This window comes from Strix aluco, chromosome 3 (genome assembly GCF_031877795.1).
Source record: "Strix aluco isolate bStrAlu1 chromosome 3, bStrAlu1.hap1, whole genome shotgun sequence".
Classification (NCBI taxonomy): Eukaryota; Metazoa; Chordata; class Aves; order Strigiformes; family Strigidae; genus Strix; species Strix aluco.
This window is the reverse complement of record NC_133933.1, coordinates 13,899,156-13,969,157: the sequence shown is the minus strand read 5'-3', so window position 1 is coordinate 13,969,157 and position 70,002 is coordinate 13,899,156.

Here is a 70,002-nt window from a genome sequence, read left to right as displayed (position 1 = left end):
AGTTTTCTGCACAAAAGCGGTTCTGCGAAGCAATGGGAACACTTCTGCTTCCCAGGCACAGAGAAGGTGCTAGCAGGGAACTCTCTGCCTGCCTTTCCCCAGTGCTCTGCAAGCTCTCTAGGACAACATAAATTGTGGGGCTCTGTGCTTTCTTTCGTTCTGAACAAGTGTTACTGTTTTCTGCACAAAAGCGATTCTGCGAAGCAGTGTGAACACTTCTGCTTCCCAGGCACAGAGAAGGTGATAGCAGGGAATTCTCTGCCTGCCTTTCCCCAGTGCTCTGCAAGCTCTCCAGGACAACAGCAAATCTGGGGCTCTGTGCTTTCTTTCGTTCTGAACAAGTGTTACTGTTTTCTGCACAAAAGCGATTCTGCGAAGCAATGGGAACACTTCTGTTTCCCAGGCACAGAGAAGGTGCTAGGAGGAATTCTCTGCCTGCCTTTCCCCAGTGCTCTGCAAGCTCTCCAGGACAACATAAAATGTGGGGCTCTGTGCTTTCTTTCGTTCTGAACAAGTGTTACAGTTTTCTGCACAAAAGCGATTCTGCGAAGGAATGGGAACACTTCTGCTTCCCAGGCACAGAGAAGGTGCTAGGAGGAAATCTCTGCCTGCCTTTCCCCAGTGCTCTGCAAGCTCTCCAGGAAAACAGCAAATCTGGGGCTCTGTGCTTTCTTTCGTTCTGAACAAGTGTTACTGTTTTCTGCACAAAAGCGATTCTGCGAAGCAATGGGAACACTTCTGTTTCCCAGGCACAGAGAAGGTGCTAGCAGGGAATTCTCTGCCTGCCTTTTCCCAGTGCTCTGCAAGCTCTCCAGGACAACATAAAATGTGGGGCTCTGTGCTTTCTTTCGTTCTGAACAAGTGTTACTGTTTTCTGCACAAAAGCGATTCTGTGAAGCAATGAGAACACTTCTGCTTCCCAGGCACAGAGAAGGTGCTAGCAGGGAATTCTCTGCCTGCCTTTCCCCAGTGCTCTGCAAGCTCTCCAGGACAACATAAAATGTGGGGCTCTGTGCTTTCTTTCGTTCTGACAAATATTACTGTTTTCTGCACAAAAGCGATTCTGCGAAGCAATGGGAACACTTCTGTTTCCCAGGCACAGAGAAGGTGCTAGCAGGGAATTCTCTCCCTGCATTTCCCCAGTGCTCTGCAAGCTCTCCAGGACAACATAAAATGTGGGGCTCTGTGCTTTCTTTCGTTCTGAACAAGTGTTACTGTTTTCTGCACAAAAGCGATTCTGCGAAGCAATGGGAACACTTCTGCTTCCCAGGCACAGAGAAGGTGCTAGCAGGGAATTCTCTACCTGCATTTCCCCAGTGCTCTGCAAGCTCTGCAGGACAACATAAAATGTGGGGCTCTGTGCTTTCTTTCGTTCTGAACAAGTGTTACTGTTTTCTGCACAAAAGCGATTCTGCGAAGCAATGGGAACACTTCTGCTTCCCAGGCACAGAGAAGGTGCTAGCAGGGAATTCTCTACCTGCATTTCCCCAGTGCTCTGCAAGCTCTGCAGGACAACATAAAATGTGGGGCTCTGTGCTTTCTTTCGTTCTGAACAAGTGTTACAGTTTTCTGCACAAAAGCGGTTCTGCGAAGCAATGGGAACACTTCTGCTTCCCAGGCACAGAGAAGGTGCTCGCAGGGAACTCTCTGCCTGCCTTTCCCCAGTGCTCTGCAAGCTCTCCAGGACAACATAAATTGTGGGGCTCTGTGCTTTCTTTCGTTCTGAACAAGTGTTACTGTTTTCTGCACAAAAGCGATTCTGCGAAGCAGTGTGAACACTTCTGCTTCCCAGGCACAGAGAAGGTGATAGCAGGGAATTCTCTGCCTGCCTTTCCCCAGTGCTCTGCAAGCTCTCCAGGACAACAGCAAATCTGGGGCTCTGTGCTTTCTTTCGTTCTGAACAAGTGTTACTGTTTTCTGCACAAAAGCGATTCTGCGAAGCAATGGGAACACTTCTGTTTCCCAGGCACAGAGAAGGTGCTAGGAGGAATTCTCTGCCTGCCTTTCCCCAGTGCTCTGCAAGCTCTCCAGGACAACATAAAATGTGGGGCTCTGTGCTTTCTTTCGTTCTGAACAAGTGTTACAGTTTTCTGCACAAAAGCGATTCTGCGAAGGAATGGGAACACTTCTGCTTCCCAGGCACAGAGAAGGTGCTAGGAGGAAATCTCTGCCTGCCTTTCCCCAGTGCTCTGCAAGCTCTCCAGGAAAACAGCAAATCTGGGGCTCTGTGCTTTCTTTCGTTCTGAACAAGTGTTACTGTTTTCTGCACAAAAGCGATTCTGCGAAGCAATGGGAACACTTCTGTTTCCCAGGCACAGAGAAGGTGCTAGCAGGGAATTCTCTGCCTGCCTTTTCCCAGTGCTCTGCAAGCTCTCCAGGACAACATAAAATGTGGGGCTCTGTGCTTTCTTTCGTTTTGAACAAGTGTTACTGTTTTCTGCACAAAAGCGATTCTGTGAAGCAATGAGAACACTTCTGCTTCCCAGGCACAGAGAAGGTGCTAGCAGGGAACTCTCTGCCTGCCTTTCCCCAGTGCTCTGCAAGCTCTCCAGGACAACATAAAATGTGGGGCTCTGTGCTTTCTTTCGTTCTGACAAATATTACTGTTTTCTGCACAAAAGCGATTCTGCGAAGCAATGGGAACACTTCTGTTTCCCAGGCACAGAGAAGGTGCTAGCAGGGAATTCTCTCCCTGCATTTCCCCAGTGCTCTGCAAGCTCTCCAGGACAACATAAAATGTGGGGCTCTGTGCTTTCTTTCGTTCTGAACAAGTGTTACTGTTTTCTGCACAAAACCGATTCTGCGAAGCAATGGGAACACTTCTGCTTCCCAGGCACAGAGAAGGTGCTAGCAGGGAATTCTCTACCTGCATTTCCCCAGTGCTCTGCAAGCTCTGCAGGACAACATAAAATCTGGGGCTCTGTGCTTTCTTTCGTTCTGAACAAGTGTTACTGTTTTCTGCACAAAAGCGATTCTGCGAAGCAATGGGAACACTTCTGCTTCCCAGGCACAGAGAAGGTGCTAGCAGGGAATTCTCTACCTGCATTTCCCCAGTGCTCTGCAAGCTCTCCAGGACAACAGTAAATCTGGGGCTCTGTGCTTTCTTTCGTTCTGAACAAGTGTTACTGTTTTCTGCACAAAAGCGATTCTGCGAAGCAATGGGAACACTTCTGCTTCCCAGGCACAGAGAAGGTGCTAGCAGGGAATTCTCTGCCTGCCTTTCCCCAGTGCTCTGCAAGCTCTCCAGGACAACATAAAATCTGGGGCTCTGTGCTTTCTTTCGTTCTGAACAAGTGTTACTGTTTTCTGCACAAAAGCGATTCTGCGAAGCAATGGGAACACTTCTGCTTCCCAGGCACAGAGAAGGTGCTAGCAGGGAATTCTCTACCTGCATTTCCCCAGTGCTCTGCAAGCTCTGCAGGACAACATAAAATGTGGGGCTCTGTGCTTTCTTTCGTTCTGAACAAGTGTTACTGTTTTCTGCACAAAAGCGATTCTGCGAAGCAATGGGAACACTTCTGCTTCCCAGGCACAGAGAAGGTGCTAGCAGGGAATTCTCTACCTGCATTTCCCCAGTGCTCTGCAAGCTCTCTAGGACAACAGTAAATCTGGGGCTCTGTGCTTTCTTTCGTTCTGAACAAGTGTTACTGTTTTCTGCACAAAAGCGATTCTGCGAAGCAATGGGAACACTTCTGCTTCCCAGGCACAGAGAAGGTGCTAGCAGGGAATTCTCTGCCTGCCTTTCCCCAGTGCTCTGCAAGCTCTCCAGGACAACATAAAATCTGGGGCTCTGTGCTTTCTTTCGTTCTGAACAAGTGTTACTGTTTTCTGCACAAAAGCGATTCTGCGAAGCAATGGGAACACTTCTGTTTCCCAGGCACAGAGAAGGTGCTAGCAGGGAATTCTCTGCCTGCCTTTCCCCAGTGCTCTGCAAGCTCTCCAGGACAACAGCAAATCTGGGGCTCTGTGCTTTCTTTCGTTCTGAACAAGTGTTACTGTTTTCTGCACAAAAGCGATTCTGCGAAGCAATGGGAACACTTCTGTTTCCCAGGCACAGAGAAGGTGCTAGCAGGGAATTCTCTGCCTGCCTTTCCCCAGTGCTCTGCAAGCTCTCCAGGACAACATAAAATGTGGGGCTCTGTGCTTTCTTTCGTTCTGAACAAGTGTTACTGTTTTCTGCACAAAAGCGATTCTGCGAAGCAATGGCAACACTTCTGCTTCCTAGGCACAGAGAAGGTGCTAGGAGGAATTCTCTGCCTGCCTTTCCCAAGTGCTCCGCAAGCTCTCCAGGACAACATAAAATGTGGGGCTCTGTGCTTTCTTTCGTTCTGAACAAGTGTTACTGTTTTCTGCACAAAAGCGATTCTGCGAAGCAATGGGAACACTTCTGTTTCCCAGGCACAGAGAAGGTGCTAGCAGGGAATTCTCTACCTGCATTTCCCCAGTGCTCTGCAAGCTCTCCAGGACAACAGCAAATCTGGGGCTCTGTGCTTTCTTTCGTTCTGAACAAGTGTTACTGTTTTCTGCACAAAAGCGATTCTGCGAAGCAATGGGAACACTTCTGTTTCCCAGGCACAGAGAAGGTGCTAGCAGGGAATTCTCTGCCTGCCTTTCCCAAGTGCTCCGCAAGCTCTCCAGGACAACATAAAATGTGGGGCTCTGTGCTTTCTTTCGTTCTGAACAAGTGTTACTGTTTTCTGCACAAAAGCGATTCTGTGAAGCAATGGGAACACTTCTGCTTCCCAGGCACAGAGAAGGTTCTAGCAGGGAATTCTCTACCTGCCTTTCCCCAGTGCTCTGCAAGCTCTCCAGGACAACATAAAATGTGGGGCTCTGTGCTTTCTTTCGTTCTGAACAAGTGTTACTGTTTTCTGCACAAAAGCGATTCTGCGAAGCAATGGGAACACTTTTGCTTCCCAGGCACAGAGAAGGTGCTAGCAGGGAATTCTCTACCTGCATTTCCCCAGTGCTCTGCAAGCTCTCCAGGACAACATAAAATGTGGGGCTCTGTGCTTTCTTTCGTTCTGAACAAGTGTTACTGTTTTCTGCACAAAAGCGATTCTGCGAAGCAATGGCAACACTTCTGCTTCCTAGGCACAGAGAAGGTGCTAGGAGGAATTCTCTGCCTGCCTTTCCCAAGTGCTCCGCAAGCTCTCCAGGACAACATAAAATGTGGGGCTCTGTGCTTTCTTTCGTTCTGAACAAGTGTTACTGTTTTCTGCACAAAAGCGATTCTGCGAAGCAATGGGAACACTTCTGCTTCCCAGGCACAGAGAAGGTGCTAGCAGGGAATTCTCTACCTGCATTTCCCCAGTGCTCTGCAAGCTCTCCAGGACAACATAAAATCTGGGGCTCTGTGCTTTCTTTCGTTCTGAACAAGTGTTACAGTTTTCTGCACAAAAGCGGTTCTGCGAAGCAATGGGAACACTTCTGCTTCCCAGGCACAGAGAAGGTGCTAGCAGGGAACTCTCTGCCTGCCTTTCCCCAGTGCTCTGCAAGCTCTCTAGGACAACATAAATTGTGGGGCTCTGTGCTTTCTTTCGTTCTGAACAAGTGTTACTGTTTTCTGCACAAAAGCGATTCTGCGAAGCAGTGTGAACACTTCTGCTTCCCAGGCACAGAGAAGGTGATAGCAGGGAATTCTCTGCCTGCCTTTCCCCAGTGCTCTGCAAGCTCTCCAGGACAACAGCAAATCTGGGGCTCTGTGCTTTCTTTCGTTCTGAACAAGTGTTACTGTTTTCTGCACAAAAGCGATTCTGCGAAGCAATGGGAACACTTCTGTTTCCCAGGCACAGAGAAGGTGCTAGGAGGAATTCTCTGCCTGCCTTTCCCCAGTGCTCTGCAAGCTCTCCAGGACAACATAAAATGTGGGGCTCTGTGCTTTCTTTCGTTCTGAACAAGTGTTACAGTTTTCTGCACAAAAGCGATTCTGCGAAGGAATGGGAACACTTCTGCTTCCCAGGCACAGAGAAGGTGCTAGGAGGAAATCTCTGCCTGCCTTTCCCCAGTGCTCTGCAAGCTCTCCAGGAAAACAGCAAATCTGGGGCTCTGTGCTTTCTTTCGTTCTGAACAAGTGTTACTGTTTTCTGCACAAAAGCGATTCTGCGAAGCAATGGGAACACTTCTGTTTCCCAGGCACAGAGAAGGTGCTAGCAGGGAATTCTCTGCCTGCCTTTTCCCAGTGCTCTGCAAGCTCTCCAGGACAACATAAAATGTGGGGCTCTGTGCTTTCTTTCGTTCTGAACAAGTGTTACTGTTTTCTGCACAAAAGCGATTCTGTGAAGCAATGAGAACACTTCTGCTTCCCAGGCACAGAGAAGGTGCTAGCAGGGAATTCTCTGCCTGCCTTTCCCCAGTGCTCTGCAAGCTCTCCAGGACAACATAAAATGTGGGGCTCTGTGCTTTCTTTCGTTCTGACAAATATTACTGTTTTCTGCACAAAAGCGATTCTGCGAAGCAATGGGAACACTTCTGTTTCCCAGGCACAGAGAAGGTGCTAGCAGGGAATTCTCTCCCTGCATTTCCCCAGTGCTCTGCAAGCTCTCCAGGACAACATAAAATGTGGGGCTCTGTGCTTTCTTTCGTTCTGAACAAGTGTTACTGTTTTCTGCACAAAAGCGATTCTGCGAAGCAATGGGAACACTTCTGCTTCCCAGGCACAGAGAAGGTGCTAGCAGGGAATTCTCTACCTGCATTTCCCCAGTGCTCTGCAAGCTCTGCAGGACAACATAAAATGTGGGGCTCTGTGCTTTCTTTCGTTCTGAACAAGTGTTACTGTTTTCTGCACAAAAGCGATTCTGCGAAGCAATGGGAACACTTCTGCTTCCCAGGCACAGAGAAGGTGCTAGCAGGGAATTCTCTACCTGCATTTCCCCAGTGCTCTGCAAGCTCTGCAGGACAACATAAAATGTGGGGCTCTGTGCTTTCTTTCGTTCTGAACAAGTGTTACAGTTTTCTGCACAAAAGCGGTTCTGCGAAGCAATGGGAACACTTCTGCTTCCCAGGCACAGAGAAGGTGCTCGCAGGGAACTCTCTGCCTGCCTTTCCCCAGTGCTCTGCAAGCTCTCCAGGACAACATAAATTGTGGGGCTCTGTGCTTTCTTTCGTTCTGAACAAGTGTTACTGTTTTCTGCACAAAAGCGATTCTGCGAAGCAGTGTGAACACTTCTGCTTCCCAGGCACAGAGAAGGTGATAGCAGGGAATTCTCTGCCTGCCTTTCCCCAGTGCTCTGCAAGCTCTCCAGGACAACAGCAAATCTGGGGCTCTGTGCTTTCTTTCGTTCTGAACAAGTGTTACTGTTTTCTGCACAAAAGCGATTCTGCGAAGCAATGGGAACACTTCTGTTTCCCAGGCACAGAGAAGGTGCTAGGAGGAATTCTCTGCCTGCCTTTCCCCAGTGCTCTGCAAGCTCTCCAGGACAACATAAAATGTGGGGCTCTGTGCTTTCTTTCGTTCTGAACAAGTGTTACAGTTTTCTGCACAAAAGCGATTCTGCGAAGGAATGGGAACACTTCTGCTTCCCAGGCACAGAGAAGGTGCTAGGAGGAAATCTCTGCCTGCCTTTCCCCAGTGCTCTGCAAGCTCTCCAGGAAAACAGCAAATCTGGGGCTCTGTGCTTTCTTTCGTTCTGAACAAGTGTTACTGTTTTCTGCACAAAAGCGATTCTGCGAAGCAATGGGAACACTTCTGTTTCCCAGGCACAGAGAAGGTGCTAGCAGGGAATTCTCTGCCTGCCTTTTCCCAGTGCTCTGCAAGCTCTCCAGGACAACATAAAATGTGGGGCTCTGTGCTTTCTTTCGTTTTGAACAAGTGTTACTGTTTTCTGCACAAAAGCGATTCTGTGAAGCAATGAGAACACTTCTGCTTCCCAGGCACAGAGAAGGTGCTAGCAGGGAACTCTCTGCCTGCCTTTCCCCAGTGCTCTGCAAGCTCTCCAGGACAACATAAAATGTGGGGCTCTGTGCTTTCTTTCGTTCTGACAAATATTACTGTTTTCTGCACAAAAGCGATTCTGCGAAGCAATGGGAACACTTCTGTTTCCCAGGCACAGAGAAGGTGCTAGCAGGGAATTCTCTCCCTGCATTTCCCCAGTGCTCTGCAAGCTCTCCAGGACAACATAAAATGTGGGGCTCTGTGCTTTCTTTCGTTCTGAACAAGTGTTACTGTTTTCTGCACAAAACCGATTCTGCGAAGCAATGGGAACACTTCTGCTTCCCAGGCACAGAGAAGGTGCTAGCAGGGAATTCTCTACCTGCATTTCCCCAGTGCTCTGCAAGCTCTGCAGGACAACATAAAATCTGGGGCTCTGTGCTTTCTTTCGTTCTGAACAAGTGTTACTGTTTTCTGCACAAAAGCGATTCTGCGAAGCAATGGGAACACTTCTGCTTCCCAGGCACAGAGAAGGTGCTAGCAGGGAATTCTCTACCTGCATTTCCCCAGTGCTCTGCAAGCTCTCCAGGACAACAGTAAATCTGGGGCTCTGTGCTTTCTTTCGTTCTGAACAAGTGTTACTGTTTTCTGCACAAAAGCGATTCTGCGAAGCAATGGGAACACTTCTGCTTCCCAGGCACAGAGAAGGTGCTAGCAGGGAATTCTCTGCCTGCCTTTCCCCAGTGCTCTGCAAGCTCTCCAGGACAACATAAAATCTGGGGCTCTGTGCTTTCTTTCGTTCTGAACAAGTGTTACTGTTTTCTGCACAAAAGCGATTCTGCGAAGCAATGGGAACACTTCTGCTTCCCAGGCACAGAGAAGGTGCTAGCAGGGAATTCTCTACCTGCATTTCCCCAGTGCTCTGCAAGCTCTGCAGGACAACATAAAATGTGGGGCTCTGTGCTTTCTTTCGTTCTGAACAAGTGTTACTGTTTTCTGCACAAAAGCGATTCTGCGAAGCAATGGGAACACTTCTGCTTCCCAGGCACAGAGAAGGTGCTAGCAGGGAATTCTCTACCTGCATTTCCCCAGTGCTCTGCAAGCTCTCTAGGACAACAGTAAATCTGGGGCTCTGTGCTTTCTTTCGTTCTGAACAAGTGTTACTGTTTTCTGCACAAAAGCGATTCTGCGAAGCAATGGGAACACTTCTGCTTCCCAGGCACAGAGAAGGTGCTAGCAGGGAATTCTCTGCCTGCCTTTCCCCAGTGCTCTGCAAGCTCTCCAGGACAACATAAAATCTGGGGCTCTGTGCTTTCTTTCGTTCTGAACAAGTGTTACTGTTTTCTGCACAAAAGCGATTCTTGCGAAGCAATGGGAACACTTCTGTTTCCCAGGCACAGAGAAGGTGCTATCAGGGAATTCTCTACCTGCATTTCGCCAGTGCTCTGCAAGCTCTCCAGGACAACATAAAATGTGGGGCTCTGTGCTTTCTTTCGTTCTGAACAAGTGTTACTGTTTTCTGCACAAAAGCGATTCTGCGAAGCAATGGGAACACTTCTGTTTCCCAGGCACAGAGAAGGTGCTAGCAGGGAATTCTCTACCTGCCTTTCCCCAGTGCTCTGCAAGCTCTCCAGGACAACAGCAAATCTGGGGCTCTGTGCTTTCTTTCGTTCTGAACAAGTGTTACTGTTTTCTGCACAAAAGCGATTCTGCGAAGCAATGGGAACACTTCTGTTTCCCAGGCACAGAGAAGGTGCTAGCAGGGAATTCTCTGCCTGCCTTTCCCAAGTGCTCCGCAAGCTCTCCAGGACAACATAAAATGTGGGGCTCTGTGCTTTCTTTCGTTCTGAACAAGTGTTACTGTTTTCTGCACAAAAGCGATTCTGCGAAGCAATGGGAACACTTCTGCTTCCCAGGCACAGAGAAGGTGCTAGCAGGGAATTCTCTACCTGCCTTTCCCCAGTGCTCTGCAAGCTCTCCAGGACAACATAAAATGTGGGGCTCTGTGCTTTCTTTCGTTCTGAACAAGTGTTACTGTTTTCTGCACAAAAGCGATTCTGCGAAGCAATGGGAACACTTCTGCTTCCCAGGCACAGAGAAGGTGCTAGCAGGGAATTCTCTACCTGCATTTCCCCAGTGCTCTGCAAGCTCTCCAGGACAACATAAAATGTGGGGCTCTGTGCTTTCTTTCGTTCTGAACAAGTGTTACTGTTTTCTGCACAAAAGCGATTCTGCGAAGCAATGGCAACACTTCTGCTTCCTAGGCACAGAGAAGGTGCTAGGAGGAATTCTCTGCCTGCCTTTCCCAAGTGCTCCGCAAGCTCTCCAGGACAACATAAAATGTGGGGCTCTGTGCTTTCTTTCGTTCTGAACAAGTGTTACTGTTTTCTGCACAAAAGCGATTCTGCGAAGCAATGGGAACACTTCTGCTTCCCAGGCACAGAGAAGGTGCTAGCAGGGAATTCTCTACCTGCATTTCCCCAGTGCTCTGCAAGCTCTCCAGGACAACATAAAATCTGGGGCTCTGTGCTTTCTTTCGTTCTGAACAAGTGTTACAGTTTTCTGCACAAAAGCGGTTCTGCGAAGCAATGGGAACACTTCTGCTTCCCAGGCACAGAGAAGGTGCTAGCAGGGAACTCTCTGCCTGCCTTTCCCCAGTGCTCTGCAAGCTCTCCAGGACAACATAAATTGTGGGGCTCTGTGCTTTCTTTCGTTCTGAACAAGTGTTACTGTTTTCTGCACAAAAGCGATTCTGCGAAGCAGTGTGAACACTTCTGCTTCCCAGGCACAGAGAAGGTGCTAGGAGGAAATCTCTGCCTGCCTTTCCCCAGTGCTCTGCAAGCTCTCCAGGAAAACAGCAAATCTGGGGCTCTGTGCTTTCTTTCGTTCTGAACAAGTGTTACTGTTTTCTGCACAAATGCGATTCTGCGAAGCAATGGGAACACTTCTGTTTCCCAGGCACAGAGAAGGTGCTAGGAGGAATTCTCTGCCTGCCTTTTCCCAGTGCTCTGCAAGCTCTCCAGGACAACATAAAATGTGGGGCTCTGTGCTTTCTTTCGTTCTGAACAAGTGTTACTGTTTTCTGCACAAAAGCGATTCTGTGAAGCAATGAGAACACTTCTGCTTCCCAGGCACAGAGAAGGTGCTAGCAGGGAACTCTCTGCCTGCCTTTCCCCAGTGCTCTGCAAGCTCTCCAGGACAACATAAAATGTGGGGCTCTGTGCTTTCTTTCGTTCTGACAAATATTACTGTTTTCTGCACAAAAGCGATTCTGCGAAGCAATGGGAACACTTCTGTTTCCCAGGCACAGAGAAGGTGCTAGCAGGGAATTCTCTACCTGCATTTCCCCAGTGCTCTGCAAGCTCTCCAGGACAACATAAAATGTGGGGCTCTGTGCTTTCTTTCGTTCTGAACAAGTGTTACTGTTTTCTGCACAAAAGCGATTCTGCGAAGCAATGGGAACACTTCTGCTTCCCAGGCACAGAGAAGGTGCTAGCAGGGAATTCTCTACCTGCATTTCCCCAGTGCTCTGCAAGCTCTGCAGGACAACATAAAATGTGGGGCTCTGTGCTTTCTTTCGTTCTGAACAAGTGTTACTGTTTTCTGCACAAAAGCGATTCTGCGAAGCAATGGGAACACTTCTGCTTCCCAGGCACAGAGAAGGTGCTAGCAGGGAATTCTCTACCTGCATTTCCCCAGTGCTCTGCAAGCTCTCCAGGACAACAGTAAATCTGGGGCTCTGTGCTTTCTTTCGTTCTGAACAAGTGTTACTGTTTTCTGCACAAAAGCGATTCTGCGAAGCAATGGGAACACTTCTGCTTCCCAGGCACAGAGAAGGTGCTAGCAGGGAATTCTCTGCCTGCCTTTCCCAAGTGCTCTGCAAGCTCTCCAGGACAACATAAAATCTGGGGCTCTGTGCTTTCTTTCGTTCTGAACAAGTGTTACTGTTTTCTGCACAAAAGCGATTCTTGCGAAGCAATGAGAACACTTCTGTTTCCCAGGCACAGAGAAGGTGCTAGCAGGGAATTCTCTACCTGCATTTCGCCAGTGCTCTGCAAGCTCTCCAGGACAACATAAAATGTGGGGCTCTGTGCTTTCTTTCGTTCTGAACAAGTGTTACTGTTTTCTGCACAAAAGCGATTCTGCGAAGCAATGGGAACACTTCTGTTTCCCAGGCACAGAGAAGGTGCTAGCAGGGAATTCTCTACCTGCCTTTCCCCAGTGCTCTGCAAGCTCTCCAGGACAACAGCAAATCTGGGGCTCTGTGCTTTCTTTCGTTCTGAACAAGTGTTACTGTTTTCTGCACAAAAGCGATTCTGCGAAGCAATGGGAACACTTCTGTTTCCCAGGCACAGAGAAGGTGCTAGCAGGGAATTCTCTGCCTGCCTTTCCCAAGTGCTCCGCAAGCTCTCCAGGACAACGTAAAATGTGGGGCTCTGTGCTTTCTTTCGTTCTGAACAAGTGTTACTGTTTTCTGCACAAAAGCGATTCTGCGAAGCAATGGGAACACTTCTGCTTCCCAGGCACAGAGAAGGTGCTAGCAGGGAATTCTCTACCTGCATTTCCCCAGTGCTCTGCAAGCTCTCCAGGACAACATAAAATCTGGGGCTCTGTGCTTTCTTTTGTTCTGAACAAGTGTTACAGTTTTCTGCACAAAAGCGGTTCTGCGAAGCAATGGGAACACTTCTGTTTCCCAGGCACAGAGAAGGTGCTAGCAGGGAATTCTCTGCCTGCCTTTCCCCAGTGCTCTGCAAGCTCTCCAGGACAACATAAAATGTGGGGCTCTGTGCTTTCTTTCGTTCTGAACAAGTGTTACTGTTTTCTGCACAAAAGCGATTCTGCGAAGCAATGGGAACACTTCTGCTTCCCAGGCACAGAGAAGGTGCTAGCAGGGAATTCTCTACCTGCATTTCCCCAGTGCTCTGCAAGCTCTCCAGGACAACATAAAATGTGGGGCTCTGTGCTTTCTTTCGTTCTGAACAAGTGTTACTGTTTTCTGCACAAAAGCGATTCTGCGAAGCAATGGCAACACTTCTGTTTCCCAGGCACAGAGAAGGTGCTAGGAGGAATTCTCTGCCTGCCTTTTCCCAGTGCTCTGCAAGCTCTCCAGGACAACATAAAATGTGGGGCTCTGTGCTTTCTTTCGTTCTGAACAAGTGTTACAGTTTTCTGCACAAAAGCGATTCTGCGAAGCAATGAGAACACTTCTGCTTCCCAGGCACAGAGAAGGTGCTAGCAGGGAACTCTCTGCCTGCCTTTCCCCAGTGCTCTGCAAGCTCTCCAGGACAACAGCAAATCTGGGGCTCTGTGCTTTCTTTCGTTCTGACAAATATTACTGTTTTCTGCACAAAAGCGATTCTGCGAAGCAATGGGAACACTTCTGTTTCCCAGGCACAGAGAAGGTGCTAGCAGGGAATTCTCTACCTGCATTTCCCCAGTGCTCTGCAAGCTCTCCAGAACAACATAAAATGTGGGGCTCTGTGCTTTCTTTCGTTCTGAACAAGTGTTACTGTTTTCTGCACAAAAGCGATTCTGCGAAGCAATGGGAACACTTCTGCTTCCCAGGCACAGAGAAGGTGCTAGCAGGGAATTCTCTACCTGCCTTTCGCCAGTGCTCTGCAAGCTCTCCAGGACAACATAAAATGTGGGGCTCTGTGCTTTCTTTCGTTCTGAACAAGTGTTACTGTTTTCTGCACAAAAGCGATTCTGCGAAGCAATGGGAACAGTTCTGTTACCTCAGGCACAGAGAAGGTGCTAGCAGGGAATTCTCTACCTGCCTTTCCCCAGTGCTCTGCAAGCTCTCCAGGACAACAGCAAATCTGGGGCTCTGTGCTTTCTTTCGTTCTGAACAAGTGTTACTGTTTTCTGCACAAAAGCGATTCTGCGAAGCAATGGGAACACTTCTGTTTCCCAGGCACAGAGAAGGTGCTAGCAGGGAATTCTCTGCCTGCCTTTCGCCAGTGCTCTGCAAGCTCTCCAGGACAACAGCAAATGTGGGGCTCTGTGCTTTCTTTCGTTCTGAACAAGTGTTACTGTTTTCTGCACAAAAGCGATTCTGCGAAGCAATGGGAACACTTCTGCTTCCCAGGCACAGAGAAGGTGCTAGCAGGGAATTCTCTACCTGCATTTCCCCAGTGCTCTGCAAGCTCTCCAGGACAACATAAAATGTGGGGCTCTGTGCTTTCTTTCGTTCTGAACAAGTGTTACTGTTTTCTGCACAAAAGCGATTCTGCGAAGCAATGGGAACACTTCTGCTTCCCAGGCACAGAGAAGGTGCTAGCAGGGAATTCTCTACCTGCATTTCCCCAGTGCTCTGCAAGCTCTCCAGGACAACAGTAAATCTGGGGCTCTGTGCTTTCTTTCGTTCTGAACAAGTGTTACTGTTTTCTGCACAAAAGCGATTCTGCGAAGCAATGGGAACACTTCTGCTTCCCAGGCACAGAGAAGGTGCTAGGAGGAAATCTCTGCCTGCCTTTCCCCAGTGCTCTGCAAGCTCTCCAGAACAACAGCAAATCTGGGACTCTGTGCTTTCTTTCGTTCTAAACAAGTGTTACTGTTTTCTGCACAAAAGCGATTCTGCGAAGCACTGTGAACACTTCTGTTTCCCAGGCACAGAGAAGGTGCTAGCAGGGAATTCTCTGCCTGCCTTTCCCCAGTGCTCTGCAAGCTCTCCAGGACAACATAAAATGTGGGGCTCTGTGCTTTCTTTCGTTCTGAACAAGTGTTACTGTTTTCTGCACAAAAGCGATTCTGCGAAGCAATGGGAACACTTCTGCTTCCCAGGCACAGAGAAGGTGCTAGCAGGGAATTCTCTACCTGCATTTCCCCAGTGCTCTGCAAGCTCTCCAGGACAACAGCAAATCTGGGGCTCTGTGCTTTCTTTCGTTCTGAACAAGTGTTACTGTTTTCTGCACAAAAGCGATTCTGCGAAGCAATGGGAACACTTCTGTTTCGCAGGCACAGAGAAGGTGCTAGCAGGGAATTCTCTGCCTGCCTTTCCCCAGTGCTCTGCAAGCTCTCCAGGACAACAGCAAATCTGGGGCTCTGTGCTTTCTTTCGTTCTGAACAAGTGTTACTGTTTTCTGCACAAAAGCAATTCTGCGAAGCAATGGGAACACTTCTGCTTCCCAGGCACAGAGAAGGTGCTAGCAGGGAATTCTCTACCTGCATTTCCCCAGTGCTCTGCAAGCTCTGCAGGACAACATAAAATGTGGGGCTCTGTGCTTTCTTTCGTTCTGAACAAGTGTTACAGTTTTCTGCACAAAAGCGGTTCTGCGAAGCAATGGGAACACTTCTGCTTCCCAGGCACAGAGAAGGTGATAGCAGGGAATTCTCTGCCTGCCTTTCCCCAGTGCTCTGCAAGCTCTCCAGGACAACATAAAATGTGGGGCTCTGTGCTTTCTTTCGTTCTGAACAAGTGTTACTGTTTTCTGCACAAAAGCGATTCTGCGAAGCAATGGGAACACTTCTGTTTCCCAGGCACAGAGAAGGTGCTAGGAGGAATTCTCTGCCTGCCTTTTCCCAGTGCTCTGCAAGCTCTCCAGGACAACATAAAATGTGGGGCTCTGTGCTTTCTTTCGTTCTGAACAAGTGTTACTGTTTTCTGCACAAAAGCGATTCTGCGAAGCAATGAGAACACTTCTGCTTCCCAGGCACAGAGAAGGTGCTAGCAGGGAACTCTCTGCCTGCCTTTCCCCAGTGCTCTGCAAGCTCTCCAGGACAACATAAAATCTGGGGCTCTGTGCTTTCTTTCGTTCTGAACAAGTGTTACTGTTTTCTGCACAAAAGCGATTCTGCGAAGCAATGGGAACACTTCTGCTTCCCAGGCACAGAGAAGGTGCTAGCAGGGAATTCTCTACCTGCATTTCCCCAGTGCTCTGCAAGCTCTCCAGGACAACATAAAATGTGGGGCTCTGTGCTTTCTTTCGTTCTGGACAAGTGTTACTGTTTTCTGCACAAAAGCGATTCTGCGAAGCAATGGGAACACTTCTGCTTCCCAGGCACAGAGAAGGTGCTAGCAGGGAATTCTCTACCTGCATTTCCCCAGTGCTCTGCAAGCTCTGCAGGACAACATAAAATGTGGGGCTCTGTGCTTTCTTTCGTTATGAACAAGTGTTACTGTTTTCTGCACAAAAGCGATTCTGCGAAGCAATGGGAACACTTCTGCTTCCCAGGCACAGAGAAGGTGCTAGCAGGGAATTCTCTACCTGCATTTCCCCAGTGCTCTGCAAGCTCTCCAGGACAACAGTAAATCTGGGGCTCTGTGCTTTCTTTCGTTCTGAACAAGTGTTACTGTTTTCTGCACAAAAGCGATTCTGCGAAGCAATGGGAACACTTCTGCTTCCCAGGCACAGAGAAGGTGCTAGCAGGGAATTCTCTACCTGCATTTCCCCAGTGCTCTGCAAGCTCTCCAGGACAACAGCAAATCTGGGGCTCTGTGCTTTCTTTCGTTCTGAACAAGTGTTACTGTTTTCTGCACAAAAGCGATTCTGCGAAGCAATGGGAACACTTCTGTTTCGCAGGCACAGAGAAGGTGCTAGCAGGGAATTCTCTGCCTGCCTTTCCCCAGTGCTCTGCAAGCTCTCCAGGACAACAGCAAATCTGGGGCTCTGTGCTTTCTTTCGTTCTGAACAAGTGTTACTGTTTTCTGCACAAAAGCAATTCTGCGAAGCAATGGGAACACTTCTGCTTCCCAGGCACAGAGAAGGTGCTAGCAGGGAATTCTCTACCTGCATTTTCCCAGTGCTCTGCAAGCTCTGCAGGACAACATAAAATGTGGGGCTCTGTGCTTTCTTTCGTTCTGAACAAGTGTTACTGTTTTCTGCACAAAACCGATTCTGCGAAGCAATGGGAACACTTCTGCTTCCTAGGCACAGAGAAGGTGCTAGGAGGAATTCTCTGCCTGCCTTTCCCAAGTGCTCCGCAAGCTCTCCAGGACAACATAAAATGTGGGGCTCTGTGCTTTCTTTCGTTCTGAACAAGTGTTACTGTTTTCTGCACAAATGCGATTCTGCGAAGCAATGGGAACACTTCTGCTTCCCAGGCACAGAGAAGGTGCTAGCAGGGAATTCTCTACCTGCATTTCCCCAGTGCTCTGCAAGCTCTCCAGGACAACATAAAATCTGGGGCTCTGTGCTTTCTTTCGTTCTGAACAAGTGTTACAGTTTTCTGCACAAAAGCGGTTCTGCGAAGCAATGGGAACACTTCTGCTTCCCAGGCACAGAGAAGGTGCTAGCAGGGAACTCTCTGCCTGCCTTTCCCCAGTGCTCTGCAAGCTCTCCAGGACAACATAAATTGTGGGGCTCTGTGCTTTCTTTCGTTCTGAACAAGTGTTACTGTTTTCTGCACAAAAGCGATTCTGCGAAGCAGTGTGAACACTTCTGCTTCCCAGGCACAGAGAAGGTGATAGCAGGGAATTCTCTGCCTGCCTTTCCCCAGTGCTCTGCAAGCCCTCCAGGACAACATAAAATGTGGGGCTCTGTGCTTTCTTTCGTTCTGAACAAGTGTTACTGTTTTCTGCACAAAAGCGATTCTGCGAAGCAATGGGAACACTTCTGTTTCCCAGGCACAGAGAAGGTGCTAGGAGGAATTCTCTGCCTGCCTTTTCCCAGTGCTCTGCAAGCTCTCCAGGACAACATAAAATGTGGGGCTCTGTGCTTTCTTTCGTTCTGAACAAGTGTTACTGTTTTCTGCACAAAAGCGATTCTGCGAAGCAATGAGAACACTTCTGCTTCCCAGGCACAGAGAAGGTGCTAGCAGGGAACTCTCTGCCTGCCTTTCCCCAGTGCTCTGCAAGCTCTCCAGGACAACATAAAATCTGGGGCTCTGTGCTTTCTTTCGTTCTGAACAAGTGTTACTGTTTTCTGCACAAAAGCGATTCTGCGAAGCAATGGGAACACTTCTGTTTCCCAGGCACAGAGAAGGTGCTAGCAGGGAATTCTCTACCTGCATTTCCCCAGTGCTCTGCAAGCTCTCCAGGACAACATAAAATGTGGGGCTCTGTGCTTTCTTTCGTTCTGAACAAGTGTTACTGTTTTCTGCACAAAAGCGATTCTGCGAAGCAATGGGAACACTTCTGCTTCCCAGGCACAGAGAAGGTGCTAGCAGGGAATTCTCTACCTGCATTTCCCCAGTGCTCTGCAAGCTCTGCAGGACAACATAAAATGTGGGGCTCTGTGCTTTCTTTCGTTCTGAACAAGTGTTACTGTTTTCTGCACAAAAGCGATTCTGCGAAGCAATGGGAACACTTCTGCTTCCCAGGCACAGAGAAGGTGCTAGCAGGGAATTCTCTACCTGCATTTCCCCAGTGCTCTGCAAGCTCTCCAGGACAACAGTAAATCTGGGGCTCTGTGCTTTCTTTCGTTCTGAACAAGTGTTACTGTTTTCTGCACAAAAGCGATTCTGCGAAGCAATGGGAACACTTCTGCTTCCCAGGCACAGAGAAGGTGCTAGCAGGGAATTCTCTACCTGCCTTTCCCCAGTGCTCTGCAAGCTCTCCAGGACAACAGCAAATCTGGGGCTCTGTGCTTTCTTTCGTTCTGAACAAGTGTTACTGTTTTCTGCACAAAAGCGATTCTGCGAAGCAAAGGGAACACTTCTGTTTCCCAGGCACAGAGAAGGTGCTAGCAGGGAATTCTCTGCCTGCCTTTCCCAAGTGCTCCGCAAGCTCTCCAGGACAACATAAAATGTGGGGCTCTGTGCTTTCTTTCGTTCTGAACAAGTGTTACTGTTTTCTGCACAAAAGCGATTCTGCGAAGCAATGGGAACACTTCTGCTTCCCAGGCACAGAGAAGGTTCTAGCAGGGAATTCTCTACCTGCCTTTCCCCAGTGCTCTGCAAGCTCTCCAGGACAACATAAAATGTGGGGCTCTGTGCTTTCTTTAGTTCTGAACAAGTGTTACTGTTTTCTGCACAAAAGCGATTCTGCGAAGCAATGGGAACACTTCTGCTTCCCAGGCACAGAGAAGGTGCTAGGAGGAATTCTCTGCCTGCGTTTCCCCAGTGCTCTGCAAGCTCTCCAGGACAACATAAAATGTGGGGCTCTGTGCTTTCTTTCGTTCTGAACAAGTGTTACTGTTTTCTGCACAAAAGCGATTCTGCGAAGCAATGGCAACACTTCTGCTTCCTAGGCACAGAGAAGGTGCTAGGAGGAATTCTCTGCCTGCCTTTCCCAAGTGCTCCGCAAGCTCTCCAGGACAACATAAAATGTGGGGCTCTGTGCTTTCTTTCGTTCTGAACAAGTGTTACTGTTTTCTGCACAAAAGCGATTCTGCGAAGCAATGGGAACACTTCTGCTTCCCAGGCACAGAGAAGGTGCTAGCAGGGAATTCTCTACCTGCATTTCCCCAGTGCTCTGCAAGCTCTCCAGGACAACATAAAATCTGGGGCTCTGTGCTTTCTTTCGTTCTGAACAAGTGTTACAGTTTTCTGCACAAAAGCGGTTCTGCGAAGCAATGGGAACACTTCTGCTTCCCAGGCACAGAGAAGGTGCTAGCAGGGAACTCTCTGCCTGCCTTTCCCCAGTGCTCTGCAAGCTCTCCAGGACAACATAAATTGTGGGGCTCTGTGCTTTCTTTCGTTCTGAACAAGTATTACTGTTTTCTGCACAAAAGCGATTCTGCGAAGCACTGTGAACACTTCTGCTTCCCAGGCACAGAGAAGGTGATAGCAGGGAATTCTCTGCCTGCCTTTCCCCAGTGCTCTGCAAGCTCTCCAGGACAACAGCAAATCTGGGGCTCTGTGCTTTCTTTCGTTCTGAACAAGTGTTACTGTTTTCTGCACAAAAGCGATTCTGCGAAGCAATGGGAACACTTCTGTTTCCCAGGCACAGAGAAGGTGCTAGGAGGAATTCTCTGCCTGCCTTTCCCCAGTGCTCTGCAAGCTCTCCAGGACAACATAAAATGTGGGGCTCTGTGCTTTCTTTCGTTCTGAACAAGTGTTACAGTTTTCTGCACAAAAGCGATTCTGCGAAGGAATGGGAACACTTCTGCTTCCCAGGCACAGAGAAGGTGCTAGGAGGAAATCTCTGCCTGCCTTTCCCCAGTGCTCTGCAAGCTCTCCAGGAAAACAGCAAATCTGGGGCTCTGTGCTTTCTTTCGTTCTGAACAAGTGTTACTGTTTTCTGCACAAAAGCGATTCTGCGAAGCAATGGGAACACTTCTGCTTCCCAGGCACAGAGAAGGTGCTAGCAGGGAATTCTCTACCTGCATTTCCCCAGTGCTCTGCAAGCTCTCCAGGACAACAGTAAATCTGGGGCTCTGTGCTTTCTTTCGTTCTGAACAAGTGTTACTGTTTTCTGCACAAAAGCGATTCTGCGAAGCAATGGGAACACTTCTGCTTCCCAGGCACAGAGAAGGTGCTAGCAGGGAATTCTCTACCTGCATTTCCCCAGTGCTCTGCAAGCTCTCCAGGACAACAGTAAATCTGGGGCTCTGTGCTTTCTTTCGTTCTGAACAAGTGTTACTGTTTTCTGCACAAAAGCGATTCTTGCGAAGCAATGAGAACACTTCTGTTTCCCAGGCACAGAGAAGGTGCTAGCAGGGAATTCTCTACCTGCATTTCGCCAGTGCTCTGCAAGCTCTCCAGGACAACATAAAATGTGGGGCTCTGTGCTTTCTTTCGTTCTGAACAAGTGTTACTGTTTTCTGCACAAAAGCGATTCTGCGAAGCAATGGGAACACTTCTGTTTCCCAGGCACAGAGAAGGTGCTAGCAGGGAATTCTCTACCTGCCTTTCCCAGTGCTCTGCAAGCTCTCCAGGACAACAGCAAATCTGGGGCTCTGTGCTTTCTTTCGTTCTGAACAAGTGTTACTGTTTTCTGCACAAAAGCGATTCTGCGAAGCAATGGGAACACTTCTGTTTCCCAGGCACAGAGAAGGTGCTAGCAGGGAATTCTCTGCCTGCCTTTCCCAAGTGCTCCGCAAGCTCTCCAGGACAACATAAAATGTGGGGCTCTGTGCTTTCTTTCGTTCTGAACAAGTGTTACTGTTTTCTGCACAAAAGCGATTCTGCGAAGCAATGGGAACACTTCTGCTTCCCAGGCACAGAGAAGGTGCTAGCAGGGAATTCTCTACCTGCCTTTCCCCAGTGCTCTGCAAGCTCTCCAGGACAACATAAAATCTGGGGCTCTGTGCTTTCTTTTGTTCTGAACAAGTGTTACAGTTTTCTGCACAAAAGCGGTTCTGCGAAGCAATGGGAACACTTCTGCTTCCCAGGCACAGAGAAGGTGCTAGCAGGGAACTCTCTGCCTGCCTTTCCCCAGTGCTCTGCAAGCTCTCCAGGACAACAGCAAATCTGGGGCTCTGTGCTTTCTTTCGTTCTGAACAAGTGTTACTGTTTTCTGCACAAAAGCGATTCTGCGAAGCAATTGGAACACTTCTGTTTCCCAGGCACAGAGAAGGTGCTAGCAGGGAATTCTCTGCCTGCCTTTCCCCAGTGCTCTGCAAGCTCTCCAGGACAACATAAAATGTGGGGCTCTGTGCTTTCTTTCGTTCTGAACAAGTGTTACAGTTTTCTGCACAAAAGCGATTCTGCGAAGCAATGAGAACACTTCTGCTTCCCAGGCACAGAGAAGGTGCTAGCAGGGAACTCTCTGCCTGCCTTTCCCCAGTGCTCTGCAAGCTCTCCAGGACAACAGCAAATCTGGGGCTCTGTGCTTTCTTTCGTTCTGACAAATATTACTGTTTTCTGCACAAAAGCGATTCTGCGAAGCAATGGGAACACTTCTGTTTCCCAGGCACAGAGAAGGTGCTAGCAGGGAATTCTCTACCTGCATTTCCCCAGTGCTCTGCAAGCTCTCCAGGACAACATAAAATGTGGGGCTCTGTGCTTTCTTTCGTTCTGAACAAGTGTTACTGTTTTCTGCACAAAAGCGATTCTGCGAAGCAATGGGAACACTTCTGCTTCCCAGGCACAGAGAAGGTGCTAGCAGGGAATTCTCTACCTGCATTTCCCCAGTGCTCTGCAAGCTCTGCAGGACAACATAAAATGTGGGGCTCTGTGCTTTCTTTCGTTCTGAACAAGTGTTACTGTTTTCTGCACAAAAGCGATTCTGCGAAGCAATGGGAACACTTCTGCTTCCCAGGCACAGAGAAGGTGCTAGCAGGGAATTCTCTACCTGCATTTCGCCAGTGCTCTGCAAGCTCTCCAGGACAACATAAAATGTGGGGCTCTGTGCTTTCTTTCGTTCTGAACAAGTGTTACTGTTTTCTGCACAAAACCGATTCTGCGAAGCAATGGGAACACTTCTGCTTCCCAGGCACAGAGAAGGTGCTAGCAGGGAATTCTCTGCCTGCCTTTCCCCAGTGCTCTGCAAGCTCTCCAGGACAACATAAAATGTGGGGCTCTGTGCTTTCTTTCGTTCTGAACAAGTGTTACTGTTTTCTGCACAAAAGCGATTCTGCGAAGCAATGAGAACACTTCTGTTTCCCAGGCACAGAGAAGGTGCTAGCAGGGAATTCTCTACCTGCATTTCCCCAGTGCTCTGCAAGCTCTCCAGGACAACATAAAATGTGGGGCTCTGTGCTTTCTTTCGTTCTGAACAAGTGTTACTGTTTTCTGCACAAAAGCGATTCTGCGAAGCAATGGGAACACTTCTGCTTCCCAGGCACAGAGAAGGTGCTAGCAGGAAATTCTCTGCCTGCCTTTCCCCAGTGCTCTGCAAGCTCTCCAGGACAACAGCAAATCTGGGGCTCTGTGCTTTCTTTCGTTCTGAACAAGTGTTACTGTTTTCTGCACAAAAGCGATTCTGCGAAGCAATGGGAACACTTCTGTTTCCCAGGCACAGAGAAGGTGCTAGCAGGGAATTCTCTGCCTGCCTTTCGCCAGTGCTCTGCAAGCTCTCCAGGACAACATAAAATGTGGGGCTCTGTGCTTTCTTTCGTTCTGAACAAGTGTTACTGTTTTCTGCACAAAAGCGATTCTGCGAAGCAATGGGAACACTTCTGTTTCCCAGGCACAGAGAAGGTGCTAGCAGGGAATTCTCTACCTGCATTTCCCCAGTGCTCTGCAAGCTCTCCAGGACAACATAAAATCTGGGGCTCTGTGCTTTCTTTCGTTCTGAACAAGTGTTACTGTTTTCTGCACAAAAGCGATTCTGCGAAGCAATGGGAACACTTCTGCTTCCCAGGCACAGAGAAGGTGCTAGGAGGAAATCTCTGCCTGCCTTTCCCCAGTGCTCTGCAAGCTCTCCAGAACAATAGCAAATCTGGGACTCTGTGCTTTCTTTCGTTCTAAACAAGTGTTACTGTTTTCTGCACAAAAGCGATTCTGCGAAGCAATGGGAACACTTCTGTTTCCCAGGCACAGAGAAGGTGCTAGCAGGGAATTCTCTACCTGCATTTCCGCAGTGATCTGCAAGCTCTCCAGGACAACATAAAATGTGGGGCTCTGTGCTTTCTTTCGTTCTGAACAAGTTTTAGTGTTTTTTGCACAAAAGCGATTCTGCGAAGCAATGTGAACACTTCTGCTTCCCAGGCACAGAGAAGGTGCTAGCAGGGAATTCTCTACCTGCATTTCCGCAGTGCTCTGCAAGCTCTCCAGGACAACATAAAATGTGGGGCTCTGTGCTTTCTTTCGTTCTGAACAAGTGTTACTGTTTTCTGCACAAAAGCGATTCTGCGAAGCAATGGGAACACTTCTGCTTCCCAGGCACAGAGAAGGTGCTAGCAGGGAATTCTCTGCCTGCCTTTCCCCAGTGGTCTGCAAGCTCTCCAGGACAACATAAAATCTGGGGCTCTGTGCTTTCTTTCGTTCTGAACAAGTGTTACTGTTTTCTGCACAAAACCGATTCTGCGAAGCAATGGGAACACTTCTGCTTCCCAGGCACAGAGAAGGTGCTAGGAGGAAATCTCTGCCTGCCTTTCCCCAGTGCTCTGCAAGCTCTCCAGGACAACATAAAATCTGGGGCTCTGTGCTTTCTTTCGTTCTGAACAAGTGTTACTGTTTTCTGCACAAAAGCGATTCTGCGAAGCAATGAGAACACTTCAGTTTCCCAGGCACAGAGAAGGTGCTAGCAGGGAATTCTCTACCTGCCTTTCGCCAGTCCTCTGCAAGCTCTCCAGGACAACATAAAATGTGGGGCTCTGTGCTTTCTTTCGTTCTGAACAAGTGTTACTGTTTTCTGCACAAAACCGATTCTGCGAAGCAATGGGAACACTTCTGCTTCCCAGGCACAGAGAAGGTGCTAGGAGGAAATCTCTGCCTGCCTTTCCCCAGTGCTCTGCAAGCTCTCCAGGACAACATAAAATCTGGGACTCTGTGCTTTCTTTCGTTCTAAACAAGTGTTACTGTTTTCTGCACAAAAGCGATTCTGCGAAGCAATGGGAACACTTCTGTTTCCCAGGCACAGAGAAGGTGCTAGCAGGGAATTCTCTACCTGCCTTTCCCCAGTGCTCTGCAAGCTCTCCAGGACAACAGCAAATCTGGGGCTCTGTGCTTTCTTTCGTTCTGAACAAGTGTTACTGTTTTCTGCACAAAAGCGATTCTGTGAAGCAATGAGAACACTTCTGCTTCCCAGGCACAGAGAAGGTGCTAGCAGGGAACTCTCTGCCTGCCTTTCCCCAGTGCTCTGCAAGCTCTCCAGGACAACATAAAATGTGGGGCTCTGTGCTTTCTTTCGTTCTGACAAATATTACTGTTTTCTGCACAAAAGCGATTCTGCGAAGCAATGGGAACACTTCTGTTTCCCAGGCACAGAGAAGGTGCTAGCAGGGAATTCTCTACCTGCATTTCCCCAGTGCTCTGCAAGCTCTCCAGGACAACATAAAATGTGGGGCTCTGTGCTTTCTTTCGTTCTGAACAAGTGTTACTGTTTTCTGCACAAAAGCGATTCTGCGAAGCAATGGGAACACTTCTGCTTCCCAGGCACAGAGAAGGTGCTAGCAGGGAATTCTCTACCTGCATTTCCCCAGTGCTCTGCAAGCTCTGCAGGACAACATAAAATGTGGGGCTATGTGCTTTCTTTCGTTCTGAACAAGTGTTACTGTTTTCTGCACAAAAGCGATTCTGCGAAGCAATGGGAACACTTCTGCTTCCCAGGCACAGAGAAGGTGCTAGCAGGGAATTCTCTACCTGCATTTCCCCAGTGCTCTGCAAGCTCTCCAGGACAACAGTAAATCTGGGGCTCTGTGCTTTCTTTCGTTCTGAACAAGTGTTACTGTTTTCTGCACAAAAGCGATTCTGCGAAGCAATGGGAACACTTCTGCTTCCCAGGCACAGAGAAGGTGCTAGCAGGGAATTCTCTGCCTGCCTTTCCCCAGTGCTCTGCAAGCTCTCCAGGACAACATAAAATCTGGGGCTCTGTGCTTTCTTTCGTTCTGAACAAGTGTTACTGTTTTCTGCACAAAAGCGATTCTTGCGAAGCAATGAGAACACTTCTGTTTCCCAGGCACAGAGTAGGTGCTAGCAGGGAATTCTCTACCTGCATTTCGCCAGTGCTCTGCAAGCTCTCCAGGACAACATAAAATGTGGGGCTCTGTGCTTTCTTTCGTTCTGAACAAGTGTTACTGTTTTCTGCACAAAAGCGATTCTGCGAAGCAATGGGAACACTTCTGTTTCCCAGGCACAGAGAAGGTGCTAGCAGGGAATTCTCTACCTGCCTTTCCCCAGTGCTCTGCAAGCTCTCCAGGACAACAGCAAATCTGGGGCTCTGTGCTTTCTTTCGTTCTGAACAAGTGTTACTGTTTTCTGCACAAAAGCGATTCTGCGAAGCAATGGGAACACTTCTGTTTCCCAGGCACAGAGAAGGTGCTAGCAGGGAATTCTCTGCCTGCCTTTCCCAAGTGCTCCGCAAGCTCTCCAGGACAACATAAAATGTGGGGCTCTGTGCTTTCTTTCGTTCTGAACAAGTGTTACTGTTTTCTGCACAAAAGCGATTCTGCGAAGCAATGGGAACACTTCTGCTTCCCAGGCACAGAGAAGGTGCTAGCAGGGAATTCTCTACCTGCATTTCCCCAGTGCTCTGCAAGCTCTCCAGGACAACATAAAATCTGGGGCTCTGTGCTTTCTTTTGTTCTGAACAAGTGTTACAGTTTTCTGCACAAAAGCGGTTCTGCGAAGCAATGGGAACACTTCTGCTTCCCAGGCACAGAGAAGGTGCTAGCAGGGAACTCTCTGCCTGCCTTTCCCCAGTGCTCTGCAAGCTCTCCAGGACAACATAAAATGTGGGGCTCTGTGCTTTCTTTCGTTCTGAACAAGTGTTACTGTTTTCTGCACAAAACCGATTCTGCGAAGCAATGGGAACACTTCTGCTTCCCAGGCACAGAGAAGGTGCTAGCAGGGAATTCTCTGCCTGCCTTTCCCCAGTGCTCTGCAAGCTCTCCAGGACAACATAAAATCTGGGGCTCTGTGCTTTCTTTCGTTCTGAACAAGTGTTACTGTTTTCTGCACAAAAGCGATTCTTGCGAAGCAATGAGAACACTTCTGTTTCCCAGGCACAGAGAAGGTGCTAGCATGGAATTCTCTACCTGCATTTCGCCAGTGCTCTGCAAGCTCTCCAGGACAACATAAAATGTGGGGCTCTGTGCTTTCTTTCGTTCTGAACAAGTGTTACTGTTTTCTGCACAAAAGCGATTCTGCGAAGCAATGGGAACACTTCTGTTTCCCAGGCACAGAGAAGGTGCTAGCAGGGAATTCTCTACCTGCCTTTCCCCAGTGCTCTGCAAGCTCTCCAGGACAACAGCAAATCTGGGGCTCTGTGCTTTCTTTCGTTCTGAACAAGTGTTACTGTTTTCTGCACAAAAGCGATTCTGCGAAGCAATGGGAACACTTCTGTTTCCCAGGCACAGAGAAGGTGCTAGCAGGGAATTCTCTGCCTGCCTTTCCCAAGTGCTCCGCAAGCTCTCCAGGACAACATAAAATGTGGGGCTCTGTGCTTTCTTTCGTTCTGAACAAGTGTTACTGTTTTCTGCACAAAAGCGATTCTGCGAAGCAATGGGAACACTTCTGCTTCCCAGGCACAGAGAAGGTGCTAGCAGGGAATTCTCTACCTGCATTTCCCCAGTGCTCTGCAAGCTCTCCAGGACAACATAAAATCTGGGGCTCTGTGCTTTCTTTTGTTCTGAACAAGTGTTACAGTTTTCTGCACAAAAGCGGTTCTGCGAAGCAATGGGAACACTTCTGCTTCCCAGGCACAGAGAAGGTGCTAGCAGGGAACTCTCTGCCTGCCTTTCCCCAGTGCTCTGCAAGCTCTCCAGGACAACATAAAATGTGGGGCTCTGTGCTTTCTTTCGTTCTGAACAAGTGTTACTGTTTTCTGCACAAAAGCGATTCTGCGAAGCAATGGGAACACTTCTGTTTCCCAGGCACAGAGAAGGTGCTAGCAGGGAATTCTCTGCCTGCCTTTCCCCAGTGCTCTGCAAGCTCTCCAGGACAACATAAAATGTGGGGCTCTGTGCTTTCTTTCGTTCTGAACAAGTGTTACAGTTTTCTGCACAAAAGCGATTCTGCGAAGCAATGAGAACACTTCTGCTTCCCAGGCACAGAGAAGGTGCTAGCAGGGAACTCTCTGCCTGCCTTTCCCAAGTGCTCTGCAAGCTCTCCAGGACAACAGCAAATCTGGGGCTCTGTGCTTTCTTTCGTTCTGACAAATATTACTGTTTTCTGCACAAAAGCGATTCTGCGAAGCAATGGGAACACTTCTGTTTCCCAGGCACAGAGAAGGTGCTAGCAGGGAATTCTCTACCTGCATTTCCCCAGTGCTCTGCAAGCTCTCCAGGACAACATAAAATGTGGGGCTCTGTGCTTTCTTTCGTTCTGAACAAGTGTTACTGTTTTCTGCACAAAAGCGATTCTGCGAAGCAATGGGAACACTTCTGCTTCCCAGGCACAGAGAAGGTGCTAGCAGGGAATTCTCTACCTGCATTTCCCCAGTGCTCTGCAAGCTCTGCAGGACAACATAAAATGTGGGGCTCTGTGCTTTCTTTCGTTCTGAACAAGTGTTACTGTTTTCTGCACAAAAGCGATTCTGCGAAGCAATGGGAACACTTCTGCTTCCCAGGCACAGAGAAGGTGCTAGCAGGGAATTCTCTACCTGCATTTCCCCAGTGCTCTGCAAGCTCTCCAGGACAACAGTAAATCTGGGGCTCTGTGCTTTCTTTCGTTCTGAACAAGTGTTACTGTTTTCTGCACAAAACCGATTCTGCGAAGCAATGGGAACACTTCTGCTTCCCAGGCACAGAGAAGGTGCTAGCAGGGAATTCTCTGCCTGCCTTTCCCCAGTGCTCTGCAAGCTCTCCAGGACAACATAAAATGTGGGGCTCTGTGCTTTCTTTCGTTCTGAACAAGTGTTACTGTTTTCTGCACAAAAGCGATTCTGTGAAGCAATGAGAACACTTCTGCTTCCCAGGCACAGAGAAGGTGCTAGCAGGGAACTCTCTGCCTGCCTTTCCCCAGTGCTCTGCAAGCTCTCCAGGACAACATAAAATGTGGGGCTCTGTGCTTTCTTTCGTTCTGACAAATATTACTGTTTTCTGCACAAAAGCGATTCTGCGAAGCAATGGGAACACTTCTGTTTCCCAGGCACAGAGAAGGTGCTAGCAGGGAATTCTCTACCTGCATTTCCCCAGTGCTCTGCAAGCTCTCCAGGACAACATAAAATGTGGGGCTCTGTGCTTTCTTTCGTTCTGAACAAGTGTTACTGTTTTCTGCACAAAAGCGATTCTGCGAAGCAATGGGAACACTTCTGCTTCCCAGGCACAGAGAAGGTGCTAGCAGGGAATTCTCTACCTGCATTTCCCCAGTGCTCTGCAAGCTCTGCAGGACAACATAAAATGTGGGGCTCTGTGCTTTCTTTCGTTCTGAACAAGTGTTACTGTTTTCTGCACAAAAGCGATTCTGCGAAGCAATGGGAACACTTCTGCTTCCCAGGCACAGAGAAGGTGCTAGCAGGGAATTCTCTACCTGCATTTCCCCAGTGCTCTGCAAGCTCTCCAGGACAACAGTAAATCTGGGGCTCTGTGCTTTCTTTCGTTCTGAACAAGTGTTACTGTTTTCTGCACAAAAGCGATTCTGCGAAGCAATGGGAACACTTCTGCTTCCCAGGCACAGAGAAGGTGCTAGCAGGGAATTCTCTGCCTGCCTTTCCCAAGTGCTCTGCAAGCTCTCCAGGACAACATAAAATCTGGGGCTCTGTGCTTTCTTTCGTTCTGAACAAGTGTTACTGTTTTCTGCACAAAAGCGATTCTTGCGAAGCAATGAGAACACTTCTGTTTCCCAGGCACAGAGAAGGTGCTAGCAGGGAATTCTCTACCTGCATTTCGCCAGTGCTCTGCAAGCTCTCCAGGACAACATAAAATGTGGGGCTCTGTGCTTTCTTTCGTTCTGAACAAGTGTTACTGTTTTCTGCACAAAAGCGATTCTGCGAAGCAATGGGAACACTTCTGTTTCCCAGGCACAGAGAAGGTGCTAGCAGGGAATTCTCTACCTGCCTTTCCCCAGTGCTCTGCAAGCTCTCCAGGACAACAGCAAATCTGGGGCTCTGTGCTTTCTTTCGTTCTGAACAAGTGTTACTGTTTTCTGCACAAAAGCGATTCTGCGAAGCAATGGGAACACTTCTGTTTCCCAGGCACAGAGAAGGTGCTAGCAGGGAATTCTCTGCCTGCCTTTCCCAAGTGCTCCGCAAGCTCTCCAGGACAACATAAAATGTGGGGCTCTGTGCTTTCTTTCGTTCTGAACAAGTGTTACTGTTTTCTGCACAAAAGCGATTCTGCGAAGCAATGGGAACACTTCTGCTTCCCAGGCACAGAGAAGGTGCTAGCAGGGAATTCTCTACCTGCATTTCCCCAGTGCTCTGCAAGCTCTCCAGGACAACATAAAATCTGGGGCTCTGTGCTTTCTTTTGTTCTGAACAAGTGTTACAGTTTTCTGCACAAAAGCGGTTCTGCGAAGCAATGGGAACACTTCTGTTTCCCAGGCACAGAGAAGGTGCTAGCAGGGAATTCTCTGCCTGCCTTTCCCCAGTGCTCTGCAAGCTCTCCAGGACAACATAAAATGTGGGGCTCTGTGCTTTCTTTCGTTCTGAACAAGTGTTACTGTTTTCTGCACAAAAGCGATTCTGCGAAGCAATGGGAACACTTCTGCTTCCCAGGCACAGAGAAGGTGCTAGCAGGGAATTCTCTACCTGCATTTCCCCAGTGCTCTGCAAGCTCTCCAGGACAACATAAAATGTGGGGCTCTGTGCTTTCTTTCGTTCTGAACAAGTGTTACTGTTTTCTGCACAAAAGCGATTCTGCGAAGCAATGGCAACACTTCTGTTTCCCAGGCACAGAGAAGGTGCTAGGAGGAATTCTCTGCCTGCCTTTTCCCAGTGCTCTGCAAGCTCTCCAGGACAACATAAAATGTGGGGCTCTGTGCTTTCTTTCGTTCTGAACAAGTGTTACAGTTTTCTGCACAAAAGCGATTCTGCGAAGCAATGAGAACACTTCTGCTTCCCAGGCACAGAGAAGGTGCTAGCAGGGAACTCTCTGCCTGCCTTTCCCCAGTGCTCTGCAAGCTCTCCAGGACAACAGCAAATCTGGGGCTCTGTGCTTTCTTTCGTTCTGACAAATATTACTGTTTTCTGCACAAAAGCGATTCTGCGAAGCAATGGGAACACTTCTGTTTCCCAGGCACAGAGAAGGTGCTAGCAGGGAATTCTCTACCTGCATTTCCCCAGTGCTCTGCAAGCTCTCCAGAACAACATAAAATGTGGGGCTCTGTGCTTTCTTTCGTTCTGAACAAGTGTTACTGTTTTCTGCACAAAAGCGATTCTGCGAAGCAATGGGAACACTTCTGCTTCCCAGGCACAGAGAAGGTGCTAGCAGGGAATTCTCTACCTGCATTTCCCCAGTGCTCTGCAAGCTCTCCAGGACAACAGTAAATCTGGGGCTCTGTGCTTTCTTTCGTTCTGAACAAGTGTTACTGTTTTCTGCACAAAAGCGATTCTGCGAAGCAATGGGAACACTTCTGCTTCCCAGGCACAGAGAAGGTGCTAGGAGGAAATCTCTGCCTGCCTTTCCCCAGTGCTCTGCAAGCTCTCCAGAACAACAGCAAATCTGGGACTCTGTGCTTTCTTTCGTTCTAAACAAGTGTTACTGTTTTCTGCACAAAAGCGATTCTGCGAAGCACTGTGAACACTTCTGTTTCCCAGGCACAGAGAAGGTGCTAGCAGGGAATTCTCTGCCTGCCTTTCCCCAGTGCTCTGCAAGCTCTCCAGGACAACATAAAATGTGGGGCTCTGTGCTTTCTTTCGTTCTGAACAAGTGTTACTGTTTTCTGCACAAAAGCGATTCTGCGAAGCAATGGGAACACTTCTGCTTCCCAGGCACAGAGAAGGTGCTAGCAGGGAATTCTCTACCTGCATTTCCCCAGTGCTCTGCAAGCTCTCCAGGACAACAGCAAATCTGGGGCTCTGTGCTTTCTTTCGTTCTGAACAAGTGTTACTGTTTTCTGCACAAAAGCGATTCTGCGAAGCAATGGGAACACTTCTGTTTCGCAGGCACAGAGAAGGTGCTAGCAGGGAATTCTCTGCCTGCCTTTCCCCAGTGCTCTGCAAGCTCTCCAGGACAACAGCAAATCTGGGGCTCTGTGCTTTCTTTCGTTCTGAACAAGTGTTACTGTTTTCTGCACAAAAGCAATTCTGCGAAGCAATGGGAACACTTCTGCTTCCCAGGCACAGAGAAGGTGCTAGCAGGGAATTCTCTACCTGCATTTCCCCAGTGCTCTGCAAGCTCTGCAGGACAACATAAAATGTGGGGCTCTGTGCTTTCTTTCGTTCTGAACAAGTGTTACAGTTTTCTGCACAAAAGCGGTTCTGCGAAGCAATGGGAACACTTCTGCTTCCCAGGCACAGAGAAGGTGATAGCAGGGAATTCTCTGCCTGCCTTTCCCCAGTGCTCTGCAAGCTCTCCAGGACAACATAAAATGTGGGGCTCTGTGCTTTCTTTCGTTCTGAACAAGTGTTACTGTTTTCTGCACAAAAGCGATTCTGCGAAGCAATGGGAACACTTCTGTTTCCCAGGCACAGAGAAGGTGCTAGGAGGAATTCTCTGCCTGCCTTTTCCCAGTGCTCTGCAAGCTCTCCAGGACAACATAAAATGTGGGGCTCTGTGCTTTCTTTCGTTCTGAACAAGTGTTACTGTTTTCTGCACAAAAGCGATTCTGCGAAGCAATGAGAACACTTCTGCTTCCCAGGCACAGAGAAGGTGCTAGCAGGGAACTCTCTGCCTGCCTTTCCCCAGTGCTCTGCAAGCTCTCCAGGACAACATAAAATCTGGGGCTCTGTGCTTTCTTTCGTTCTGAACAAGTGTTACTGTTTTCTGCACAAAAGCGATTCTGCGAAGCAATGGGAACACTTCTGCTTCCCAGGCACAGAGAAGGTGCTAGCAGGGAATTCTCTACCTGCATTTCCCCAGTGCTCTGCAAGCTCTCCAGGACAACATAAAATGTGGGGCTCTGTGCTTTCTTTCGTTCTGGACAAGTGTTACTGTTTTCTGCACAAAAGCGATTCTGCGAAGCAATGGGAACACTTCTGCTTCCCAGGCACAGAGAAGGTGCTAGCAGGGAATTCTCTACCTGCATTTCCCCAGTGCTCTGCAAGCTCTGCAGGACAACATAAAATGTGGGGCTCTGTGCTTTCTTTCGTTATGAACAAGTGTTACTGTTTTCTGCACAAAAGCGATTCTGCGAAGCAATGGGAACACTTCTGCTTCCCAGGCACAGAGAAGGTGCTAGCAGGGAATTCTCTACCTGCATTTCCCCAGTGCTCTGCAAGCTCTCCAGGACAACAGTAAATCTGGGGCTCTGTGCTTTCTTTCGTTCTGAACAAGTGTTACTGTTTTCTGCACAAAAGCGATTCTGCGAAGCAATGGGAACACTTCTGCTTCCCAGGCACAGAGAAGGTGCTAGCAGGGAATTCTCTACCTGCATTTCCCCAGTGCTCTGCAAGCTCTCCAGGACAACAGCAAATCTGGGGCTCTGTGCTTTCTTTCGTTCTGAACAAGTGTTACTGTTTTCTGCACAAAAGCGATTCTGCGAAGCAATGGGAACACTTCTGTTTCGCAGGCACAGAGAAGGTGCTAGCAGGGAATTCTCTGCCTGCCTTTCCCCAGTGCTCTGCAAGCTCTCCAGGACAACAGCAAATCTGGGGCTCTGTGCTTTCTTTCGTTCTGAACAAGTGTTACTGTTTTCTGCACAAAAGCAATTCTGCGAAGCAATGGGAACACTTCTGCTTCCCAGGCACAGAGAAGGTGCTAGCAGGGAATTCTCTACCTGCATTTTCCCAGTGCTCTGCAAGCTCTGCAGGACAACATAAAATGTGGGGCTCTGTGCTTTCTTTCGTTCTGAACAAGTGTTACTGTTTTCTGCACAAAACCGATTCTGCGAAGCAATGGGAACACTTCTGCTTCCTAGGCACAGAGAAGGTGCTAGGAGGAATTCTCTGCCTGCCTTTCCCAAGTGCTCCGCAAGCTCTCCAGGACAACATAAAATGTGGGGCTCTGTGCTTTCTTTCGTTCTGAACAAGTGTTACTGTTTTCTGCACAAATGCGATTCTGCGAAGCAATGGGAACACTTCTGCTTCCCAGGCACAGAGAAGGTGCTAGCAGGGAATTCTCTACCTGCATTTCCCCAGTGCTCTGCAAGCTCTCCAGGACAACATAAAATCTGGGGCTCTGTGCTTTCTTTCGTTCTGAACAAGTGTTACAGTTTTCTGCACAAAAGCGGTTCTGCGAAGCAATGGGAACACTTCTGCTTCCCAGGCACAGAGAAGGTGCTAGCAGGGAACTCTCTGCCTGCCTTTCCCCAGTGCTCTGCAAGCTCTCCAGGACAACATAAATTGTGGGGCTCTGTGCTTTCTTTCGTTCTGAACAAGTGTTACTGTTTTCTGCACAAAAGCGATTCTGCGAAGCAGTGTGAACACTTCTGCTTCCCAGGCACAGAGAAGGTGATAGCAGGGAATTCTCTGCCTGCCTTTCCCCAGTGCTCTGCAAGCCCTCCAGGACAACATAAAATGTGGGGCTCTGTGCTTTCTTTCGTTCTGAACAAGTGTTACTGTTTTCTGCACAAAAGCGATTCTGCGAAGCAATGGGAACACTTCTGTTTCCCAGGCACAGAGAAGGTGCTAGGAGGAATTCTCTGCCTGCCTTTTCCCAGTGCTCTGCAAGCTCTCCAGGACAACATAAAATGTGGGGCTCTGTGCTTTCTTTCGTTCTGAACAAGTGTTACTGTTTTCTGCACAAAAGCGATTCTGCGAAGCAATGAGAACACTTCTGCTTCCCAGGCACAGAGAAGGTGCTAGCAGGGAACTCTCTGCCTGCCTTTCCCCAGTGCTCTGCAAGCTCTCCAGGACAACATAAAATCTGGGGCTCTGTGCTTTCTTTCGTTCTGAACAAGTGTTACTGTTTTCTGCACAAAAGCGATTCTGCGAAGCAATGGGAACACTTCTGTTTCCCAGGCACAGAGAAGGTGCTAGCAGGGAATTCTCTACCTGCATTTCCCCAGTGCTCTGCAAGCTCTCCAGGACAACATAAAATGTGGGGCTCTGTGCTTTCTTTCGTTCTGAACAAGTGTTACTGTTTTCTGCACAAAAGCGATTCTGCGAAGCAATGGGAACACTTCTGCTTCCCAGGCACAGAGAAGGTGCTAGCAGGGAATTCTCTACCTGCATTTCCCCAGTGCTCTGCAAGCTCTGCAGGACAACATAAAATGTGGGGCTCTGTGCTTTCTTTCGTTCTGAACAAGTGTTACTGTTTTCTGCACAAAAGCGATTCTGCGAAGCAATGGGAACACTTCTGCTTCCCAGGCACAGAGAAGGTGCTAGCAGGGAATTCTCTACCTGCATTTCCCCAGTGCTCTGCAAGCTCTCCAGGACAACAGTAAATCTGGGGCTCTGTGCTTTCTTTCGTTCTGAACAAGTGTTACTGTTTTCTGCACAAAAGCGATTCTGCGAAGCAACGGGAACACTTCTGCTTCCCAGGCACAGAGAAGGTGCTAGCAGGGAATTCTCTACCTGCCTTTCCCCAGTGCTCTGCAAGCTCTCCAGGACAACAGCAAATCTGGGGCTCTGTGCTTTCTTTCGTTCTGAACAAGTGTTACTGTTTTCTGCACAAAAGCGATTCTGCGAAGCAAAGGGAACACTTCTGTTTCCCAGGCACAGAGAAGGTGCTAGCAGGGAATTCTCTGCCTGCCTTTCCCAAGTGCTCCGCAAGCTCTCCAGGACAACATAAAATGTGGGGCTCTGTGCTTTCTTTCGTTCTGAACAAGTGTTACTGTTTTCTGCACAAAAGCGATTCTGCGAAGCAATGGGAACACTTCTGCTTCCCAGGCACAGAGAAGGTTCTAGCAGGGAATTCTCTACCTGCCTTTCCCCAGTGCTCTGCAAGCTCTCCAGGACAACATAAAATGTGGGGCTCTGTGCTTTCTTTAGTTCTGAACAAGTGTTACTGTTTTCTGCACAAAAGCGATTCTGCGAAGCAATGGGAACACTTCTGCTTCCCAGGCACAGAGAAGGTGCTAGGAGGAATTCTCTGCCTGCGTTTCCCCAGTGCTCTGCAAGCTCTCCAGGACAACATAAAATGTGGGGCTCTGTGCTTTCTTTCGTTCTGAACAAGTGTTACTGTTTTCTGCACAAAAGCGATTCTGCGAAGCAATGGCAACACTTCTGCTTCCTAGGCACAGAGAAGGTGCTAGGAGGAATTCTCTGCCTGCCTTTCCCAAGTGCTCCGCAAGCTCTCCAGGACAACATAAAATGTGGGGCTCTGTGCTTTCTTTCGTTCTGAACAAGTGTTACTGTTTTCTGCACAAAAGCGATTCTGCGAAGCAATGGGAACACTTCTGCTTCCCAGGCACAGAGAAGGTGCTAGCAGGGAATTCTCTACCTGCATTTCCCCAGTGCTCTGCAAGCTCTCCAGGACAACATAAAATCTGGGGCTCTGTGCTTTCTTTCGTTCTGAACAAGTGTTACAGTTTTCTGCACAAAAGCGGTTCTGCGAAGCAATGGGAACACTTCTGCTTCCCAGGCACAGAGAAGGTGCTAGCAGGGAACTCTCTGCCTGCCTTTCCCCAGTGCTCTGCAAGCTCTCCAGGACAACATAAATTGTGGGGCTCTGTGCTTTCTTTCGTTCTGAACAAGTATTACTGTTTTCTGCACAAAAGCGATTCTGCGAAGCACTGTGAACACTTCTGCTTCCCAGGCACAGAGAAGGTGATAGCAGGGAATTCTCTGCCTGCCTTTCCCCAGTGCTCTGCAAGCTCTCCAGGACAACAGCAAATCTGGGGCTCTGTGCTTTCTTTCGTTCTGAACAAGTGTTACTGTTTTCTGCACAAAAGCGATTCTGCGAAGCAATGGGAACACTTCTGTTTCCCAGGCACAGAGAAGGTGCTAGGAGGAATTCTCTGCCTGCCTTTCCCCAGTGCTCTGCAAGCTCTCCAGGACAACATAAAATGTGGGGCTCTGTGCTTTCTTTCGTTCTGAACAAGTGTTACAGTTTTCTGCACAAAAGCGATTCTGCGAAGGAATGGGAACACTTCTGCTTCCCAGGCACAGAGAAGGTGCTAGGAGGAAATCTCTGCCTGCCTTTCCCCAGTGCTCTGCAAGCTCTCCAGGAAAACAGCAAATCTGGGGCTCTGTGCTTTCTTTCGTTCTGAACAAGTGTTACTGTTTTCTGCACAAAAGCGATTCTGCGAAGCAATGGGAACACTTCTGCTTCCCAGGCACAGAGAAGGTGCTAGCAGGGAATTCTCTACCTGCATTTCCCCAGTGCTCTGCAAGCTCTCCAGGACAACAGTAAATCTGGGGCTCTGTGCTTTCTTTCGTTCTGAACAAGTGTTACTGTTTTCTGCACAAAAGCGATTCTGCGAAGCAATGGGAACACTTCTGCTTCCCAGGCACAGAGAAGGTGCTAGCAGGGAATTCTCTACCTGCATTTCCCCAGTGCTCTGCAAGCTCTCCAGGACAACAGTAAATCTGGGGCTCTGTGCTTTCTTTCGTTCTGAACAAGTGTTACTGTTTTCTGCACAAAAGCGATTCTTGCGAAGCAATGAGAACACTTCTGTTTCCCAGGCACAGAGAAGGTGCTAGCAGGGAATTCTCTACCTGCATTTCGCCAGTGCTCTGCAAGCTCTCCAGGACAACATAAAATGTGGGGCTCTGTGCTTTCTTTCGTTCTGAACAAGTGTTACTGTTTTCTGCACAAAAGCGATTCTGCGAAGCAATGGGAACACTTCTGTTTCCCAGGCACAGAGAAGGTGCTAGCAGGGAATTCTCTACCTGCCTTTCCCAGTGCTCTGCAAGCTCTCCAGGACAACAGCAAATCTGGGGCTCTGTGCTTTCTTTCGTTCTGAACAAGTGTTACTGTTTTCTGCACAAAAGCGATTCTGCGAAGCAATGGGAACACTTCTGTTTCCCAGGCACAGAGAAGGTGCTAGCAGGGAATTCTCTGCCTGCCTTTCCCAAGTGCTCCGCAAGCTCTCCAGGACAACATAAAATGTGGGGCTCTGTGCTTTCTTTCGTTCTGAACAAGTGTTACTGTTTTCTGCACAAAAGCGATTCTGCGAAGCAATGGGAACACTTCTGCTTCCCAGGCACAGAGAAGGTGCTAGCAGGGAATTCTCTACCTGCCTTTCCCCAGTGCTCTGCAAGCTCTCCAGGACAACATAAAATCTGGGGCTCTGTGCTTTCTTTTGTTCTGAACAAGTGTTACAGTTTTCTGCACAAAAGCGGTTCTGCGAAGCAATGGGAACACTTCTGCTTCCCAGGCACAGAGAAGGTGCTAGCAGGGAACTCTCTGCCTGCCTTTCCCCAGTGCTCTGCAAGCTCTCCAGGACAACAGCAAATCTGGGGCTCTGTGCTTTCTTTCGTTCTGAACAAGTGTTACTGTTTTCTGCACAAAAGCGATTCTGCGAAGCAATTGGAACACTTCTGTTTCCCAGGCACAGAGAAGGTGCTAGCAGGGAATTCTCTGCCTGCCTTTCCCCAGTGCTCTGCAAGCTCTCCAGGACAACATAAAATGTGGGGCTCTGTGCTTTCTTTCGTTCTGAACAAGTGTTACAGTTTTCTGCACAAAAGCGATTCTGCGAAGCAATGAGAACACTTCTGCTTCCCAGGCACAGAGAAGGTGCTAGCAGGGAACTCTCTGCCTGCCTTTCCCCAGTGCTCTGCAAGCTCTCCAGGACAACAGCAAATCTGGGGCTCTGTGCTTTCTTTCGTTCTGACAAATATTACTGTTTTCTGCACAAAAGCGATTCTGCGAAGCAATGGGAACACTTCTGTTTCCCAGGCACAGAGAAGGTGCTAGCAGGGAATTCTCTACCTGCATTTCCCCAGTGCTCTGCAAGCTCTCCAGGACAACATAAAATGTGGGGCTCTGTGCTTTCTTTCGTTCTGAACAAGTGTTACTGTTTTCTGCACAAAAGCGATTCTGCGAAGCAATGGGAACACTTCTGCTTCCCAGGCACAGAGAAGGTGCTAGCAGGGAATTCTCTACCTGCATTTCCCCAGTGCTCTGCAAGCTCTGCAGGACAACATAAAATGTGGGGCTCTGTGCTTTCTTTCGTTCTGAACAAGTGTTACTGTTTTCTGCACAAAAGCGATTCTGCGAAGCAATGGGAACACTTCTGCTTCCCAGGCACAGAGAAGGTGCTAGCAGGGAATTCTCTACCTGCATTTCGCCAGTGCTCTGCAAGCTCTCCAGGACAACATAAAATGTGGGGCTCTGTGCTTTCTTTCGTTCTGAACAAGTGTTACTGTTTTCTGCACAAAACCGATTCTGCGAAGCAATGGGAACACTTCTGCTTCCCAGGCACAGAGAAGGTGCTAGCAGGGAATTCTCTGCCTGCCTTTCCCCAGTGCTCTGCAAGCTCTCCAGGACAACATAAAATGTGGGGCTCTGTGCTTTCTTTCGTTCTGAACAAGTGTTACTGTTTTCTGCACAAAAGCGATTCTGCGAAGCAATGAGAACACTTCTGTTTCCCAGGCACAGAGAAGGTGCTAGCAGGGAATTCTCTACCTGCATTTCCCCAGTGCTCTGCAAGCTCTCCAGGACAACATAAAATGTGGGGCTCTGTGCTTTCTTTCGTTCTGAACAAGTGTTACTGTTTTCTGCACAAAAGCGATTCTGCGAAGCAATGGGAACACTTCTGCTTCCCAGGCACAGAGAAGGTGCTAGCAGGGAATTCTCTGCCTGCCTTTCCCCAGTGCTCTGCAAGCTCTCCAGGACAACAGCAAATCTGGGGCTCTGTGCTTTCTTTCGTTCTGAACAAGTGTTACTGTTTTCTGCACAAAAGCGATTCTGCGAAGCAATGGGAACACTTCTGTTTCCCAGGCACAGAGAAGGTGCTAGCAGGGAATTCTCTGCCTGCCTTTCGCCAGTGCTCTGCAAGCTCTCCAGGACAACATAAAATGTGGGGCTCTGTGCTTTCTTTCGTTCTGAACAAGTGTTACTGTTTTCTGCACAAAAGCGATTCTGCGAAGCAATGGGAACACTTCTGTTTCCCAGGCACAGAGAAGGTGCTAGCAGGGAATTCTCTACCTGCATTTCCCCAGTGCTCTGCAAGCTCTCCAGGACAACATAAAATCTGGGGCTCTGTGCTTTCTTTCGTTCTGAACAAGTGTTACTGTTTTCTGCACAAAAGCGATTCTGCGAAGCAATGGGAACCCTTCTGCTTCCCAGGCACAGAGAAGGTGCTAGGAGGAAATCTCTGCCTGCCTTTCCCCAGTGCTCTGCAAGCTCTCCAGAACAATAGCAAATCTGGGACTCTGTGCTTTCTTTCGTTCTAAACAAGTGTTACTGTTTTCTGCACAAAAGCGATTCTGCGAAGCAATGGGAACACTTCTGTTTCCCAGGCACAGAGAAGGTGCTAGCAGGGAATTCTCTACCTGCATTTCCGCAGTGATCTGCAAGCTCTCCAGGACAACATAAAATGTGGGGCTCTGTGCTTTCTTTCGTTCTGAACAAGTTTTAGTGTTTTTTGCACAAAAGCGATTCTGCGAAGCAATGTGAACACTTCTGCTTCCCAGGCACAGAGAAGGTGCTAGCAGGGAATTCTCTACCTGCATTTCCGCAGTGCTCTGCAAGCTCTCCAGGACAACATAAAATGTGGGGCTCTGTGCTTTCTTTCGTTCTGAACAAGTGTTACTGTTTTCTGCACAAAAGCGATTCTGCGAAGCAATGGGAACACTTCTGCTTCCCAGGCACAGAGAAGGTGCTAGCAGGGAATTCTCTGCCTGCCTTTCCCCAGTGGTCTGCAAGCTCTCCAGGACAACATAAAATCTGGGGCTCTGTGCTTTCTTTCGTTCTGAACAAGTGTTACTGTTTTCTGCACAAAACCGATTCTGCGAAGCAATGGGAACACTTCTGCTTCCCAGGCACAGAGAAGGTGCTAGGAGGAAATCTCTGCCTGCCTTTCCCCAGTGCTCTGCAAGCTCTCCAGGACAACATAAAATCTGGGGCTCTGTGCTTTCTTTCGTTCTGAACAAGTGTTACTGTTTTCTGCACAAAAGCGATTCTGCGAAGCAATGAGAACACTTCAGTTTCCCAGGCACAGAGAAGGTGCTAGCAGGGAATTCTCTACCTGCCTTTCGCCAGTCCTCTGCAAGCTCTCCAGGACAACATAAAATGTGGGGCTCTGTGCTTTCTTTCGTTCTGAACAAGTGTTACTGTTTTCTGCACAAAACCGATTCTGCGAAGCAATGGGAACACTTCTGCTTCCCAGGCACAGAGAAGGTGCTAGGAGGAAATCTCTGCCTGCCTTTCCCCAGTGCTCTGCAAGCTCTCCAGAACAACAGCAAATCTGGGACTCTGTGCTTTCTTTCGTTCTAAACAAGTGTTACTGTTTTCTGCACAAAAGCGATTCTGCGAAGCAATGGGAACACTTCTGTTTCCCAGGCACAGAGAAGGTGCTAGCAGGGAATTCTCTACCTGCATTTCCGCAGTGATCTGCAAGCTCTCCAGGACAACATAAAATGTGGGGCTCTGTGCTTTCTTTCGTTCTGAACAAGTTTTAGTGTTTTTTGCACAAAAGCGATCCTGCGAAGCAATGTGAACACTTCTGCTTCCCAGGCACAGAGAAGGTGCTAGCAGGGAATTCTCTACCTGCATTTCGCCAGTGCTCTGCAAGCTCTCCAGGACAACATAAAATGTGGGGCTCTGTGCTTTCTTTCGTTCTGAACAAGTGTTACTGTTTTCTGCACAAAACCGATTCTGCGAAGCAATGGGAACACTTCTGCTTCCCAGGCACAGAGAAGGTGCTAGCAGGGAATTCTCTGCCTGCCTTTCCCCAGTGGTCTGCAAGCTCTCCAGGACAACATAAAATCTGGGGCTCTGTGCTTTCTTTCGTTCTGAACAAGTGTTACTGTTTTCTGCACAAAACCGATTCTGCGAAGCAATGGGAACACTTCTGCTTCCCAGGCACAGAGAAGGTGCTAGGAGGAAATCTCTGCCTGCCTTTCCCCAGTGCTCTGCAAGCTCTCCAGGACAACATAAAATCTGGGGCTCTGTGCTTTCTTTCGTTCTGAACAAGTGTTACTGTTTTCTGCACAAAAGCGATTCTGCGAAGCAATGGGAACAGTTCTGTTTCCCAGGCACAGAGAAGGTGCTAGCAGGGAATTCTCTACCTGCCTTTCCCCAGTGCTCTGCAAGCTCTCCAGGACAACAGCAAATCTGGGGCTCTGTGCTTTCTTTCGTTCTGAACAAGTGTTACTGTTTTCTGCACAAAAGCGATTCTGTGAAGCAATGAGAACACTTCTGCTTCCCAGGCACAGAGAAGGTGCTAGCAGGGAACTCTCTGCCTGCCTTTCCCCAGTGCTCTGCAAGCTCTCCAGGACAACATAAAATGTGGGGCTCTGTGCTTTCTTTCGTTCTGACAAATATTACTGTTTTCTGCACAAAAGCGATTCTGCGAAGCAATGGGAACACTTCTGTTTCCCAGGCACAGAGAAGGTGCTAGCAGGGAATTCTCTACCTGCATTTCCCCAGTGCTCTGCAAGCTCTCCAGGACAACATAAAATGTGGGGCTCTGTGCTTTCTTTCGTTCTGAACAAGTGTTACTGTTTTCTGCACAAAAGCGATTCTGCGAAGCAATGGGAACACTTCTGCTTCCCAGGCACAGAGAAGGTGCTAGCAGGGAATTCTCTACCTGCATTTCCCCAGTGCTCTGCAAGCTCTGCAGGACAACATAAAATGTGGGGCTATGTGCTTTCTTTCGTTCTGAACAAGTGTTACTGTTTTCTGCACAAAAGCGATTCTGCGAAGCAATGGGAACACTTCTGCTTCCCAGGCACAGAGAAGGTGCTAGCAGGGAATTCTCTACCTGCATTTCCCCAGTGCTCTGCAAGCTCTCCAGGACAACAGTAAATCTGGGGCTCTGTGCTTTCTTTCGTTCTGAACAAGTGTTACTGTTTTCTGCACAAAAGCGATTCTGCGAAGCAATGGGAACACTTCTGCTTCCCAGGCACAGAGAAGGTGCTAGCAGGGAATTCTCTGCCTGCCTTTCCCCAGTGCTCTGCAAGCTCTCCAGGACAACATAAAATCTGGGGCTCTGTGCTTTCTTTCGTTCTGAACAAGTGTTACTGTTTTCTGCACAAAAGCGATTCTTGCGAAGCAATGAGAACACTTCTGTTTCCCAGGCACAGAGTAGGTGCTAGCAGGGAATTCTCTACCTGCATTTCGCCAGTGCTCTGCAAGCTCTCCAGGACAACATAAAATGTGGGGCTCTGTGCTTTCTTTCGTTCTGAACAAGTGTTACTGTTTTCTGCACAAAAGCGATTCTGCGAAGCAATGGGAACACTTCTGTTTCCCAGGCACAGAGAAGGTGCTAGCAGGGAATTCTCTACCTGCCTTTCCCCAGTGCTCTGCAAGCTCTCCAGGACAACAGCAAATCTGGGGCTCTGTGCTTTCTTTCGTTCTGAACAAGTGTTACTGTTTTCTGCACAAAAGCGATTCTGCGAAGCAATGGGAACACTTCTGTTTCCCAGGCACAGAGAAGGTGCTAGCAGGGAATTCTCTGCCTGCCTTTCCCAAGTGCTCCGCAAGCTCTCCAGGACAACATAAAATGTGGGGCTCTGTGCTTTCTTTCGTTCTGAACAAGTGTTACTGTTTTCTGCACAAAAGCGATTCTGCGAAGCAATGGGAACACTTCTGCTTCCCAGGCACAGAGAAGGTGCTAGCAGGGAATTCTCTACCTGCATTTCCCCAGTGCTCTGCAAGCTCTCCAGGACAACATAAAATCTGGGGCTCTGTGCTTTCTTTTGTTCTGAACAAGTGTTACAGTTTTCTGCACAAAAGCGGTTCTGCGAAGCAATGGGAACACTTCTGCTTCCCAGGCACAGAGAAGGTGCTAGCAGGGAACTCTCTGCCTGCCTTTCCCCAGTGCTCTGCAAGCTCTCCAGGACAACATAAAATGTGGGGCTCTGTGCTTTCTTTCGTTCTGAACAAGTGTTACTGTTTTCTGCACAAAACCGATTCTGCGAAGCAATGGGAACACTTCTGCTTCCCAGGCACAGAGAAGGTGCTAGCAGGGAATTCTCTGCCTGCCTTTCCCCAGTGCTCTGCAAGCTCTCCAGGACAACATAAAATCTGGGGCTCTGTGCTTTCTTTCGTTCTGAACAAGTGTTACTGTTTTCTGCACAAAAGCGATTCTTGCGAAGCAATGAGAACACTTCTGTTTCCCAGGCACAGAGAAGGTGCTAGCATGGAATTCTCTACCTGCATTTCGCCAGTGCTCTGCAAGCTCTCCAGGACAACATAAAATGTGGGGCTCTGTGCTTTCTTTCGTTCTGAACAAGTGTTACTGTTTTCTGCACAAAAGCGATTCTGCGAAGCAATGGGAACACTTCTGTTTCCCAGGCACAGAGAAGGTGCTAGCAGGGAATTCTCTACCTGCCTTTCCCCAGTGCTCTGCAAGCTCTCCAGGACAACAGCAAATCTGGGGCTCTGTGCTTTCTTTCGTTCTGAACAAGTGTTACTGTTTTCTGCACAAAAGCGATTCTGCGAAGCAATGGGAACACTTCTGTTTCCCAGGCACAGAGAAGGTGCTAGCAGGGAATTCTCTGCCTGCCTTTCCCAAGTGCTCCGCAAGCTCTCCAGGACAACATAAAATGTGGGGCTCTGTGCTTTCTTTCGTTCTGAACAAGTGTTACTGTTTTCTGCACAAAAGCGATTCTGCGAAGCAATGGGAACACTTCTGCTTCCCAGGCACAGAGAAGGTGCTAGCAGGGAATTCTCTACCTGCATTTCCCCAGTGCTCTGCAAGCTCTCCAGGACAACATAAAATGTGGGGCTCTGTGCTTTCTTTCGTTCTGAACAAGTGTTACTGTTTTCTGCACAAAAGCGATTCTGCGAAGCAATGGGAACACTTCTGTTTCCCAGGCACAGAGAAGGTGCTAGCAGGGAATTCTCTGCCTGCCTTTCCCCAGTGCTCTGCAAGCTCTCCAGGACAACATAAAATGTGGGGCTCTGTGCTTTCTTTCGTTCTGAACAAGTGTTACAGTTTTCTGCACAAAAGCGATTCTGCGAAGCAATGAGAACACTTCTGCTTCCCAGGCACAGAGAAGGTGCTAGCAGGGAACTCTCTGCCTGCCTTTCCCAAGTGCTCTGCAAGCTCTCCAGGACAACAGCAAATCTGGGGCTCTGTGCTTTCTTTCGTTCTGACAAATATTACTGTTTTCTGCACAAAAGCGATTCTGCGAAGCAATGGGAACACTTCTGTTTCCCAGGCACAGAGAAGGTGCTAGCAGGGAATTCTCTACCTGCATTTCCCCAGTGCTCTGCAAGCTCTCCAGGACAACATAAAATGTGGGGCTCTGTGCTTTCTTTCGTTCTGAACAAGTGTTACTGTTTTCTGCACAAAAGCGATTCTGCGAAGCAATGGGAACACTTCTGCTTCCCAGGCACAGAGAAGGTGCTAGCAGGGAATTCTCTACCTGCATTTCCCCAGTGCTCTGCAAGCTCTGCAGGACAACATAAAATGTGGGGCTCTGTGCTTTCTTTCGTTCTGAACAAGTGTTACTGTTTTCTGCACAAAAGCGATTCTGCGAAGCAATGGGAACACTTCTGCTTCCCAGGCACAGAGAAGGTGCTAGCAGGGAATTCTCTACCTGCATTTCCCCAGTGCTCTGCAAGCTCTCCAGGACAACAGTAAATCTGGGGCTCTGTGCTTTCTTTCGTTCTGAACAAGTGTTACTGTTTTCTGCACAAAACCGATTCTGCGAAGCAATGGGAACACTTCTGCTTCCCAGGCACAGAGAAGGTGCTAGCAGGGAATTCTCTGCCTGCCTTTCCCCAGTGCTCTGCAAGCTCTCCAGGACAACATAAAATGTGGGGCTCTGTGCTTTCTTTCGTTCTGAACAAGTGTTACTGTTTTCTGCACAAAAGCGATTCTGCGAAGCAATGAGAACACTTCTGTTTCCCAGGCACAGAGAAGGTGCTAGCAGGGAATTCTCTACCTGCATTTCCCCAGTGCTCTGCAAGCTCTCCAGGACAACATAAAATGTGGGGCTCTGTGCTTTCTTTCGTTCTGAACAAGTGTTACTGTTTTCTGCACAAAAGCGATTCTGCGAAGCAATGGGAACACTTCTGTTTCCCAGGCACAGAGAAGGTGCTAGCAGGGAATTCTCTGCCTGCCTTTACCCAGTGCTCTGCAAGCTCTCCAGGACAACAGCAAATCTGGGGCTCTGTGCTTTCTTTCGTTCTGAACAAGTGTTACTGTTTTCTGCACAAAAGCGATTCTGCGAAGCAATGGGAACACTTCTGTTTCCCAGGCACAGAGAAGGTGCTAGCAGGGAATTCTCTGCCTGCCTTTCGCCAGTGCTCTGCAAGCTCTCCAGGACAACATAAAATGTGGGGCTCTGTGCTTTCTTTCGTTCTGAACAAGTGTTACTGTTTTCTGCACAAAAGCGATTCTGCGAAGCAATGGGAACACTTCTGCTTCCCAGGCACAGAGAAGGTGCTAGCAGGGAATTCTCTACCTGCATTTCCCCAGTACTCTGCAAGCTCTCCAGGACAACATAAAATCTGGGGCTCTGTGCTTTCTTTCGTTCTGAACAAGTGTTACTGTTTTCTGCACAAAACCGATTCTGCGAAGCAATGGGAACACTTCTGCTTCCCAGGCACAGAGAAGGTGCTAGGAGGAAATCTCTGCCTGCCTTTCCCCAGTGCTCTGCAAGCTCTCCAGAACAACAGCAAATCTGGGACTCTGTGCTTTCTTTCGTTCTAAACAAGTGTTACTGTTTTCTGCACAAAAGCGATTCTGCGAAGCAATGGGAACACTTCTGTTTCCCAGGCACAGAGAAGGTGCTAGCAGGGAATTCTCTACCTGCATTTCCGCAGTGATCTGCAAGCTCTCCAGGACAACATAAAATGTGGGGCTCTGTGCTTTCTTTCGTTCTGAACAAGTTTTAGTGTTTTTTGCACAAAAGCGATTCTGCGAAGCAATGTGAACACTTCTGCTTCCCAGGCACAGAGAAGGTGCTAGCAGGGAATTCTCTACCTGCATTTCCGCAGTGCTCTGCAAGCTCTCCAGGACAACATAAAATGTGGGGCTCTGTGCTTTCTTTCGTTCTGAACAAGTGTTACTGTTTTCTGCACAAAACCGATTCTGCGAAGCAATGGGAACACTTCTGCTTCCCAGGCACAGAGAAGGTGCTAGGAGGAAATCTCTGCCTGCCTTTCCCCAGTGGTCTGCAAGCTCTCCAGGACAACATAAAATCTGGGGCTCTGTGCTTTCTTTCGTTCTGAACAAGTGTTACTGTTTTCTGCACAAAAGCGATTCTGCGAAGCAATGAGAACACTTCAGTTTCCCAGGAACAGAGAAGGTGCTAGCAGGGAATTCTCTACCTGCCTTTCGCCAGTGCTCTGCAAGCTCTCCAGGACAACATAAAATGTGGGGCTCTGTGCTTTCTTTCGTTCTGAACAAGTGTTACTGTTTTCTGCACAAAACCGATTCTGCGAAGCAATGGGAACACTTCTGCTTCCCAGGCACAGAGAAGGTGCTAGGAGGAAATCTCTGCCTGCCTTTCCCCAGTGGTCTGCAAGCTCTCCAGGACAACATAAAATCTGGGGCTCTGTGCTTTCTTTCGTTCTGAACAAGTGTTACTGTTTTCTGCACAAAAGCGATTCTGCGAAGCAATGGGAACACTTCTGCTTCCCAGGCACAGAGAAGGTGCTAGGAGGAAATCTCTGCCTGCCTTTCCCCAGTGCTCTGCAAGCTCTCCAGGACAACATAAAATGTGGGGCTCTGTGCTTTCTTTCGTTCTGAACAAGTGTTACTGTTTTCTGCACAAAAGCGATTCTGCGAAGCAATGAGAACACTTCAGTTTCCCAGGCACAGAGAAGGTGCTAGCAGGGAATTCTCTACCTGCCTTTCGCCAGTGCTCTGCAAGCTCTCCAGGACAACATAAAATGTGGGGCTCTGTGCTTTCTTTCGTTCTGAACAAGTGTTACTGTTTTCTGCACAAAAGCGATTCTGCGAAGCAATGGGAACAGTTCTGTTTCCCAGGCACAGAGAAGGTGCTAGCAGGGAATTCTCTACCTGCCTTTCCCCAGTGCTCTGCAAGCTCTCCAGGACAACATAAAATGTGGGGCTCTGTGCTTTCTTTCGTTCTGACAAATATTACTGTTTTCTGCACAAAAGCGATTCTGCGAAGCAATGGGAACACTTCTGCTTCCCAGGCACAGAGAAGGTGCTAGCAGGGAATTCTCTACCTGCATTTCCCCAGTGCTCTGCAAGCTCTGCAGGACAACATAAAATGTGGGGCTCTGTGCTTTCTTTCGTTCTGAACAAGTGTTACTGTTTTCTGCACAAAAGCGATTCTGCGAAGCAATGGGAACACTTCTGCTTCCCAGGCACAGAGAAGGTGCTAGCAGGGAATTCTCTACCTGCATTTCGCCAGTGCTCTGCAAGCTCTCCAGGACAACATAAAATCTGGGGCTCTGTGCTTTCTTTCGTTCTGAACAAGTGTTACTGTTTTCTGCACAAAAGCGATTCTGCGAAGCAATGGGAACACTTCTGTTTCCCAGGCACAGAGAAGGTGCTAGCAGGGAATTCTCTACCTGCCTTTCCCCAGTGCTCTGCAAGCTCTCCAGGACAACAGCAAATCTGGGGCTCTGTGCTTTCTTTCGTTCTGAACAAGTGTTACTGTTTTCTGCACAAAAGCGATTCTGCGAAGCAATGGGAACACTTCTGTTTCCCAGGCACAGAGAAGGTGCTAGCAGGGAATTCTCTGCCTGCATTTCCCCAGTGCTCCGCAAGCTCTCCAGGACAACATAAAATGTGGGGCTCTGTGCTTTCTTTCGTTCTGAACAAGTGTTACTGTTTTCTGCACAAAAGCGATTCTGCGAAGCAATGGGAACACTTCTGCTTCCCAGGCACAGAGAAGGTGCTAGCAGGGAATTCTCTACCAGCATTTCCCCAGTGCTCTGCAAGCTCTCCAGGACAACATAAAATCTGGGGCTCTGTGCTTTCTTTTGTTCTGAACAAGTGTTACAGTTTTCTGCACAAAAGCGGTTCTGCGAAGCAATGGGAACACTTCTGCTTCCCAGGCACAGAGAAGGTGCTAGCAGGGAACTCTCTGCCTGCCTTTCCCCAGTGCTCTGCAAGCTCTCCAGGACAACATAAAATGTGGGGCTCTGTGCTTTCTTTCGTTCTGAACAAGTGTTACTGTTTTCTGCACAAAAGCGATTCTGCGAAGCAATGGGAACACTTCTGTTTCCCAGGCACAGAGAAGGTGCTAGCAGGGAATTCTCTGCCTGCCTTTCCCCAGTGCTCTGCAAGCTCTCCAGGACAACATAAAATGTGGGGCTCTGTGCTTTATTTCGTTCTGAACAAGTGTTACTGTTTTCTGCACAAAACCGATTCTGCGAAGCAATGGGAACACTTCTGCTTCCCAGGCACAGAGAAGGTGCTAGGAGGAAATCTCTGCCTGCCTTTCCCCAGTGCTCTGCAAGCTCTCCAGAACAACAGCAAATCTGGGACTCTGTGCTTTCTTTCGTTCTAAACAAGTGTTACTGTTTTCTGCACAAAAGCTATTCTGCGAAGCAATGGGAACACTTCTGTTTCCCAGGCACAGAGAAGGTGCTAGCAGGGAATTCTCTACCTGCATTTCCGCAGTGATCTGCAAGCTCTCCAGGACAACATAAAATGTGGGGCTCTGTGCTTTCTTTCGTTCTGAACAAGTTTTAGTGTTTTTTGCACAAAAGCGATCCTGCGAAGCAATGTGAACACTTCTGCTTCCCAGGCACAGAGAAGGTGCTAGCAGGGAATTCTCTACCTGCATTTCCGCAGTGCTCTGCAAGCTCTCCAGGACAACATAAAATGTGGGGCTCTGTGCTTTCTTTCGTTCTGAACAAGTGTTACTGTTTTCTGCACAAAACCGATTCTGCGAAGCAATGGGAACACTTCTGCTTCCCAGGCACAGAGAAGGTGCTAGCAGGGAATTCTCTGCCTGCCTTTCCCCAGTGGTCTGCAAGCTCTCCAGGACAACATAAAATCTGGGGCTCTGTGCTTTCTTTCGTTCTGAACAAGTGTTACTGTTTTCTGCACAAAAGCGATTCTGCGAAGCAATGAGAACACTTCAGTTTCCCAGGCACAGAGAAGGTGCTAGCAGGGAATTCTCTACCTGACTTTCGCCAGTGCTCTGCAAGCTCTCCAGGACAACATAAAATGTGGGGCTCTGTGCTTTCTTTCGTTCTGAACAAGTGTTACTGTTTTCTGCACAAAAGCGATTCTGCGAAGCAATGGGAACAGTTCTGTTTCCCAGGCACAGAGAAGGTGCTAGCAGGGAATTCTCTACCTGCCTTTCCCCAGTGCTCTGCAAGCTCTCCAGGACAACAGCAAATCTGGGGCTCTGTGCTTTCTTTCGTTCTGAACAAGTGTTACTGTTTTCTGCACAAAAGCGATTCTGTGAAGCAATGAGAACACTTCTGCTTCCCAGGCACAGAGAAGGTGCTAGCAGGGAACTCTCTGCCTGCCTTTCCCCAGTGCTCTGCAAGCTCTCCAGGACAACATAAAATGTGGGGCTCTGTGCTTTCTTTCGTTCTGACAAATATTACTGTTTTCTGCACAAAAGCGATTCTGCGAAGCAATGGGAACACTTCTGCTTCCCAGGCACAGAGAAGGTGCTAGCAGGGAATTCTCTACCTGCATTTCCCCAGTGCTCTGCAAGCTCTGCAGGACAACATAAAATGTGGGGCTCTGTGCTTTCTTTCGTTCTGAACAAGTGTTACTGTTTTCTGCACAAAAGCGATTCTGCGAAGCAATGGGAACACTTCTGCTTCCCAGGCACAGAGAAGGTGCTAGCAGGGAATTCTCTACCTGCATTTCCCCAGTGCTCTGCAAGCTCTCCAGGACAACAGTAAATCTGGGGCTCTGTGCTTTCTTTCGTTCTGAACAAGTGTTACTGTTTTCTGCACAAAAGCGATTCTGCGAAGCAATGGGAACACTTCTGCTTCCCAGGCACAGAGAAGGTGCTAGCAGGGAATTCTCTGCCTGCATTTCCGCAGTGATCTGCAAGCTCTCCAGGACAACATAAAATGTGGGGCTCTGTGCTTTCTTTCGTTCTGAACAAGTTTTAGTGTTTTTTGCACAAAAGCGATCCTGCGAAGCAATGTGAACACTTCTGCTTCCCAGGCACAGAGAAGGTGCTAGCAGGGAATTCTCTACCTGCATTTCCGCAGTGCTCTGCAAGCTCTCCAGGACAACATAAAATGTGGGGCTCTGTGCTTTCTTTCGTTCTGAACAAGTGTTACTGTTTTCTGCACAAAAGCGATTCTGCGAAGCAATGGGAACACTTCTGCTTCCCAGGCACAGAGAAGGTGCTAGCAGGGAATTCTCTGCCTGCCTTTCCCCAGTGGTCTGCAAGCTCTCCAGGACAACATAAAATGTGGGGCTCTGTGCTTTCTTTCGTTCTGAACAAGTGTTACTGTTTTCTGCACAAAAGCGATTCTGCGAAGCAATGGGAACACTTCTGCTTCCCAGGCACAGAGAAGGTGCTAGGAGGAAATCTCTGCCTGCCTTTCCCCAGTGCTCTGCAAGCTCTCCAGGACAACATAAAATCTGGGGCTCTGTGCTTTCTTTCGTTCTGAACAAGTGTTACTGTTTTCTGCACAAAAGCGATTCTGCGAAGCAATGAGAACACTTCAGTTTCCCAGGCACAGAGAAGGTGCTAGCAGGGAATTCTCTACCTGCCTTTCGCCAGTGCTCTGCAAGCTCTCCAGGACAACATAAAATGTGGGGCTCTGTGCTTTCTTTCGTTCTGAACAAGTGTTACTGTTTTCTGCACAAAAGCGATTCTGCGAAGCAATGGGAACAGTTCTGTTTCCCAGGCACAGAGAAGGTGCTAGCAGGGAATTCTCTACCTGCCTTTCCCCAGTGCTCTGCAAGCTCTCCAGGACAACAGCAAATCTGGGGCTCTGTGCTTTCTTTCGTTCTGAACAAGTGTTACTGTTTTCTGCACAAAAGCGATTCTGTGAAGCAATGAGAACACTTCTGCTTCCCAGGCACAGAGAAGGTGCTAGCAGGGAACTCTCTGCCTGCCTTTCCCCAGTGCTCTGCAAGCTCTCCAGGACAACATAAAATGTGGGGCTCTGTGCTTTCTTTCGTTCTGACAAATATTACTGTTTTCTGCACAAAAGCGATTCTGCGAAGCAATGGGAACACTTCTGTTTCCCAGGCACAGAGAAGGTGCTAGCAGGGAATTCTCTACCTGCATTTCCCCAGTGCTCTGCAAGCTCTCCAGGACAACATAAAATGTGGGGCTCTGTGCTTTCTTTCGTTCTGAACAAGTGTTACTGTTTTCTGCACAAAAGCGATTCTGCGAAGCAATGGGAACACTTCTGCTTCCCAGGCACAGAGAAGGTGCTAGCAGGGAATTCTCTACCTGCATTTCCCCAGTGCTCTGCAAGCTCTGCAGGACAACATAAAATGTGGGGCTCTGTGCTTTCTTTCGTTCTGAACAAGTGTTACTGTTTTCTGCACAAAAGCGATTCTGCGAAGCAATGGGAACACTTCTGCTTCCCAGGCACAGAGAAGGTGCTAGCAGGGAATTCTCTACCTGCATTTCCCCAGTGCTCTGCAAGCTCTCCAGGACAACAGTAAATCTGGGGCTCTGTGCTTTCTTTCGTTCTGAACAAGTGTTACTGTTTTCTGCACAAAACCGATTCTGCGAAGCAATGGGAACACTTCTGCTTCCCAGGCACAGAGAAGGTGCTAGCAGGGAATTCTCTGCCTGCCTTTCCCCAGTGCTCTGCAAGCTCTCCAGGACAACATAAAATCTGGGGCTCTGTGCTTTCTTTCGTTCTGAACAAGTGTTACTGTTTTCTGCACAAAAGCGATTCTGCGAAGCAATGGGAACACTTCTGTTTCCCAGGCACAGAGAAGGTGCTAGCAGGGAATTCTCTACCTGCCTTTCCCCAGTGCTCTGCAAGCTCTCCAGGACAACAGCAAATCTGGGGCTCTGTGCTTTCTTTCGTTCTGAACAAGTGTTACTGTTTTCTGCACAAAAGCGATTCTGCGAAGCAATGGGAACACTTCTGTTTCCCAGGCACAGAGAAGGTGCTAGCAGGGAATTCTCTGCCTGCCTTTCCCAAGTGCTCCGCAAGCTCTCCAGGACAACATAAAATGTGGGGCTCTGTGCTTTCTTTCGTTCTGAACAAGTGTTACTGTTTTCTGCACAAAAGCGATTCTGCGAAGCAATGGGAACACTTCTGCTTCCCAGGCACAGAGAAGGTGCTAGCAGGGAATTCTCTACCTGCATTTCCCCAGTGCTCTGCAAGCTCTCCAGGACAACATAAAATCTGGGGCTCTGTGCTTTCTTTTGTTCTGAACAAGTGTTACAGTTTTCTGCACAAAAGCGGTTCTGCGAAGCAATGGGAACACTTCTGCTTCCCAGGCACAGAGAAGGTGCTAGCAGGGAACTCTCTGCCTGCCTTTCCCCAGTGCTCTGCAAGCTCTCCAGGACAACATAAAATGTGGGGCTCTGTGCTTTCTTTCGTTCTGAACAAGTGTTACTGTTTTCTGCACAAAAGCGATTCTGCGAAGCAATGGGAACACTTCTGTTTCCCAGGCACAGAGAAGGTGCTAGCAGGGAATTCTCTGCCTGCCTTTCCCCAGTGCTCTGCAAGCTCTCCAGGACAACATAAAATGTGGGGCTCTGTGCTTTATTTCGTTCTGAACAAGTGTTACTGTTTTCTGCACAAAAGCGATTCTGCGAAGCAATGGGAACACTTCTGTTTCCCAGGCACAGAGAAGGTGCTAGCAGGGAATTCTCTGCCTGCCTTTCCCCAGTGCTCTGCAAGCTCTCCAGGACAACATAAAATGTGGGGCTCTGTGCTTTCTTTCGTTCTGAACAAGTGTTACTGTTTTCTGCACAAAAGCGATTCTGCGAAGCAATGTGAACACTTCTGCTTCCCAGGCACAGAGAAGGTGCTAGCAGGGAATTCTCTACCTGCATTTCCCCAGTGCTCTGCAAGCTCTCCAGGACAACATAAAATGTGGGGCTCTGTGCTTTCTTTCGTTCTGAACAAGTGTTACTGTTTTCTGCACAAAAGCGATTCTGCGAAGCAATGGCAACACTTCTGTTTCCCAGGCACAGAGAAGGTGCTAGGAGGAATTCTCTGCCTGCCTTTTCCCAGTGCTCTGCAAGCTCTGCAGGACAACATAAAATGTGGGGCTCTGTGCTTTCTTTCGTTCTGAACAAGTGTTACAGTTTTCTGCACAAAAGCGATTCTGCGAAGCAATGAGAACACTTCTGCTTCCCAGGCACAGAGAAGGTGCTAGCAGGGAACTCTCTGCCTGCCTTTCCCCAGTGCTCTGCAAGCTCTCCAGGACAACAGCAAATCTGGGGCTCTGTGCTTTCTTTCGTTCTGACAAATATTACTGTTTTCTGCACAAAAGCGATTCTGCGAAGCAATGGGAACACTTCTGTTTCCCAGGCACAGAGAAGGTGCTAGCAGGGAATTCTCTACCTGCATTTCCCCAGTGCTCTGCAAGCTCTCCAGGACAACATAAAATGTGGGGCTCTGTGCTTTCTTTCGTTCTGAACAAGTGTTACTGTTTTCTGCACAAAAGCGATTCTGCGAAGCAATGGGAACACTTCTGCTTCCCAGGCACAGAGAAGGTGCTAGCAGGGAATTCTCTACCTGCATTTCCCCAGTGCTCTGCAAGCTCTGCAGGACAACATAAAATGTGGGGCTCTGTGCTTTCTTTCGTTCTGAACAAGTGTTACTGTTTTCTGCACAAAAGCGATTCTGCGAAGCAATGGGAACACTTCTGCTTCCCAGGCACAGAGAAGGTGCTAGCAGGGAATTCTCTACCTGCATTTCCCCAGTGCTCTGCAAGCTCTCCAGGACAACAGTAAATCTGGGGCTCTGTGCTTTCTTTCGTTCTGAACAAGTGTTACTGTTTTCTGCACAAAAGCGATTCTGCGAAGCAATGGGAACACTTCTGCTTCCCAGGCACAGAGAAGGTGCTAGCAGGGAATTCTCTGCCTGCCTTTCCCCAGTGCTCTGCAAGCTCTCCAGGACAACATAAAATCTGGGGCTCTGTGCTTTCTTTCGTTCTGAACAAGTGTTACTGTTTTCTGCACAAAAGCGATTCTTGCGAAGCAATGAGAACACTTCTGTTTCCCAGGCACAGAGAAGGTGCTAGCAGGGAATTCTCTACCTGCATTTCGCCAGTGCTCTGCAAGCTCTCCAGGACAACATAAAATGTGGGGCTCTGTGCTTTCTTTCGTTCTGAACAAGTGTTACTGTTTTCTGCACAAAAGCGATTCTGCGAAGCAATGGGAACACTTCTGTTTCCCAGGCACAGAGAAGGTGCTAGCAGGGAATTCTCTACCTGCCTTTCCCCAGTGCTCTGCAAGCTCTCCAGGACAACAGCAAATCTGGGGCTCTGTGCTTTCTTTCGTTCTGAACAAGTGTTACTGTTTTCTGCACAAAAGCGATTCTGCGAAGCAATGGGAACACTTCTGTTTCCCAGGCACAGAGAAGGTGCTAGCAGGGAATTCTCTGCCTGCCTTTCCCAAGTGCTCCGCAAGCTCTCCAGGACAACATAAAATGTGGGGCTCTGTGCTTTCTTTCGTTCTGAACAAGTGTTACTGTTTTCTGCACAAAAGCGATTCTGCGAAGCAATGGGAACACTTCTGCTTCCCAGGCACAGAGAAGGTGCTAGCAGGGAATTCTCTACCTGCATTTCCCCAGTGCTCTGCAAGCTCTCCAGGACAACATAAAATCTGGGGCTCTGTGCTTTCTTTTGTTCTGAACAAGTGTTACAGTTTTCTGCACAAAAGCGGTTCTGCGAAGCAATGGGAACACTTCTGCTTCCCAGGCACAGAGAAGGTGCTAGCAGGGAACTCTCTGCCTGCCTTTCCCCAGTGCTCTGCAAGCTCTCCAGGACAACATAAAATGTGGGGCTCTGTGCTTTCTTTCGTTCTGAACAAGTGTTACTGTTTTCTGCACAAAAGCGATTCTGCGAAGCAATGGGAACACTTCTGTTTCCCAGGCACAGAGAAGGTGCTAGCAGGGAATTCTCTGCCTGCCTTTCCCCAGTGCTCTGCAAGCTCTCCAGGACAACATAAAATGTGGGGCTCTGTGCTTTATTTCGTTCTGAACAAGTGTTACTGTTTTCTGCACAAAAGCGATTCTGCGAAGCAATGGGAACACTTCTGTTTCCCAGGCACAGAGAAGGTGCTAGCAGGGAATTCTCTGCCTGCCTTTCCCCAGTGCTCTGCAAGCTCTCCAGGACAACATAAAATGTGGGGCTCTGTGCTTTCTTTCGTTCTGAACAAGTGTTACTGTTTTCTGCACAAAAGCGATTCTGCGAAGCAATGTGAACACTTCTGCTTCCCAGGCACAGAGAAGGTGCTAGCAGGGAATTCTCTACCTGCATTTCCCCAGTGCTCTGCAAGCTCTCCAGGACAACATAAAATGTGGGGCTCTGTGCTTTCTTTCGTTCTGAACAAGTGTTACTGTTTTCTGCACAAAAGCGATTCTGCGAAGCAATGGCAACACTTCTGTTTCCCAGGCACAGAGAAGGTGCTAGGAGGAATTCTCTGCCTGCCTTTTCCCAGTGCTCTGCAAGCTCTGCAGGACAACATAAAATGTGGGGCTCTGTGCTTTCTTTCGTTCTGAACAAGTGTTACAGTTTTCTGCACAAAAGCGATTCTGCGAAGCAATGAGAACACTTCTGCTTCCCAGGCACAGAGAAGGTGCTAGCAGGGAACTCTCTGCCTGCCTTTCCCCAGTGCTCTGCAAGCTCTCCAGGACAACAGCAAATCTGGGGCTCTGTGCTTTCTTTCGTTCTGACAAATATTACTGTTTTCTGCACAAAAGCGATTCTGCGAAGCAATGGGAACACTTCTGTTTCCCAGGCACAGAGAAGGTGCTAGCAGGGAATTCTCTACCTGCATTTCCCCAGTGCTCTGCAAGCTCTCCAGGACAACATAAAATGTGGGGCTCTGTGCTTTCTTTCGTTCTGAACAAGTGTTACTGTTTTCTGCACAAAAGCGATTCTGCGAAGCAATGGGAACACTTCTGCTTCCCAGGCACAGAGAAGGTGCTAGCAGGGAATTCTCTACCTGCATTTCCCCAGTGCTCTGAAAGCTCTGCAGGACAACATAAAATGTGGGGCTCTGTGCTTTCTTTCGTTCTGAACAAGTGTTACTGTTTTCTGCACAAAAGCGATTCTGCGAAGCAATGGGAACACTTCTGCTTCCCAGGCACAGAGAAGGTGCTAGCAGGGAATTCTCTACCTGCATTTCCCCAGTGCTCTGCAAGCTCTCCAGGACAACAGTAAATCTGGGGCTCTGTGCTTTCTTTCGTTCTGAACAAGTGTTACTGTTTTCTGCACAAAACCGATTCTGCGAAGCAATGGGAACACTTCTGCTTCCCAGGCACAGAGAAGGTGCTAGCAGGGAATTCTCTGCCTGCCTTTCCCCAGTGCTCTGCAAGCTCTCCAGGACAACATAAAATGTGGGGCTCTGTGCTTTCTTTCGTTCTGAACAAGTGTTACTGTTTTCTGCACAAAAGCGATTCTGCGAAGCAATGAGAACACTTCTGTTTCCCAGGCACAGAGAAGGTGCTAGCAGGGAATTCTCTACCTGCATTTCCCCAGTGCTCTGCAAGCTCTCCAGGACAACATAAAATGTGGGGCTCTGTGCTTTCTTTCGTTCTGAACAAGTGTTACTGTTTTCTGCACAAAAGCGATTCTGCGAAGCAATGGGAACACTTCTGTTTCCCAGGCACAGAGAAGGTGCTAGCAGGGAATTCTCTGCCTGCCTTTCCCCAGTGCTCTGCAAGCTCTCCAGGACAACAGCAAATCTGGGGCTCTGTGCTTTCTTTCGTTCTGAACAAGTTTTAGTGTTTTTTGCACAAAAGCGATTCTGCGAAGCAATGTGAACACTTCTGCTTCCCAGGCACAGAGAAGGTGCTAGCAGGGAATTCTCTACCTGCATTTCCGCAGTGCTCTGCAAGCTCTCCAGGACAACATAAAATGTGGGGCTCTGTGCTTTCTTTCGTTCTGAACAAGTGTTACTGTTTTCTGCACAAAACCGATTCTGCGAAGCAATGGGAACACTTCTGCTTCCCAGGCACAGAGAAGGTGCTAGCAGGGAATTCTCTACCTGCCTTTCCCCAGTGGTCTGCAAGCTCTCCAGGACAACATAAAATCTGGGGCTCTGTGCTTTCTTTCGTTCTGAACAAGTGTTACTGTTTTCTGCACAAAACCGATTCTGCGAAGCAATGGGAACACTTCTGCTTCCCAGGCACAGAGAAGGTGCTAGGAGGAAATCTCTGCCTGCCTTTCCCCAGTGCTCTGCAAGCTCTCCAGGACAACATAAAATGTGGGGCTCTGTGCTTTCTTTCGTTCTGAACAAGTGTTACTGTTTTCTGCACAAAAGCGATTCTGCGAAGCAATGAGAACACTTCAGTTTCCCAGGCACAGAGAAGGTGCTAGCAGGGAATTCTCTACCTGCCTTTCGCCAGTGCTCTGCAAGCTCTCCAGGACAACATAAAATGTGGGGCTCTGTGCTTTCTTTCGTTCTGAACAAGTGTTACTGTTTTCTGCACAAAAGCGATTCTGCGAAGCAATGGGAACAGTTCTGTTTCCCAGGCACAGAGAAGGTGCTAGCAGGGAATTCTCTACCTGCCTTTCCCCAGTGCTCTGCAAGCTCTCCAGGACAACAGCAAATCTGGGGCTCTGTGCTTTCTTTCGTTCTGAACAAGTGTTACTGTTTTCTGCACAAAAGCGATTCTGCGAAGCAATGGGAACACTTCTGTTTCCCAGGCACAGAGAAGGTGCTAGCAGGGAATTCTCTGCCTGCCTTTCGCCACTGCTCTGCAAGCTCTCCAGGACAACATAAAATGTGGGGCTCTGTGCTTTCTTTCGTTCTGAACAAGTGTTACTGTTTTCTGCACAAAAGCGATTCTGCGAAGCAATGGGAACACTTCTGCTTCCCAGGCACAGAGAAGGTGCTAGCAGGGAATTCTCTACCTGCATTTCCCCAGTGCTCTGCAAGCTCTCCAGGACAACATAAAATGTGGGGCTCTGTGCTTTCTTTCGTTCTGAACAAGTGTTACTGTTTTCTGCACAAAAGCGATTCTGCGAAGCAATGGGAACACTTCTGCTTCCCAGGCACAGAGAAGGTGCTAGCAGGGAATTCTCTACCTGCATTTCCCCAGTGCTCTGCAAACTCTCCAGGACAACAGTAAATCTGGGGCTCTGTGCTTTCTTTCGTTCTGAACAAGTGTTACTGTTTTCTGCACAAAAGCGATTCTGCGAAGCAATGGGAACACTTCTGTTTCCCAGGCACAGAGAAGGTGCTAGCAGGGAACTCTCTGCCTGCCTTTCCCCAGTGCTCTGCAAGCTCTCCAGGACAACATAAAATGTGGGGCTCTGTGCTTTCTTTCGTTCTGAACAAGTGTTACTGTTTTCTGCACAAAAGCGATTCTGCGAAGCACTGTGAACACTTCTGTTTCCCAGGCACAGAGAAGGTGCTAGCAGGGAATTCTCTGCCTGCCTTTCCCCAGTGCTCTGCAAGCTCTCCAGGACAACATAAAATGTGGGGCTCTGTGCTTTCTTTCGTTCTGAACAAGTTTTAGTGTTTTCTGCACAAAAGTGATTCTGCGAAGCAATGGGAACACTTCTGCTTCCCAGGCACAGAGAAGGTGCTAGCAGGGAATTCTCTACCTGCATTTCCCCAGTGCTCTGCAAGCTCTCCAGGACAACAGCAAATCTGGGGCTCTGTGCTTTCTTTCGTTCTGAACAAGTGTTACTGTTTTCTGCACAAAAGCGATTCTGCGAAGCAATGGGAACACTTCTGTTTCCCAGGCACAGAGAAGGTGCTAGCAGGGAATTCTCTGCCTGCCTTTCCCCAGTGCTCTGCAAGCTCTCCAGGACAACATAAAATGTGGGGCTCTGTGCTTTCTTTCGTTCTGAACAAGTGTTACTGTTTTCTGCACAAAAGCGATTCTGCGAAGCAATGGGAACACTTCTGCTTCCCAGGCACAGAGAAGGTGCTAGCAGGGAATTCTCTACCTGCATTTCCCCAGTGCTCTGCAAGCTCTCCAGGACAACATAAAATGTGGGGCTCTGTGCTTTCTTTCGTTCTGAACAAGTGTTACTGTTTTCTGCACAAAAGCGATTCTGCGAAGCAATGGCAACACTTCTGTTTCCCAGGCACAGAGAAGGTGCTAGGAGGAATTCTCTGCCTGCCTTTTCCCAGTGCTCTGCAAGCTCTGCAGGACAACATAAAATGTGGGGCTCTGTGCTTTCTTTCGTTCTGAACAAGTGTTACAGTTTTCTGCACAAAAGCGATTCTGCGAAGCAATGAGAACACTTCTGCTTCCCAGGCACAGAGAAGGTGCTAGCAGGGAACTCTCTGCCTGCCTTTCCCCAGTGCTCTGCAAGCTCTCCAGGACAACAGCAAATCTGGGGCTCTGTGCTTTCTTTCGTTCTGACAAATATTACTGTTTTCTGCACAAAAGCGATTCTGCGAAGCAATGGGAACACTTCTGTTTCCCAGGCACAGAGAAGGTGCTAGCAGGGAATTCTCTACCTGCATTTCCCCAGTGCTCTGCAAGCTCTCCAGGACAACATAAAATGTGGGGCTCTGTGCTTTCTTTCGTTCTGAACAAGTGTTACTGTTTTCTGCACAAAAGCGATTCTGCGAAGCAATGGGAACACTTCTGCTTCCCAGGCACAGAGAAGGTGCTAGCAGGGAATTCTCTACCTGCATTTCCCCAGTGCTCTGCAAGCTCTGCAGGACAACATAAAATGTGGGGCTCTGTGCTTTCTTTCGTTCTGAACAAGTGTTACTGTTTTCTGCACAAAAGCGATTCTGCGAAGCAATGGGAACACTTCTGCTTCCCAGGCACAGAGAAGGTGCTAGCAGGGAATTCTCTACCTGCATTTCCCCAGTGCTCTGCAAGCTCTCCAGGACAACAGTAAATCTGGGGCTCTGTGCTTTCTTTCGTTCTGAACAAGTGTTACTGTTTTCTGCACAAAACCGATTCTGCGAAGCAATGGGAACACTTCTGCTTCCCAGGCACAGAGAAGGTGCTAGCAGGGAATTCTCTGCCTGCCTTTCCCCAGTGCTCTGCAAGCTCTCCAGGACAACATAAAATGTGGGGCTCTGTGCTTTCTTTCGTTCTGAACAAGTGTTACTGTTTTCTGCACAAAAGCGATTCTGCGAAGCAATGAGAACACTTCTGTTTCCCAGGCACAGAGAAGGTGCTAGCAGGGAATTCTCTACCTGCATTTCCCCAGTGCTCTGCAAGCTCTCCAGGACAACATAAAATGTGGGGCTCTGTGCTTTCTTTCGTTCTGAACAAGTGTTACTGTTTTCTGCACAAAAGCGATTCTGCGAAGCAATGGGAACACTTCTGTTTCCCAGGCACAGAGAAGGTGCTAGCAGGGAATTCTCTGCCTGCCTTTCCCCAGTGCTCTGCAAGCTCTCCAGGACAACAGCAAATCTGGGGCTCTGTGCTTTCTTTCGTTCTGAAGAAGTTTTAGTGTTTTTTGCACAAAAGCGATTCTGCGAAGCAATGTGAACACTTCTGCTTCCCAGGCACAGAGAAGGTGCTAGCAGGGAATTCTCTACCTGCATTTCCGCAGTGCTCTGCAAGCTCTCCAGGACAACATAAAATGTGGGGCTCTGTGCTTTCTTTCGTTCTGAACAAGTGTTACTGTTTTCTGCACAAAACCGATTCTGCGAAGCAATGGGAACACTTCTGCTTCCCAGGCACAGAGAAGGTTCTAGCAGGGAATTCTCTACCTGCCTTTCCCCAGTGCTCTGCAAGCTCTCCAGGACAACATAAAATCTGGGGCTCTGTGCTTTCTTTCGTTCTGAACAAGTGTTACTGTTTTCTGCACAAAAGCGATTCTGCGAAGCAATGGGAACACTTCTGCTTCCCAGGCACAGAGAGGTGCTAGGAGGAAATCTCTGCCTGCCTTTCCCCAGTGCTCTGCAAGCTCTCCAGGACAACATAAAATGTGGGGCTCTGTGCTTTCTTTCGTTCTGAACAAGTGTTACTGTTTTCTGCACAAAAGCGATTCTGCGAAGCAATGAGAACACTTCAGTTTCCCAGGCACAGAGAAGGTGCTAGCAGGGAATTCTCTACCTGCCTTTCGCCAGTGCTCTGCAAGCTCTCCAGGACAACAGTAAATCTGGGGCTCTGTGCTTTCTTTCGTTCTGAACAAGTGTTACTGTTTTCTGCACAAAAGCGATTCTGCGAAGCAATGGGAACAGTTCTGTTTCCCAGGCACAGAGAAGGTGCTAGCAGGGAATTCTCTACCTGCCTTTCCCCAGTGCTCTGCAAGCTCTCCAGGACAACATAAAATGTGGGGCTCTGTGCTTTCTTTCGTTCTGAACAAGTGTTACTGTTTTCTGCACAAAAGCGATTCTGCGAAGCAATGGGAACACTTCTGTTTCCCAGGCACAGAGAAGGTGCTAGCAGGGAATTCTCTACCTGCCTTTCCCCAGTGCTCTGCAAGCTCTCCAGGACAACATAAAATGTGGGGCTCTGTGCTTTCTTTCGTTCTGAACAAGTGTTACTGTTTTCTGCACAAAAGCGATTCTGCGAAGCAATGGGAACACTTCTGCTTCCCAGGCACAGAGAAGGTGCTAGCAGGGAATTCTCTACCTGCATTTCCCCAGTGCTCTGCAAGCTCTCCAGGACAACATAAAATGTGGGGCTCTGTGCTTTCTTTCGTTCTGAACAAGTGTTACTGTTTTCTGCACAAAAGCGATTCTGCGAAGCAATGGGAACACTTCTGCTTCCCAGGCACAGAGAAGGTGCTAGCAGGGAATTCTCTACCTGCATTTCCCCAGTGCTCTGCAAGCTCTCCAGGACAACAGTAAATCTGGGGCTCTGTGCTTTCTTTCGTTCTGAACAAGTGTTACTGTTTTCTGCACAAAAGCGATTCTGCGAAGCAATGGGAACACTTCTGCTTCCCAGGCACAGAGAAGGTGCTAGGAGGAAATCTCTGCCTGCCTTTCCCCAGTGCTCTGCAAGCTCTCCAGAACAACAGCAAATCTGGGACTCTGTGCTTTCTTTCGTTCTAAACAAGTGTTACTGTTTTCTGCACAAAAGCGATTCTGCGAAGCACTGTGAACACTTCTGTTTCCCAGGCACAGAGAAGGTGCTAGCAGGGAATTCTCTGCCTGCCTTTCCCCAGTGCTCTGCAAGCTCTCCAGGACAACATAAAATGTGGGGCTCTGTGCTTTCTTTCGTTCTGAACAAGTGTTACTGTTTTCTGCACAAAAGTGATTCTGCGAAGCAATGGGAACACTTCTGCTTCCCAGGCACAGAGAAGGTGCTAGCAGGGAATTCTCTACCTGCATTTCCCCAGTGCTCTGCAAGCTCTCCAGGACAACAGCAAATCTGGGGCTCTGTGCTTTCTTTCGTTCTGAACAAGTGTTACTGTTTTCTGCACAAAAGCGATTCTGCGAAGCAATGGGAACACTTCTGTTTCCCAGGCACAGAGAAGGTGCTAGCAGGGAATTCTCTGCCTGCCTTTCCCCAGTGCTCTGCAAGCTCTCCAGGACAACAGCAAATCTGGGGCTCTGTGCTTTCTTTCGTTCTGAACAAGTGTTACTGTGTTCTGCACAAAAGCAATTCTGCGAAGCAATGGGAACACTTCTGCTTCCCAGGCACAGAGAAGGTGCTAGCAGGGAATTCTCTACCTGCATTTTCCCAGTGCTCTGCAAGCTCTGCAGGACAACATAAAATGTGGGGCTCTGTGCTTTCTTTCGTTCTGAACAAGTGTTACTGTTTTCTGCACAAAACCGATTCTGCGAAGCAATGGGAACACTTCTGCTTCCTAGGCACAGAGAAGGTGCTAGGAGGAATTCTCTGCCTGCCTTTCCCAAGTGCTCCGCAAGCTCTCCAGGACAACATAAAATGTGGGGCTCTGTGCTTTCTTTCGTTCTGAACAAGTGTTACTGTTTTCTGCACAAATGCGATTCTGCGAAGCAATGGGAACACTTCTGCTTCCCAGGCACAGAGAAGGTGCTAGCAGGGAATTCTCTACCTGCATTTCCCCAGTGCTCTGCAAGCTCTCCAGGACAACAGCAAATCTGGGGCTCTGTGCTTTATTTCGTTCTGAACAAGTGTTACAGTTTTCTGCACAAAAGCGGTTCTGCGAAGCAATGGGAACACTTCTGCTTCCCAGGCACAGAGAAGGTGCTAGCAGGGAACTCTCTGCCTGCCTTTCCCCAGTGCTCTGCAAGCTCTCCAGGACAACATAAATTGTGGGGCTCTGTGCTTTCTTTCGTTCTGAACAAGTGTTACTGTTTTCTGCACAAAAGCGATTCTGCGAAGCAGTGTGAACACTTCTGCTTCCCAGGCACAGAGAAGGTGATAGCAGGGAATTCTCTGCCTGCCTTTCCCCAGTGCTCTGCAAGCTCTCCAGGACAACAGCAAATCTGGGGCTCTGTGCTTTCTTTCGTTCTGAACAAGTGTTACTGTTTTCTGCACAAAAGCGATTCTGCGAAGCAATGGGAACACTTCTGTTTCCCAGGCACAGAGAAGGTGCTAGGAGGAATTCTCTGCCTGCCTTTTCCCAGTGCTCTGCAAGCTCTCCAGGACAACATAAAATGTGGGGCTCTGTGCTTTCTTTCGTTCTGAACAAGTGTTACTGTTTTCTGCACAAAAGCGATTCTGCGAAGCAATGAGAACACTTCTGCTTCCCAGGCACAGAGAAGGTGCTAGCAGGGAACTCTCTGCCTGCCTTTCCCCAGTGCTCTGCAAGCTCTCCAGGACAACATAAAATGTGGGGCTCTGTGCTTTCTTTCGTTCTGACAAATATTACTGTTTTCTGCACAAAAGCGATTCTGCGAAGCAATGGGAACACTTCTGTTTCCCAGGCACAGAGAAGGTGCTAGCAGGGAATTCTCTACCTGCATTTCCCCAGTGCTCTGCAAGCTCTCCAGGACAACATAAAATGTGGGGCTCTGTGCTTTCTTTCGTTCTGAACAAGTGTTACTGTTTTCTGCACAAAAGCGATTCTGCGAAGCAATGGGAACACTTCTGCTTCCCAGGCACAGAGAAGGTGCTAGCAGGGAATTCTCTACCTGCATTTCCCCAGTGCTCTGCAAGCTCTGCAGGACAACATAAAATGTGGGGCTCTGTGCTTTCTTTCGTTCTGAACAAGTGTTACTGTTTTCTGCACAAAAGCGATTCTGCGAAGCAATGGGAACACTTCTGCTTCCCAGGCACAGAGAAGGTGCTAGCAGGGAATTCTCTACCTGCATTTCCCCAGTGCTCTGCAAGCTCTCCAGGACAACAGTAAATCTGGGGCTCTGTGCTTTCTTTCGTTCTGAACAAGTGTTACTGTTTTCTGCACAAAACCGATTCTGCGAAGCAATGGGAACACTTCTGTTTCCCAGGCACAGAGAAGGTGCTAGCAGGGAATTCTCTGCCTGCCTTTCCCCAGTGCTCTGCAAGCTCTCCAGGACAACATAAAATCTGGGGCTCTGTGCTTTCTTTCGTTCTGAACAAGTGTTACTGTTTTCTGCACAAAAGCGATTCTTGCGAAGCAATGAGAACACTTCTGTTTCCCAGGCACAGAGAAGGTGCTAGCAGGGAATTCTCTACCTGCATTTCGCCAGTGCTCTGCAAGCTCTCCAGGACAACATAAAATGTGGGGCTCTGTGCTTTCTTTCGTTCTGAACAAGTGTTACTGTTTTCTGCACAAAAGCGATTCTGCGAAGCAATGGGAACACTTCTGTTTCCCAGGCACAGAGAAGGTGCTAGCAGGGAATTCTCTACCTGCCTTTCCCCAGTGCTCTGCAAGCTCTCCAGGACAACAGCAAATCTGGGGCTCTGTGCTTTCTTTCGTTCTGAACAAGTGTTACTGTTTTCTGCACAAAAGCGATTCTGCGAAGCAATGAGAACACTTCTGTTTCCCAGGCACAGAGAAGGTGCTAGCAGGGAATTCTCTGCCTGCCTTTCCCAAGTGCTCCGCAAGCTCTCCAGGACAACATAAAATGTGGGGCTCTGTGCTTTCTTTCGTTCTGAACAAGTGTTACTGTTTTCTGCACAAAAGCGATTCTGCGAAGCAATGGGAACACTTCTGCTTCCCAGGCACAGAGAAGGTGCTAGCAGGGAATTCTCTACCTGCATTTCCCCAGTGCTCTGCAAGCTCTCCAGGACAACATAAAATCTGGGGCTCTGTGCTTTCTTTTGTTCTGAACAAGTGTTACAGTTTTCTGCACAAAAGCGGTTCTGCGAAGCAATGGGAACACTTCTGCTTCCCAGGCACAGAGAAGGTGCTAGCAGGGAACTCTCTGCCTGCCTTTCCCCAGTGCTCTGCAAGCTCTCCAGGACAACATAAAATGTGGGGCTCTGTGCTTTCTTTCGTTCTGAACAAGTGTTACTGTTTTCTGCACAAAAGCGATTCTGCGAAGCAATGAGAACACTTCAGTTTCCCAGGCACAGAGAAGGTGCTAGCAGGGAATTCTCTACCTGCCTTTCGCCAGTGCTCTGCAAGCTCTCCAGGACAACAGTAAATCTGGGGCTCTGTGCTTTCTTTCGTTCTGAACAAGTGTTACTGTTTTCTGCACAAAAGCGATTCTGCGAAGCAATGGGAACAGTTCTGTTTCCCAGGCACAGAGAAGGTGCTAGCAGGGAATTCTCTACCTGCCTTTCCCCAGTGCTCTGCAAGCTCTCCAGGACAACATAAAATGTGGGGCTCTGTGCTTTCTTTCGTTCTGAACAAGTGTTACTGTTTTCTGCACAAAAGCGATTCTGCGAAGCAATGGGAACACTTCTGTTTCCCAGGCACAGAGAAGGTGCTAGCAGGGAATTCTCTGCCTGCCTTTCGCCAGTGCTCTGCAAGCTCTCCAGGACAACATAAAATGTGGGGCTCTGTGCTTTCTTTCGTTCTGAACAAGTGTTACTGTTTTCTGCACAAAAGCGATTCTGCGAAGCAATGGGAACACTTCTGCTTCCCAGGCACAGAGAAGGTGCTAGCAGGGAATTCTCTACCTGCATTTCCCCAGTGCTCTGCAAGCTCTCCAGGACAACATAAAATGTGGGGCTCTGTGCTTTCTTTCGTTCTGAACAAGTGTTACTGTTTTCTGCACAAAAGCGATTCTGCGAAGCAATGGGAACACTTCTGCTTCCCAGGCACAGAGAAGGTGCTAGCAGGGAATTCTCTACCTGCCTTTCCCCAGTGCTCTGCAAGCTCTCCAGGACAACAGTAAATCTGGGGCTCTGTGCTTTCTTTCGTTCTGAACAAGTGTTACTGTTTTCTGCACAAAAGCGATTCTGCGAAGCAATGGGAACACTTCTGCTTCCCAGGCACAGAGAAGGTGCTAGGAGGAAATCTCTGCCTGCCTTTCCCCAGTGCTCTGCAAGCTCTCCAGAACAACAGCAAATCTGGGACTCTGTGCTTTCTTTCGTTCTAAACAAGTGTTACTGTTTTCTGCACAAAAGCGATTCTGCGAAGCACTGTGAACACTTCTGTTTCCCAGGCACAGAGAAGGTGCTAGCAGGGAATTCTCTGCCTGCCTTTCCCCAGTGCTCTGCAAGCTCTCCAGGACAACATAAAATGTGGGGCTCTGTGCTTTCTTTCGTTCTGAACAAGTGTTACTGTTTTCTGCACAAAAGTGATTCTGCGAAGCAATGGGAACACTTCTGCTTCCCAGGCACAGAGAAGGTGCTAGCAGGGAATTCTCTACCTGCATTTCCCCAGTGCTCTGCAAGCTCTCCAGGACAACAGCAAATCTGGGGCTCTGTGCTTTCTTTCGTTCTGAACAAGTGTTACTGTTTTCTGCACAAAAGCGATTCTGCGAAGCAATGGGAACACTTCTGTTTCCCAGGCACAGAGAAGGTGCTAGCAGGGAATTCTCTGCCTGCCTTTCCCCAGTGCTCTGCAAGCTCTCCAGGACAACAGCAAATCTGGGGCTCTGTGCTTTCTTTCGTTCTGAACAAGTGTTACTGTGTTCTGCACAAAAGCAATTCTGCGAAGCAATGGGAACACTTCTGCTTCCCAGGCACAGAGAAGGTGCTAGCAGGGAATTCTCTACCTGCATTTTCCCAGTGCTCTGCAAGCTCTGCAGGACAACATAAAATGTGGGGCTCTGTGCTTTCTTTCGTTCTGAACAAGTGTTACTGTTTTCTGCACAAAACCGATTCTGCGAAGCAATGGGAACACTTCTGCTTCCTAGGCACAGAGAAGGTGCTAGGAGGAATTCTCTGCCTGCCTTTCCCAAGTGCTCCGCAAGCTCTCCAGGACAACATAAAATGTGGGGCTCTGTGCTTTCTTTCGTTCTGAACAAGTGTTACTGTTTTCTGCACAAATGCGATTCTGCGAAGCAATGGGAACACTTCTGCTTCCCAGGCACAGAGAAGGTGCTAGCAGGGAATTCTCTACCTGCATTTCCCCAGTGCTCTGCAAGCTCTCCAGGACAACAGCAAATCTGGGGCTCTGTGCTTTATTTCGTTCTGAACAAGTGTTACAGTTTTCTGCACAAAAGCGGTTCTGCGAAGCAATGGGAACACTTCTGCTTCCCAGGCACAGAGAAGGTGCTAGCAGGGAACTCTCTGCCTGCCTTTCCCCAGTGCTCTGCAAGCTCTCCAGGACAACATAAATTGTGGGGCTCTGTGCTTTCTTTCGTTCTGAACAAGTGTTACTGTTTTCTGCACAAAAGCGATTCTGCGAAGCAGTGTGAACACTTCTGCTTCCCAGGCACAGAGAAGGTGATAGCAGGGAATTCTCTGCCTGCCTTTCCCCAGTGCTCTGCAAGCTCTCCAGGACAACAGCAAATCTGGGGCTCTGTGCTTTCTTTCGTTCTGAACAAGTGTTACTGTTTTCTGCACAAAAGCGATTCTGCGAAGCAATGGGAACACTTCTGTTTCCCAGGCACAGAGAAGGTGCTAGGAGGAATTCTCTGCCTGCCTTTTCCCAGTGCTCTGCAAGCTCTCCAGGACAACATAAAATGTGGGGCTCTGTGCTTTCTTTCGTTCTGAACAAGTGTTACTGTTTTCTGCACAAAAGCGATTCTGCGAAGCAATGAGAACACTTCTGCTTCCCAGGCACAGAGAAGGTGCTAGCAGGGAACTCTCTGCCTGCCTTTCCCCAGTGCTCTGCAAGCTCTCCAGGACAACATAAAATGTGGGGCTCTGTGCTTTCTTTCGTTCTGACAAATATTACTGTTTTCTGCACAAAAGCGATTCTGCGAAGCAATGGGAACACTTCTGTTTCCCAGGCACAGAGAAGGTGCTAGCAGGGAATTCTCTACCTGCATTTCCCCAGTGCTCTGCAAGCTCTCCAGGACAACATAAAATGTGGGGCTCTGTGCTTTCTTTCGTTCTGAACAAGTGTTACTGTTTTCTGCACAAAAGCGATTCTGCGAAGCAATGGGAACACTTCTGCTTCCCAGGCACAGAGAAGGTGCTAGCAGGGAATTCTCTACCTGCATTTCCCCAGTGCTCTGCAAGCTCTGCAGGACAACATAAAATGTGGGGCTCTGTGCTTTCTTTCGTTCTGAACAAGTGTTACTGTTTTCTGCACAAAAGCGATTCTGCGAAGCAATGGGAACACTTCTGCTTCCCAGGCACAGAGAAGGTGCTAGCAGGGAATTCTCTACCTGCATTTCCCCAGTGCTCTGCAAGCTCTCCAGGACAACAGTAAATCTGGGGCTCTGTGCTTTCTTTCGTTCTGAACAAGTGTTACTGTTTTCTGCACAAAACCGATTCTGCGAAGCAATGGGAACACTTCTGTTTCCCAGGCACAGAGAAGGTGCTAGCAGGGAATTCTCTGCCTGCCTTTCCCCAGTGCTCTGCAAGCTCTCCAGGACAACATAAAATCTGGGGCTCTGTGCTTTCTTTCGTTCTGAACAAGTGTTACTGTTTTCTGCACAAAAGCGATTCTTGCGAAGCAATGAGAACACTTCTGTTTCCCAGGCACAGAGAAGGTGCTAGCAGGGAATTCTCTACCTGCATTTCGCCAGTGCTCTGCAAGCTCTCCAGGACAACATAAAATGTGGGGCTCTGTGCTTTCTTTCGTTCTGAACAAGTGTTACTGTTTTCTGCACAAAAGCGATTCTGCGAAGCAATGGGAACACTTCTGTTTCCCAGGCACAGAGAAGGTGCTAGCAGGGAATTCTCTACCTGCCTTTCCCCAGTGCTCTGCAAGCTCTCCAGGACAACAGCAAATCTGGGGCTCTGTGCTTTCTTTCGTTCTGAACAAGTGTTACTGTTTTCTGCACAAAAGCGATTCTGCGAAGCAATGAGAACACTTCTGTTTCCCAGGCACAGAGAAGGTGCTAGCAGGGAATTCTCTGCCTGCCTTTCCCAAGTGCTCCGCAAGCTCTCCAGGACAACATAAAATGTGGGGCTCTGTGCTTTCTTTCGTTCTGAACAAGTGTTACTGTTTTCTGCACAAAAGCGATTCTGCGAAGCAATGGGAACACTTCTGCTTCCCAGGCACAGAGAAGGTGCTAGCAGGGAATTCTCTACCTGCATTTCCCCAGTGCTCTGCAAGCTCTCCAGGACAACATAAAATCTGGGGCTCTGTGCTTTCTTTTGTTCTGAACAAGTGTTACAGTTTTCTGCACAAAAGCGGTTCTGCGAAGCAATGGGAACACTTCTGCTTCCCAGGCACAGAGAAGGTGCTAGCAGGGAACTCTCTGCCTGCCTTTCCCCAGTGCTCTGCAAGCTCTCCAG